The sequence below is a fragment of the Durio zibethinus genome, chromosome 18 (assembly GCF_047325235.1).
Source record: "Durio zibethinus cultivar Kanyao isolate XHJ-2024 chromosome 18, ASM4732523v1, whole genome shotgun sequence".
NCBI classification, from domain to species: domain Eukaryota; kingdom Viridiplantae; phylum Streptophyta; class Magnoliopsida; order Malvales; family Malvaceae; genus Durio; species Durio zibethinus.
Window position 1 is genome coordinate 3,427,856 of NC_143179.1, and position 72,089 is coordinate 3,499,944.

Here is a 72,089-nt window from a genome sequence, read left to right on the forward strand (position 1 = left end):
GTCAATGGATGTAAGAATTACAAAACAACCTACATATCACGGGTTTCAAAATTTTCCAATCCAATTTGTGCTGATTTTTAGCAGATATAAGTTTGGATCAAGAATTTTTTTAGATTATAGTTGGGTTATAAGTAGATTTAAGATGTTTTGTTTTGCTTCGAGTATAAATATATATAAATATATTTTATTATTTATTTAATTTTATAGTTATATATGTGTTATATTAATAAAATTATTATTTAATACATTAATTTAATAAAAATATTATATTTATTTATAATTAAGATATAATCCACCTATCCTTCCATTCATCCTTTATATAAATTTTACTCATTTATAGTTTTGTTTAACCCTTATTTAAGAGGTCCACATGTCACTTTATGTTTCTTTCTTTTCTATTTTTTTTTCAAATTTTCTTTTTTTTCAAAATTTTTTAAATAAATAAAAAAAATGAAGATATCCATATGATATCTTAATTTATTTTTTTATATTTTTTAATTAGATAAATTTTAAAACAAAATATACCTATAAATAAAAATGTAAAAATATTTTGAATTTGATAGATTTCGATTCAATAAAGGGGTGATTTGTTTTAAATAAGAGTTGAATTGGGACAAATCGAAATTTTTTATAAAAAATAAAGTCGGATTGACAATAAGATGCTGTTCTTTTACCCAGACCCACCTTGGGGATTATATAAAGTATATAATTCTAATATCCACAATATAAATTTTACACTTTTTGGCCTCCAAGTGTCACCCCTTTGACTCACTTTTTTTTCTCTCTCCATATTTAATAAATAATTTTTTTTTTTTATATTTATAGTGGGATTCAGTTGATACTATTTATTAAAATATTTTTTCTTTATCACAAAAAGGGATCAATGTAAGTGTTCACATTGGATTCTATTTTGATTATTTTCTTTTTTTTTTGCTTGGGATCTTACACATCCATTCATACATCCTTATATCAAAGGTTGCAAGATTTTAAGAATAATCGAATATTCACGTGATACCTTAATTAGTCTTTTTTTTTTTTTTTTGGGTACTTTATACATTGTAGTTTGTACTTTTTGCTTTTTTTATTTTTTTTAAATTAGATCATTTTTGTAAGAAAATAATATCAATTAAGGTGCTCACGTAATACCCTCATTTATTTTTTTCGTATTTTTTGTTTTGTTAAAATTTACTTTAATTAGATAATTTTACAACCAAATTAGTTAATTGATATAAATGATCAAACAATTAATGTCCGATAAATTTTAATTCGTCTTAATTCGAAACGAGTGTTTTTATAAAAAAATTGATCTCGAATCTAATTGAATTTTTTTAAAAAAATCGAGATGGGCTTGAATGTAATTTATAGTACTCTACCTAAATCACTCCATGTTTTATATAAAAAATATATATTTTATTATTTATTTAATTATATATATTAAATTAATAAATTATTATTTGATGTCTTAATATAAGATATTTATATTTTAAGCTCAATTTAGATGTTCACATGACATTCCAATTATATATATATATTTATTTATTATTATTTATTATAATTTTTATTAATAAAATTACTATTTAATACCTTAATTTAAGAGATTAAAATGTTAAGATAAATTGGGATGTCTAGTTGTACCCAAATGAGAACTCTTTTCTCCTTTTTTTTTTTTTTTTTTTTTCTCTTTTTCCTTTTTTCTTTTGTTTTTATACTTTTTTAAAATAATTTTGTTAAAAAAAAACCTAATGGAGTGTCTATGTGACACCACCTCCTTTGGACCTTTTTATCTTTTTTTTTAATTAAATAAATTTTATAATAAAAGTTATTTGTATTTGACGAATTTTTATCTATCTCGATTTGATAAGAGATGAATTTTTTTTATTTATATTATATAGATTTATATATGAACATTATGAATATTGGAATTTACAATTATTTTTAGTTAATTTCTATATGTTTTTTACTTCATTAAATTTAAAATAAATATACTAAAATTTTCTTTTCATTCATTAAATTTATATAATAAATATTAGAGTACGAATAAGAAATTAAACCTGTCGCAAAGTTCCACCAATTTCTAGTATATTATTATTACAGTATTCAATACATATAAACCACAAAGTGATTTCTGATAATACAAGAACGAGATACCAATAATACAGCAAACTCCCAATAATGGTGGAAAACCAAAACAAAAAAACGAACAAGAAAGAAGAAAGAAAAACTCTTACACCAGTAAAATGGAAATATGCGATGAGACAAATGGCTAAAAGCCTCTATATATTCCCTTGGTGATACAAGATTAATGTTTGAAGGAACTAGAGCACACCAAAGCAAAGGCACATAGTCCGAACTCTTTGTATCGGGAGCACAGACTGAACAGTTTTCAAGGGCTAGTTTTTGCAGGTGGTGGTGAGAAGAATGGGATGGATGGAATAGAAGTTGGTATGGTGGGGAATGAGGGCAGGTTTGGAAGAGGTGGGAGGGTGACTTTTGGGGCAGTAGGGATGGTAGGCAACGTTGGCATGCTAGGAAGCGGAGGCAGAGTTCCAGAATTGGGTAATGATGGTTGGGTGGTCGGCAATGTTGGCATTGTTGGTTGTGGGAGATTGGGAATAGATGGCAGTTGTGGCAGAGTTACTATAGGAAAAGTTGGGATTGGTGGTAAAGGTGGCAACTGGAGGAGATGACGAGCTGCAGCAAGGCCAACATTGATGCTTGAAAATGACAAAGCCATGAAGAATGCTAAAACAAAACAATTGAAAGAGGCCATTTCTAGAAATTTGAAACTAAGCAGAGTGTTCTCTTAGAAAAGGAAGGTTGTTCTGTCTTTAATGGTTTGAGTGAAGAAAACAAGGCATGCTATCCGATTTATATAGCCTGCAAGCAGGGGGCGTGGCCTCTCAGGTTGTTGATTACTGATCATAGATGGTTGGAAAAGAAAGCATAGAGTCATTTTGATTGTTTTGTTAGTTCATCTTCCAATTAATGTTGGATTAAAAAAATTGTCGAACGTAGTTGTGGTTGACCAGAAGCTTCTTGAGATCCTGAAGTCAGCCACTTGTATCGAGTCGTCAACATCTCAAATAATATCCAAAAGGTTCAAGGCGCCCAAGTTTTCCTTAATTGGTGGGTTATCTAACTTGAGTTCAGGGTTGTTGGCCTTAATATACACGTCCATGTTGGATCTGCCATTGGCATTGGGCAGCCAGCAAACAAGGCTAGTTCTTTTTCTTTTCTTCATCTGGGGATGGGGACTTATGGTTTATCAAAACCGATGAAGAACAAAGTCTCCACCATACCATTTAGCAAAATTTAATTCTCAAAAGATTGGAAAAAAGGTTCTGAATTTTATTTTTTATAAACTTATTAGTGCAAAAAATACTATAATCGTATTTAAGTATTATTACATATAAGAAATCAATTAATCAAATACACAAAATAATCAACGAACGAACGAGTGTATAATTGAAAAAAATTACACATTTTTAAATAAACCTTGAATAAAATAGCAAGACTTTGTTAAAGATATAGGACTAAAGATGTAAATGATGCATAAGTATTTATAAATTATTCGGATTCGACTCAAATAAAACTCGAATTCGATTCAATTATTATTGATTCGAGCTCGAACTAAAATAACTCGACTTATCGATTGAATCAAATTCGAACATTCTTAAATTCAATTTAAGTAACTCGTAGGCCTAATCAAACTTTTATACTTTAATATATTTTAATTATTTTAATTAATAAAATATCTCGAACTTAAATTCGAGTTTGAGTATAAATAATCAAGCTTTTGTTAAATATAAAAATCAAACTTATTTTTACATATTAATTGAGCCTAACCAAGCGAATTTGGATAGCTCGATTTTTATCTCAAATTAAACTCGACCTAAAAAAATAAAATTCAATCAAGTTCGAGCCGAGTTTCGAGCTTTAAATTAAAATCGAACTCGAACTCGAACTCAAATTTAATACTGTATCGATTCGAACTTGATTGATTACATCATCCCTACACAAGACCAATGCTTAGAAAATATTTACAGTTTTTTTTTCTTTTCAGTTTACATATTTAAAAAGAGTAGCTTTATGTACAAAGGAGATTAAACTAGGATGTACAAAAGGAAAATCTAGTTCAACTGCCACCATGGTGGCTTAGCTTCTTAATATTTTATAACATATGTACACTTTGGTTTCTTCCATTACGTCATATCTGCTTTTGGGGGCAGGGATCAGGAAGGAGGTGGCGAATGAATGGCGGGATCATGCAACATGGCTACTGTCACTATGAAGTATTCACATCCAATAGGGAGACCATAGGGGTTCAAACTTGATCCAGAATTCAAGGTTAACTGCTCTGTCCCTTTGTCAGAAGTCAGTTGATAAATAGGATCCGCCCTACCATGTTCAGGTCTAGTTGATGAATCTAGCAATGGCTTCACAGTTTTGTGCTCAATATGCACAATCTGCCCAACGATATAGCAAGGTTGGCTAGGGAGATGATCGGTAAACAAGGCAACAGATTCAGCAGACAAATAGTAGTTAAAGCAGTTTCGAGTGATTGCCTCATAATGCCCAGCTGAATTAAGGACAAATGCAGCAATCTCATGGACTTGCAGGCGGCTGAAAGAAATCTTTTCCTTGTTTGCCTGAAGCAAGAACATCAAAACACTCGGTTAAAATGTAAAAAGATGCTATATTTCCTCTCTGTATATGAACATGAAAAGAAAGAGAGAAGCCATGGATAATAATATTTTAAAATAATCAGAAAGAACGGAAAATGAATGACAAGCAAACTATTTATTCTATAATAAAGCTAGCTAAATGTGGTTAATGGCTCTACAAGAACAAAAGCTGGTAGAAGCTTCTTTTCATGGTTCAAGCATATATACATGCATGGTATAAACAAGTCTCATCCACCCAATCTTATGAAGTTGAGAACATTGAGAAAAGGCTACCTGCATCTCAAGTTGATGCTTAGTATACAGAGTTTTAACTAGATCGTTTTTCCCTTCCAATTCCTTTCTAAGCTGTTCATTTACTGCTTCAAAACTAGAGTTCTTCTCATGCAGCTCTTCAAGATGCCCGGACAAGAAACCAACTTTTTCGGCAAGGACCCGGATGCATTTGTGGAACTCAGCAATGCCATCATCTTCACCATCACTAACGGAGCTGAAAATTTCATAGCGCAGATATTTGGACCATTGTCATTAAATTGTCAATCAAGTGAAAATTCAACAGGAGAAAAAAAAAGAACATCAGAAAAGATATAATCATTTCTGCGTACCACCCTTTAAACTTCTAAGTAGATAGCTAGCAGAACTTTCTTTTATTAACCAAAAAATGAAAAAGAACAATAAGGGTTGAAAGGGAGAAAAGAAAACCCATTTCCAACCACATCCTTATAAACTCTACTTTCTAAAATGCTAAATAGAACCTAAAGTTTTTTTAGTAAATACATATTCTTTGTGCATAGACTCCAACTATAAAATTTGATTAAGCTTTCTCTTTAGTCTTTTCTTTAATTTATGAAGTTGAGAACAAAACTATGTTTCTAGTTTTCTTCCAGTCCTGAGCCCTTCTTTTTTTTGCCCCTAAAAATGGCCTACCAGTGGAAAAGAAATAATGGATTTGGTGAAGGAAACAGAATGGAATATTACTACTGTGCAAGCCTCACAAAGTAACTTACGTGGCTGAGGACTGAGCCAAAGCACGCAAAGAATCAGCAAAACTGGCCATCCCACCAGGAGCGTAGACACAATTTTGAAGTATTTCAAAAAGACCACGCATCTTCACAGCTGAGGCACGCTGTGCACTATATTCTGAGGCTCTTCGATCAGCAGCACAACAATGAATTTGGGCTTCCTCTCTTGCTTCATGCAAACAATTCTCCAAGTGAGCACAATTCATCTGTAACCCAGGGAGGGAAACTTAGAATATAGCACATGATGGCGATCAAATAGCTAAATTTACAATATAAAGGCAAATAACATATGTTAGACTTTCCTTCCACATTCCCTCAAATCAAATTTGACTGGCAGTGCAATTAGATGTAATCTGGACACTACATGGTACATACATACACTTAATTCTCTAGAAATACCTAGCTTTAAGTGGATTCTGCCCCAGAAAAACAAAATTTCCCTGTACCCTAGAATCTTTAAATCAAGTCAAAGGAATAGACAACACATTATATTCCATTATACCTGTGCTGTAATTTAGTACTAATACTGAAACAACTAACACTCTCAGCCATGTTTGCAGATAGAACAGCATAGTAATTACTAACAATTTTCAGATTGACTCTAGCATACCAGAAAAACTATTAGAAAACATGATTCCTAATAATAACATTAAATAATTTCAAAACCTCTCTATAATATATGGGGAGCCCTTGACTTCACCACTAACCTCCTCCTAAATTTATAAGTTGGTCTGTCTCCAAATTTTCACATTTTCTCTCACTTTGGAGAAGTTATTTACACCTTAAATGATGTTTTGTTTTAGTATGCTCCAATGTCTCTCTCTTTACCCATATTGTCAGTGCCACTAGGCTAGTATTAATAAAAGAAGGAACAATTTACCCATACATCTAGCCTGGAGAGCATGCATAATTAAAGGACACTGAGCTAAGAGCAAATGAAGCAAAAGGTACTGAAGTAAAGAATATGCAGCATAATGCATTACATTTCCACATCCATGTTATAGTCCAGCAACAGACAATTATAACCTTATAATGCATACAGGAAATACTGTAGTTCACAAGAATCCTAGTAATATTCATGTGTTACTTAACATGAATGCATACAAAAAGACATGCTAAATGAAGAACAGTTGAAGTGCAAATCACTTAAAATCTATCATAAATCTCTGGAAAACCAAAATGTGAATAGGGATTAATCTGCTACTACCTGAGATTCATCAAGAAGTTTACGACTCGTTTCCATCTCCCTCCTAAGCATGGAAACCTCATCCAAAGCATCTCTAAGCTTGGTTTTAGTTTCAATTAATTGGTTCAACTTCTCTGTAATTGCACTTTGTAATTCCAACATAAGATCCTCCCTAACTTTAGAATCTAAAACCAGCTCAGCTGCTGTCTCACAAGGTAAAGGTAAAGCATTAAGAGGCTCAGGCATGCTCTCAGCGGTAGAACTGTTAGTGAGTGACAAGCCAGACTGTCCCACCATCTTATCTTTCCCATCTTTCTCACCAACTTGCAGTTCTTCTCGATGCGGTTCTTGCATTGATGAATCAAACTGCAGGTTGAGCATTCCAGAGGAATCCATCATATTCTCATCAACCTCTTCTTGACCTTTGCTTAATTGCCGTGTAAAAAGGCCCAGATTTGTATCCAAAGAATTTGAAAGGCAAGAAACCTCATCCATGGGCTCGGATGTAGATATGCGAGGCACATTCACCTCATAACCTGAGAGTTCTGGCTTGCAGTCATCAGCCTTTGAAGCCAGTAGACCAAAGTCAGTGATATCATTAGTTTTAAGCTTCTGCCCCTGTGAATGCTGATCAGACAATCTCTGCTCCAGTTCCTGAATGCGCTTCTCATATGAAACACACTGAATTTGTTTTTCCTTGAGCATGGATTGGAGGTGTTTTCCAAACTCATCTGTTAGATGCAAGTCTTCAGCAGTCTTTTCTGCAGTATTTTTCAATAAAGTATTGACTTTACTATCATCAAGTGTTCCATATTCAAATTTAGGACCTAAAGAACAAATCAGGGCTACTGCAGAAGCAAGTTCAGCTTTCAGTTTTGCATTCTCAACTTCCATCTTGCTAGTTCCAGCAATCTCTACCAATTCACATCCCTCAAGGAAGTCATCAGAATCATCTTTTTCAAGAGTATCTACACCAATCTCTTTAGTATCGGCCAAATGACAACTCTCATTAGACATGGAAATTGAACCTCTTAAGGTAGCAGGCTTCTCAACCTTAGTAGGCAGTCCTACTAAACACTCAGGAGCATAATAGTCCAGGTCAGGAATATCAATATCAAGCAATGTAGTGTCAAAAGGAGCTATATTGACATCAAACTGGTTAGGGGTGTCATATAACCCCATGGAAGCCAATACATCCTTGGGTATGTACAAACCATGTTCTTTTAGAAACTTCTCTCGTCTCCTGACCTCAACTTCTCTCTTTGTTGCTAGCCTTTCAGTCAGCTGACCAGCCATGCCCATATAAAGAATCATAGATGCCTTTCTTCTTACTATTTCAGCAAGACAGGCTCTGTATGCAGGACCAATTCCACGGACCAATTTAAGGTCTATAAATAGATACTCCAGACGCATCATTGCCTCTTCGAAAACAGGAAACTGCAACTTAACATTCTTGATGTGGCTGGTAATATACGTTGTCTTTTGCATGTAACTGTGAAAAAAGATGTTCATTTCATTTTTCTTATCCTTGCAAGACTCAAGCAGCTTTGATATTGCACGTTCACAAGCCAGCATCTTGGGCAGATGACTCTTGTTATGCACATCATACATAGGACCCAGGGCTGAAACTGCATCATGAGGACGAAGGGAGGAAGATAATTGGCAGGACAGACAATCATCTACAAGCTTCTTTACTGTATTGACATCTTTGCTGCAGGAATAGACACGCAAAGTCATCAATTTCAGACATTGATGAAATTTTGCAAAGACAGTTATTGAAGAAGATCATCACAACATAAGCACAAAGGAAAAAGTGTAAACTATAAAGCAGATGACAAAAACTGTGAACTAAACAAAACTTAGCCTTATGATTAGAAGAACCTAAGATCCGTTTGGATCTCAGAAAGTAACGTAGAAAGGAAAGAAGGGTTATCAAATTGCCTAAGAAATAAATTTCAATTTCTAAACTAAAAAATATTCGTAAGAGGTGAAGTGTAAACAGCTAGGATTAGAAGAAATACTTTTCACATATACATGCTTCAAATACACTTTCAAATGTTATTAAAGGTCCAGAATCCTTTTATGACCAGATTAGACTAGAATGACATTTAAACTCCCAGTCCTGTGTTTAAAAAGTTCTTCAGTTGGTACTATTTTGAATGATATACATAAGTTATGATATACTAGAATCAATAGCTCTACAAGAAAAGCAGTCTCCAACAGGTCAAAGCCATATGACCGTGAGGAAACCCATCAATCAAATCGCCAACCCTCATAAGATTGGTGGAAAGGCTATTATTATCCTCATATACAAGTTCTGACAATCCTTATCAATCAGTCAGGTGATTAACTTTGAATTTGTCAGTGCCCTTGGATATTGATTAGTTCCTTAGTAAACAAGAAGTAAACATGTCTAGCTCCTCAAATTTCCATTTTTAATTCCCAATTAAAGGGCCTTAGAACCTAACATGAATTCAGACAAGAAACACACCAGCTGAGTTCTTTTCCAATCTGGAAAACTAATACCCTGCTTTCCGTTCCAGGTGCCATGTAAATCAGAAATTTGTTCTAGTTTGCGTGTCTAAATTCATTACATCATTTTTCATAAATCATGCAGACAAATGTCAAAAGAATGACAAAGACAATAATTTGTCCATACAGCAGGGGAACACTCGAATCTAAAATTGAACCACTGTGAGGACAAGATCTAATACAAAGAAGAAAACATCAAAAGTTCAAGATTGAAATGACAAAACTAGCATAAATAATCAACAATCTGGATCAGAATTTTATACCATAATGCAAGGGGGATGGGATGTAAATATCAAAATTCCCTTCAAATACTAGGAGGAAAAAAAAAGCATAAACCAAAAGAGCAAACCTTAAAGACTGCATAATGCTCTTCTGTTCATTGAGGTACCTCTGATGCTCCTTAATGGTTAGTTCTAAATTCTTAATAGGCAAGGAAGCTCTCGAAGTGAACAACTCCTCTACCTTGCGCTTCACTTCACCAAACATCTCATTGAAATGTGCAACTTTGTTGTCAAACTTCCTGCGGAAGCTGTTATAATTTTCCGCAGACTTCCTTAAATTATCTTCCTTCACAAAATCCAGTAAGTATTTTCTATTAACAGTCTGCAATGTAGGGTGAAGCTTGATGGATCTCAACTTCTGCATATCCTTATCAAAGTTTGCCAAAAAATCAGTATGATAACGATGTTTCTGTTTATACTGCTTCATAAATTCTGAACAATTTTGGTTAATCATCCCATAATATCGATTTAAACTACTACTTGCAACTCCCAATGCCCTCTCCTGAACTTTCTGCCCCCTCAACAGCCTTTCACAATAGTCAAACTTTGCTAGTGTTCGATTATATATAGCACGTCCACGGTGATAGTGGTACCTAAATTGCCTCTCATAAGAAGGTAAAGCCTTCAAAGCAGGGTCAGGAGAATCATCCAAAGGATGAGGGTCACTAGAAGAAGCCAGCGGCCGGGGTTCTGAAACTTCAACTATATCAATTTGCTCTCGTAGGGGTGGTCGGGAATTAGTTTGCAGCCTTGCCTTGTTAAAGATGAAGACTTCGCTGTCACTAGAGGGAAGCTTATATGTAGAAAGTGGCCTTTGAGGCTCAAGTTTCAAGTCTGCACATAGAACAAGCTGGTCATTAAAAGGGATGCCAGAAACTGGTTCAATCGATTGCATAACTGCCTTGACCAATGTAGTTTCATCACAATCGAGCTCATAAGAATATCCATTTTCAGCTACATGAACCAAAAGCTTCCCTTCAGCAATCAAATTCTCTGTGATACTTGAACTCATCTTATCTTCAGCTCCCTAGAAACCACAATATAAATCCAAAATAAACCACTCAAAATTCAATCCTTTCGCCAATTAACCCACACCCAAATGGGGAAACTTACAAAAATCTCAGCCGTTACTAATAAAACACCTAATATTCACAAAATCCAGCTATATATCTGCAAAGGCTCCCCAGAAACATAAATCAAACCAGTAAAATTCAAAATTTAACCTTAAATCCTTCTCAAAACCCCTAAATCAAAACAGACCGACCATAAAATTTATCCACAAAAGCTGAATTTTCAACAGACCCACAAATTATAATGCCACCAAAACCCAATTCTCATCGACCCACTACCAAATACAATAAATTACAGCGGACCCAGAAAAAAACTCCACCCTGGAATCCTCAGATAATCCCCAAGTTTCTTTCTTTTTTTTTTTGTTCACAAACTCAAAAAAGAATTTAACCTCCCAAAAATTAACAAGGTTTCGAATAGGACAAGAAAAAAAGAATGGAAGCTAAGAAGAAACGAAAATCAAAAGCGATTACATGAAGAGAAGGAATCTGCAAGTTCTTTTTTAGGGTCGGAACAAGGTTTCTATGCACCTAAACCCTTTCCATATAAAATTTTTTATTATTTTTTTTTAATATCTACGTCTTCTTCTTCGAGTTCTTTTTAATGGAAAGTCACAAAGAACCTTCTGCGGGAAGTAACCACGACGGTGTCAGCAGAAGAGCTCTCTGTTTCTCTCTGACTCTCTCTCTCTCTCTCTGCCATGTCTCTGCTCAGAAGAAATTATAAAGCAACTCAACTTTTATTTTACTTTAATTTATAGCTTTATTAATATGACTAATTCTTTCATTAATGGACTCAAACACTTTCATTTTACTTTTTTCAGTTTTGAAAATATCAAAATACCGACTTTCTGCTCCTTAATTTTTTGAAATTACATGTTCGTCCCTTGACGGCCTCAGGAGATGGAAAAGAGGTTAAAAAACTTGTTTTTAATTGCTAAAATTACAAAATTTGTCTTTCCTAACATTGATTTTTTAATTAAATAATTTTTTATATTTTTATTGTATTCAAATAAAATTTTAATTTTTAGTTCATATCTAAATAAATTTTTAATTTAATATGTATTTAAATAAATTATTAACATGGATCAATTTTTTATTTAAAATAAAAACTTATATAAATACAAATTAGAAGATAAAAATTTATTTAGATATAAAAAAATATAATAATTTAAGTGTTTTTAAAAATATTTTAATCTTTTTTAATTGAGTTCTTTGGTTAAATTTTGGACAAAAGTTTATTTTAACCTTTAATTTTTAAAAACTTTCATTTTGATCTTGATTATCAAAATATTTTTTTCTTAATTTAATGTGAAATATTAATTGATGCCACATGAATTACACCTGAATCACACATGAAACCATCAAACAGTTAATATGTTGAAAAAAACGTTTTTAAAAATTTTTTTTTTATTTTCTCTCATCTCTTTTTTTTCCTCTCTTCCTCTCTCGTCTCTTCTTTTTCCACCGTCGTCAAAGGCCGTCGACGAAGGTCGATTAGAATCAACGAGGGTTAATCTAGCCCACTTAACTACCACTCTGTAACCTTAAATCAGACGAGGTAACATGATTCTATTGGTTTACTTGTTACGTCAATTGAACCCTTAAGATATAACAGTTAATAAGATTTTGATTTATCGGTAGAGAAAAAATTTGAAGGCTAAAGTTTTAAATTCAAGTTTGTGTAAGTTTGATTTAATTTTATATTAATTTTATTTAATTATATTATAATTTATTGATTATTTAATAATTTTTTACGTATAAATGTAATATTATTTAATTATGATTATAACTTATAATTATAATTATAAAAAAACTATTAAGATATAATAATATTTATTTTAAAATTTAAACTCAAAATTTTAAAAATAAAAGTTGATATGTAATAGTTGAACTTATATAACATGATAATAATGGTGTTTGGCAGCAAGTAGCAATCTAGTTATTTTCCATCCCCATCAATGATATTACATTAATATCACTGTAGCTTTATAATCATTTTTCCTCATCATATTATTTGCATTTATTACTTTTTTTTTTAAATAATCTGAAGATAAATAAATTTTTAATTCTTTAAATAAAAAAATATATATCGTATCTGATAATTTAATATAAATAATTATAAATCATATATTCAAAATAATCCAAATAAATAATCACTAATAAAATTAATCTAAAAAGATAAATTTAATCTATTAAATTAATCACTTATTAATACATATTATTTTGGTAGAGTCACTGCTTCCTTATTACACGGTTCAAATAGTGGACATTTTGTAGTGTTTCATTATAGCCACAAAAGCAGCATGATATAGGTATCTTGTCTGTTTTCTACAGCTTTAATTATTACCATCTTCAACTACCGTTTCCTCTTCAGCTGCCCAATTGCAATTCTAACATATCATGGTTGCATGAGATAAGGCAATCATTTTCATAAATCATAGTATAACCTTTTGTCCTACAAAGATTGATTTAAATGGTAAAGTAATAAGTATTTTTTTTTCTTGACCAGGATACCATCCAAGCATTTCAAAAGTAAAATTTTAAATATACTAAATTAATATGAAAAGGTGTGTCTTTAAGAATTATTAGTGTAGTATTATCTCATAATTAATAAATATTAAATTTTTTATAATTTTATATTCAAGTTAAATTTATTTACTTGCATTAAATTAATTTTAAGTTAAATATTTAATATAGTATCAGAGTTAAAAAAATTTTTTGTTAATATTTTTAAATTTATCACATAATAAGTTTTTTCTATCTCTGTTTAAAGTGATAAAACTTGTTAGTGTGATATTATTTCACATCTAATAAATATGTAATTTCATGTAAATTTATATTTTTGTAGTCTTATATTAAAATTGGACTCTTCCACTTATAACTAATTAATTTTAAATTAGATACTTAATAAAAATATAAAAAAAAATTCGGACAAAGTTTGAGATACTATTAATCATATTATAAAAAAAATAGTATATAATCTTTTGTAAAAATTTTACTAATAGCTTTTAAAAAATAGAGATGGAAAGAATTTGTTTCATATATATATATATATATATATAAATCATTTCATCTATCGGCTTTAGACTCTATAAATAAGATTAATAAGACGTCATACATTCGATTTTCAAGTTTCAAATCATATACTTAAGTAGAAAAAAAATGAATTTTAAGTTAATCTAATTTTACCATGGAATGGAACAAAAGTTTACAATGGCAAACTTGAAAAAAAAAAAGAAAGAAATAGAAGGGACTAATTTGATGAAAATTGAAAAAAAAAAGAATGGAAACAAATAAACAAGTAATTAATAAATATTGCAATATTCTAATAGTTAAAATGCATTGAAGAAAAATAATTTAAATTCCAACTTAAAAGTAAATAGGACAAAATGATGCAAAAGGTCAGAGAATGAGATGATGACCAAAATATTCAAGTTGTCTTCTGCCTCCTTTTGGGGCAGCCAACGAAGATGCCTAGGAAATTACTTTGTAACATCTTGTCGAGAGAACAAAGTAGACCCAGTCACCAATTTTGTGGCTGAAATGCAAAAAAAAAATGGTGAGTACATTAGCTAGCCTGTTAATTGGTTAACATTTGCTTCTTTATTTTTTTTACATTAAAGGAGAAAGAGAGCCAGAAAATTTGAAGGCCAGCGTTGAATTTAGCTGTTCCTTGGCAATTTCCTTAGCTAGCCGCTAGTGTCACGCTCTTAAAAAAAAAGTCATAAATTTTATATTATTTGTATATTAAAATTAATTTTGAGATATATAAATTTATATATTTTTTTTTATAAAATATTTTTTATGAGATAAAATCATGAAATTAAAAAGATAAAAGTAAATAATGTCTTATAAAAGTATGAATTATGACAGTACAATTAATCTAATATGTCAAATAAATCTATATTCAAGTTTTGAAATAATACGAATCTGAAAGTTGAGTTTCAATTTGTAATAAATAATATCGGAACCAGCTCTAATGATACAAGTGAAGTGTCATGAGGACGATAGATTTTCATTAAAGTGAAAGAAGATATCTCAATCTTAAAAAAAAAGTCATAAATTTACATCAACTGTGTATTAAAATTAATTTTTGAATATATGAGTTCACATCATATTTTTCTTATGAAATACTTTTTATAAGATAAAACTATAAAATTAAAGAAATCAAATTGAATAATATCTTATAAAAATATAAAATCGTAATAATTAAATTGATTTAAAAGATCAAATAAATTTATGCCTAAATTTTGAAATTTCACTAATTTAAAAATTAAATTTTGACCCGTAACACAAAAAGTTTTTTTTTTGTAAGAAAAAATTTGATAATAGATAAGTTGTTCAGTTTTTTAAATTAAAATAAAATATATCGTATCTGACAGTTTAAGATAAATAATTATAAGTTATATATTTGAGATAATTTCAACAAATAATCATTAACAAAATTCGAATTTAAAATTTTTTCGTAAAAAAAAATAATTTTAATTGATTAAATTAATTATTTGTTGGTAACATAAAAAGCTAGCTAGGTTGATTTGCAAAATGCTCTGCATGTGGATGAAAATGTTGAAAGCGACTTTTATTTAAAGTTTAAAATTAGTTCTCAAGCGAAAAACAAACTTTTAAATTAAATGCCTGTTAATGTTCCATTTACAGCCGTCGAAATTGAAAACGGATTTGATCTATAAACAGTAAAAACTAATTCAACTCATCTAAATTTAAATTGATTTAATAAAAAAAAAATCATCAATTCGAAGTTAAAACTATTCAAAATCTAAAATTATTTAAATTTAAACAATTCAAAATAATCTAAAATAATGTTGTTTTGATATTAAAACTTAATAAATTAAATTTAAAATAATTCGAAATTGATGTATGAACTTGAATAATTTGAATACTAAAATCAAAAAATTTAAATTTAAAATAATTTAAATTTAAATTTATCCAAAATTTTTATATAAAATAATTGAATCCAAAATAATCAAATCTATATCCAGTCTAGATCTAAAAAAACAGTGAACTTCTATCATGTTTGAGGATTACAATGAGTCAACGACAAAAACTTAAAAAGTGCGCATTTCCACCGGCTGTGAGACACGTTGATGCTGATTCCACGGAGAAAGACATTTTTTAAAAAAAAAAAAATTTATTTTCACGGATAAAAATTAAGGTTTCGTTTGTTTTGAAAAAAATAAATTCTTATTTTTATTTTTTATAAAAATATATTTGATAAACAAAAATAAAAAACTTTTTTTAAAATGTGAAAATAAGAAAATAAATAAAATGTTCAATAATATTACTATTAAAATCATTTAATTATAAATATAATATATACTTATTAATTAATGACATTAAAAATGTTTAAATATAGTAACTTGCAAAACTTAAAAAAAAAAATATATCCTTTATTTTTACAATTGAAAATATCTTTTTTTTTGTTTTTATATTTCAATTTTTTTTTGTTTTTTAAAATTTTATTTTTATTTTCAATTATCAAACATGTTTCCACTTATTTTTTTTATACTTAAAAATGAAAACAAAAATGATTCTATTAATCAAATACTATCTAAATTTTTGAAAAATTTAAAATCCTATTTGTGTCACAGCATTTGGTATTTTGCTTTGTATCTCATATTCAAAAATTTGAGTTCCCATCTCTCTTTCTTTCAAATCACATGAAAAGAAAAAAAAAAACACTAACATCTTATTTAAAGATTGAAAAAAATAAATTAAGGTTGCTACTTGTTGGTTATGTACAAAAATTCAAGTAATTATAATAACTTTTACTATAAATAAATGATTTTTAATTACAAATTATAACAAGGTTTTCGCTTTCAATAATTAGATCATATTTTATATTTTTATGAATAGTTATTGATTATAGTTAAACATTTGATGAAATATTTGAATTTTAAAATTTTTTAAAAATAATATATATCTGAATTATAAATTTATTAATAAATATGATACTTATATTTAATATATTTAATTTTAAATAATGACACAAAACAGATAAATAATTATTCAAATATTATATTAATTAATAAATTTATAATTTAAATATATCACATTAAAAAATTTTAAAATTCAAATATTTTATTTAACATTTTATTATAATTTAGAAACTGTTCATAATATTATTCCTATTTTATACTTAGATAATGTGTTTAACCAATTGTTTCTACGTATTATCGAGTCATTTAGTTGTACGGTAATTTTAATAACTACTAATTATTGTTAATTTTTATTAAATTAACTTTAATCGGGTACTTTATGAACTTTTCCTTAAAATTTTATCAAAATTTGGCTATTTACACGTAGAGGTATAATCAAGTCGAATCGAGTTGATACAGTGAAAAGTTCGAGTTCGAGTTCAGCTCTTAACTCAAGGTTTGATACTCGACTTGAACTCGATCGAGTTTTATTTTTTTAGCTCGAGTTCGATTCGTGATCGAAATCAAACTACTCGAACTCGCTCGATTAAGCTCGATTAATATGTTAAAATAAGCTCGATTCTTATATTCGACAAGAGTTGATTATTTATACTTGAATTCGAATTCGAATTCGAGATATTTTATTAATTAAAATAATAAAAAAATTTTAATATAAAAACTCGATTAGGCTCGCAAGCTATTCGAGTCGGATATAAGAATACTCGAGCTTGACTCGATAATAATAAAATAAAATTCAAATTTTATTCGAATTGTATCCGAATAAATTGTTAAAATTAATGTATCATTTATATCCCTATTCACACGGAGCTCAATATTGGAAGAATAATTAGTAATGTTAAAATAAGCTCGATTCTTATATTCGACAAGAGTTTATTATTTGTACTTGAATTCGAACTCGAATTCGAGATATTTTATTAATTAAAATAATAAAAAAAATTTAAATATAAAAACTCGATTAGGCTCGCAAGCTATTTGAGTCGGATATAAGAATACTCGAGCTTGACTCGATAATAATAAAATAAAATTCAAATTTTATTCGAATTGAATCCGAATAAATTGTTAAAATTAATGTATCATTTATATCCCTTTTCACACGGAGCTCAATATTGGAAAAATAATTAGTAATGTTAAAATAAGCTCGATTCTTATATTCGACAAAAGTTGATTATTTGTACTTGAATTCGAACTCGAATTCGAGATATTTTATTAATTAAAATAATAAAAAAATTTTAAATATAAAAACTCGATTAGGCTCGCAAGTTATTCGAGTCGGATATAAGAATACTCGAGCTTGACTCGATAATAATAAAATAAAATTTAAATTTTATTCGAATTGAATCCGAAAAAATTATTAAAATTAATGTATCATTTATATCCCTATTCACACGGAGCTCAATATTGGAAGAATAATTAGTAATGTATACATATATATATATATATATATATATATATGTTTATGTACCAAAAAGACTAAAGCTTCATGAATTTAACACTTCTCTTATATTTTATTTTGGTTTGTATAACGTGCAAGACATTGTTTGAGAGGAAAGAAAAAAAATATGAAAAGTTAAAATTTAATAATGGTTGATTTTATTTTATTTTATATAATGTAAGTCATATTTTGAAAAAAAAAAAAACAAATATTGAGATCTAATCACTGTATTAAACAATTAAGTTAAGTCTCGAAATAAAAATACTGAATTAACTCAAGCTTGCTTAGAAAGTTAGAAGAGAAATTGGATTCAAAGTTCAAATTTTAAGATTTTTTCGTACTTCCTCATATAAATTCCAAAAAGAATTTCATGAATAGTAAAACGTATATCTCATTAGTATTATTATGAAATTATCCTTAGTTGAATTTTTCAAAATGGGGATTTCTCTTTTTTTTTTTTCTCTAATTAATTACTCGTTTTTAGAAGAAAATTATTTTTGAGAAGAAAAAATGTACCTACATAGTCCTCATCTAAATACAGTCATGTATGATAATATATTAGAAATGTGATTGGAATTCAATTTTTATATATTTATTATCAAATTAAATGTTATTTTTGTATTTAAAATTATTAAAAATTAAATTTTGATTATTAAAATTAATAATCAAACACTCTATTATTATATTATATAATTATTAAGAATGAACCCTAATTATTAAATAAAATGTTCAATTGCACAATTTGATTATTTTTCTATAAACTTCTTGATTGGTATGACAGTTATTTATATTAAATCTGTAAATTATAGTAGCACGTTTTTTTATCTGCCCTTATAAACTACAAAATATTGGTCATGTTATCATTATCATGTGAAACTAATGATGTCATTTGATAAAATATAAAATAATACTAAGAGGTAATAAAAAAGAATAATCGAGAAGCTCTTCATTAAAAATATAGAGTTACATGACTTATAAGGAAGTTGACTAATTAAAAATTTAAAGCTGATATGACTGAATATTTAATTATATTTTTATTTGGAGAATATTAATCATAATTAAATTATTTATGTAACTTATAAAAATAACCTATTTAAATTCAAAACTTAATTTAGTAGACTATATAATATTTGAAATTTAAGAAATTTAAAATTTAAATTTAAATTTTAATATTTATAATTTTTTATATTAAAAAAATTATATTTTTGCATGTATAGAAGAAAACAAAATGGTTCCATCGTTACCTCAAATGAAGAAGATGGAAAACTTTTATGAGGCAAGGGAAAGTGCAGCTGCTGGGTTTAGACGTAATGAATGGACAAAGGTAGGTCGAATTCCACGGTGAACAATTATAATAGCATTAAGCTTTGGAGTGAGGGTGAGGCAACCGATGGTGTAACTTCAAAGGGGGCCCTGCAATTTTTGATGTTGATGTCTCGCGTCTGAACCCGTCTATCAGGGAGTTTAAAGGACCACCGAGAAGAGAACATAACATCTCTCTCTCTCTCTCTCTCTCGTGTTCCATTTACTTGGCGTTTGGCCTCTGTTGATAAAAATTATTGTTGCAGCCTCACGTGTTCCCCAGATATAGAATCTCATTGGATCAGAACAACTCCTTTGCCTTGCTGGTTTCGGCTACAGATACAGATTCAATCAGGCCCCCACCCATTGAAGTTATCTGCAATAGAAATAGTTTTACTGGAGCATAATTAAAAAAAAAAAAACAGTAATAATAACTGGAAAAATAAAATTTATTTCGATTTTCAAAATGTAACTGACAAGTATATGTGTCTTACTTTTTCAAAGAAGCAAAGAATCGAATTTGAATTTTGTTCTGATATTGGATGGTCTATAAAATAACAAAACAAGTATCCATAGGGGAGGTGACAAATGGACGGTTCAATTTTTGCCACTTTAGTCCAAAAGGCATTGGTAAACAGTTAAACCAGCAGCATCGGAGTTCCATTATTCCTTTCAACCCATGACGACGGTACGAAATTTAAGGATAAAGACGATATTTGAATATTAAATTCAATTAATACTAGTCTTTTATCCATTTTGAATTAAAATAATTTTTTATAAAGAATATAAATTTAGACATTGAAATATTTTAATATTACAGATCCGAATTTGTTCTTGTGTGTGGACTAACATATTAACGGCCCGGTAACCACTATTTTTAGAGCCCATTTTACTATTCCTCTGAAAGCTCATTGTAAGGCCCATGAAGAAGCTCAAAAACCTTAAAATGGAGTCTAAATCTATCCAAACCGAGCCTTTTTTTACGGCCTGTTTCAGGAGATCCGTTAGATAGACCATTAATGGCCTAAATAAGAAATATCCACACCAAAACAAACCTTAAGCTTGAACCGAACATTAAAAGAAGGCCCAAAGCAAAAAATGGAAAAGAAGGGACCCCTATGTTTGGAAGCCTAAACCATTAAAAAAAAAAAATGAGGAAGGAGGAAGTCACGTTAAGGCTATAGATGGGTTCAATGGCAAAACACAAATGGAAAAAAGAAAGTAGAGGAGTGAGATTGCTATTTTTGAACAAAGAGACAGCCTCAGCGTGGGACAAGTTAGAGCTCTTGGCATGACCACCTGCAACAAAAGAAGCTAAAAGTTAGTGGTTTGATAATAGGGTAATGGAGCATGAAGAAGAAAACAAAAACCTTTAAAGCTTGAGGAAGAAGGCTGGAGGCTTGATGTGTATAACTGGAAGGTTACCGAAAGAAAAGAGTAGGAAAAAAGAGAGTTTTCGGGTAACCAAAAAAAAAATTTCAAACAGCAAAATGAGAGTAAAAAATGGAAGGTTTCTAGAAAGCTAATGTAAAGAAAAATAAAAGAAAGAAAGCTTGAGGAGCACCTGGGAATTTTCTGTAGAGAAACAAGGTTTGGAAAAGGTAAAGGAGGGAATCAAGAAGGAAGAAGGTGGAAGCTTTGTAAAAAAAAAAAAGAAAGAAAGAGAATAGCTTGCTGAAACAGGTGGGACTTTCACTTTTCTTGGTTAGTTCATTTAACTTCAAAGCTGTCATGCTTCTATAAAAAAAAAAATCTAAAGAACAAAATATAGTTTTACTTTTCCATATCTACTTCACTTGAAGAATGAAAAGTATTAAAAGACATGAGCTGTTGAGTTGAAAGAAAAACTGGTAAAGCCCAGTAAAGAAAAAGAAAAACTAAAAAAATAATAATAAAACTACATAGCAAATAAAGCAAAGTGGATTCCTCGGCCCTTTGCCTCGTTCTGTTTTATTCGTTTCTCTTGTTCGAAGGTTAAAATTTCTTTCTTTCATAGTTTATGGTTCTCTCCTCCTGCATTTGTGTTGTTTTGTTTTGCATATGGGCTGCTTGTGGGGAGTCTTACTGCTTTGTTTTTTCGTGATTCACTGGATATTGCATGAAGGCAGGTTCCAAAGTTATCTTGTTGGCTGTTCACAAATTTGAGATTTCATGGCATGTCATTCTTGTTTCTGGTGCTCTTGTGTTTGCAATGTGGTCCATGTTTAAATAAAACATAAACTGTAAAATGGCTTCCGAAGTAGGGGAAGGAAGCAGCGTAAAAGAAGCAGGGTCTTGAATCTTGTTTCATCATTTCATTCTAATCTTTTCTGTATGGATAAGGTACACAGGAGCATAAAGCTCCATCACTTCTGTGTTTGTTGCCTTGTTTGTTTGCTTTCCTTTCTCCACGGCATCTGATTGCTTTATTGGTCCTTTGCTTATGGAGAGGAAAGCTCAAAACTTTCATGCCTAGTCATTCATTTACATGGTGAGAAAAAATTTTTTTTAAATTAAGTCATCACTTCGAGACCCTATCTCTTATGTCTTGTCTTAAGTTTTATATAGGCTAATAAATGATCTATTACATTTGTCTTTCATTTATGTTCATCTCTTTTATGGTTTTTTTAAGTTCAATTTAAGCTTTAAAAAAAAAAATCCCCATCGTGAACATCATAAGAAAGCTTAAAGCTTTCATTTTTTTATCCTGCATGGTAATAGCATAAAGGGGGAAAGAAAGCCAAAAAAACTAAACCATTATTTCAAGATCCCACCGCTCATGTTTTTTATTCTAGATTTTATAGGTTACTAGATCATTTAGTATAGTTATTTTTTATATTATATATGTTCATTTTTTTATGTTATTGAGTTTAATTTAGGCTTAAATCTCATATATTATGATATTTGTGTTGTTTGAACCTTTGTGTTAAATTTAGTTCTATGCAATTTATTTTTTTTACGTTGTACGTTATTTTTGATTCGATATATTTTTTATATACGCTAGCTTCATATAACAATAACAACAACAACAACAACAACAACAACAACAACAATAATAATAATAATAATAATAATAATAATAATAACGAAAATCTCCGAAAATGAGATTTTAAGAAAATTCGAGTAGTGATTCCTTAAACTCCCTATGTGAAAATATTTTTTTTAAAAAAATAATACCAAAGTATTTTAGAAAAAATATTCAATACAAAAGATTTTTATTAAATGTTGATGAAATAATATATAATTATGCTTTTAGTGATGAAATTAATATAATGATACATGAATATTATGATTAACTATTGTATTTTTTAAAAAAATTAAAAAAATCAATAAATAATAATTAAAATTAGAGTTAGAATAAAAATTAAATAAGAGGAAAGAAAAGTAAACGAAATTTATAAAGATGAGATTTTAAGGAAGTCTGAGTAGAGATTTCTAAAAAATCCTTAGGTGAGAAATTTTTTTTTTTTTAAATACAACAAAAATATTGGAGTATTTAGAAAAAAATTCAATAAAAGAATTTTATTTGCTTTGTTCCCTTGAAAATTTTTAATAATAATAATTGTTGCATAATTAGGTGATTAAGATAAAATTAAAATGAGTAATGAAGAAATATAATATAAAGAAGATAAGTAGCAAGTTTATTAAAATATATATAAAATATGCAATAAAATATGTGTTGGCAGATTGAAAGTTGGGTGCGTTCATTAACTCCACGTGCTCAAACGCTGCAAGCTTTTGTGTGTGCTAAATGCACTAGGCTAGGGTATGCACCTTTCAATAGTAATTACTTTTGGGAGAGTTGGTAGCACCTAAGGTCCTAAAAGTGATATTAGAGCCAAGGTTATGGGTTCGAGTCTTAGTGGTGTTGCTAGATGGAAGATTGGAGGTTGGTTACGTCCAACAACTTTATGTGTTGCTTGAACGCCATAAGCGCTTTTGTGTGCTGGGTCAACTATAAAGCTAGGATATGCGCATTCCTAACAATAATTGCTTTTGGGAGAGTTGGTAGCGCTTGAGGTCCTAAGAGTGTTAGCTTTGAATTGATTTTTATTTTGAATGATAAAATATTAAGCTAAATAAGTTTGATTAAGATTTTGAAAAATATTTATTTAGTACACGTTTTTAACTTTTATTATTTTGGTATTAAATAAATAATATGATTTTTAAAGTTTAAACAAACCTTTCTTTATATTTTCATTTTTCTTAAATCAAAAGTATTTTTAAATATTATTTATTTGAGTTTAAATGAAAGTCCAACTGTTGTTTTTAAAATGAATCTATATATTATGGACTCAATATAATTTTGATAATATTGGTTTTGAGAAATAGATTAACTTAAGAAAGTTGTTTTACAAGAACAAAGTTTTTCAACATTGAGCTTGTTTTATTTTTCTGTATTAATTCACAAAGTTTTAACATTTAAATTTTATATGGTTGGAAAACTCTTTGAGTCTACTTTCTAATGGATCAAACAACATAAAAATCTAAATTTTTTAAGAAGAGATTTTAAATTTTTACTCAACATTTTGCAATTGTCTAAAGACTGCATCAAGAGTAGTTTTGAAAATTCACATCTAATTTGTATATAATGAATTAGGTGATAAATTTTATATGAATAAAAAGCCTTTTAAGTCTAGTTTCTAAATCTTTAAGCAGTTTTTGATTTGGAATTGTATAACTCAAGATATGATCAAATTAGTGAGTAGAGTGTAAAACAAAAAACAACTACCTAGCTTGACTGGATTGATCCCCGGGGTTACAGGATCGATCCCTTGGCTAAATCAATCAATCCCCTATTGTAATAGATCGATTGATTTTTCTTACAAAAATAAAATAAATTTAAAAAACACCAAAAAGGATCGATCCCTTATAAGAAGGGATTGATCGGATAAGGCACGAGATCGATCTCCAATACCCAGAAAAGCTCTCATGGCTAGGTTTTCCAGCTTCAACATTTTTTTTTCAACTCCAAACCATCCCTAATGGCTAGTTCTTCAATTCTTCTATAAATTTGACATTCAAACATACTAAGAAAGTTGATGGATTAAGAAAGCAAGATCAGACAAGTTTTATTTTTATTTTTTCAAAAAAATCAAGAGTTTTAAAGCTTAAATTCAATATCCTCTGTATTTCTTGTATCCAAAATATTGTTGTGTTTCATTTATCAAATTTCTTTATACTTCATTAGGTAAACACTCAACCTTGAGAGGTATTTTAGTTTGAAAAAAATTATTTGGGTTATCATTTAAGCAAGAAGTGAGGTATCCTATTGATGTTGTAAGGGTAGAGATTACTATCTAAGCTTTAAGATGTATCTTGTAAGAGTTTTTCTTCAATTAATGGATTAAAGCCTCGGTATGGATAACCAAGAAGAGAAGACGTATGTGCCTTGTAGAGAAAAATCAAATATCTATAAATCATTGTGCTTGATTTCTCTATCCCTATCTCCTTACATTTATTGTTGTTTTATATTTAATTCTAGGTTCATTAGTTGTTATTGATTATATCATATTTTCATCAAAAGTATTTATTGATTTAATATTTCATTCAATTATCTTGAAATTATTGTTTGAGAAGAATTTAGAGAAATCTAATTTACTCCCTTATTTATATTTAATTCTAGGTTCATTAGTTGTTATTGATTATATCATATTTTCATCAAAAGTGTTTATTGATTTAATTTTTCATTCAATTATTCTGAAATTATTGTTTGAGAAGAATTTAAAGAAATCCAATTCACTCCCTTGGTTCACCATCTCTTCTAAAAAACTAATAATTAGTATCAAGCTTTAGTATCTTTTTGTAGGTTTAACCACTTTGAGTAAAGATCTTATGGCTCAATTTAGGTTCTAAGATGGTAAGGAAGTCCTTAAAGCTCCTATGTTTAATAAATTTGAATTTTGTGAATGAAGAATGAGGATAACGGTGTTCTTGATGGCTCAAGATTTTAAAGTTTGAAATTTGATAAAAAAAGGGCTTGAAATTCTTTTAAATGATGCAAACTACATAAGGTAAGTGATTGATGTTACCAAAGCCAAGTGCTTACTATATGAAGCTCTTGACTCCCACAACTTCAACTTAGTATCAAAGTTTTCAACCTCAAATGAGATATAGAAGTTGGATGAAATATATGAAAGACAACAATCCAACCGAAATGTATTATGTCTTATGGCTATTAAAGATCCGAAGCTAATCTTTAATTCTATTGATTCAAATTCATATACTTTTGATGAATTGCAAGATGCTTATAATGAGCTATATGTTGAATGTGAATCAATGAAGAGGAAATATAAGAAAATGATTTTAAAATTGAATGTTAAAAATGATTTTTTGATGAAGAAAGTGATTGTTTTATCAATAGTTGAAACCAAGTTGGGAGACATTTAGGCATATATTCCTACTAATGTGATTTTCATTACAGATGGACAAATATTATTATCTATTGATCTATTCAATGCTAGAGTCAGACCTGCTATTAATGTCAGGATTTTTGTCTCCAGAGTAAGATCTGTGGCTTAAATTAAAGTTATGAAACAAGTCATTGGTAAATTAAAATTGGAATTGGCCCAATTCGTCAAATTAAAAACTTTTGTGTAATTTGCTTCTAATTTCAATAAAGCTACTCATAATCAATTGGCAAGAAGTATTATGTGAGTTGTTTAAACAATCCTAATTAGCCCCTCTTACCGTGGCAAAAGAGATAAATACTATTGATACCAGAATGAATGGTTATCTTGATTTATTAGAAATTGGACAAGTAAAGAAATTTGTCGTTGAGTTACATACTTAAAAACAAATAAACCTTAGTTTTAGAAAATCATGTCTTCCACCAAGACATTCACTAAGGAAATGAAAATGCTTTTGAAAGACGCTATTCAAGAACAAATGGAATTTTTTTTACTTCAAAAACAATTATAAATATAAAATTCTAACTTACTTAAATTTAATTTCGAGGTCTTTAAAGGTAGGGGTGAGCAAAAGTCGGTTTGAACCGACTAGACCGACTAAAACTGAGTGAATTCTGTTGAATCGATTCGGTTTATTCGATTTTAGTTATAATCGATTTTTTAAATTGATTAAATTGGTTAATTCGGTCGGTTTTCGGTTTTTAAAATTGATAACCGCACTGACTGAATTAACCGACTTTTTAATAATTAAAAATTAAAAAAATTGAGATAAATATTTTTATTTATTTATTTTTTTGTAAAATATTGTTGAAATTATTAAATTTTTTAGTAATTTAGTTTGAATGATACTAGAGTTTGAATTTTATTGAATTGAATTTGTGGTTAAATAATTATTCATAATAGGAAGAAAAATGATAAAAATAATCAGTTATTTAATCGAACCGATCGAACCGAATCGATTTTAGTCGATTCGATTATGATCGATTATTTAATAATATTCGATCGGTTCGATTATTTGTTAAATAAAAATCGATTAATTCGATTATTGATTTTTTCAAACCGAACTGACCGAACTGACCATTTACTCACCCCTATTTAAAGGGTCAAGGAAACATGTAAGAATTCTTGAATGAAACTAGAAAAGAGATGTAACTCCAATTTCTTCAAAAATGGTAAGATCTTTGGTGCAAGAATAAGGGGCTGATCCATATCATCTTGACTTGGTTCTAATTTTTCTATTAATACTGCATCGAACAGAACATAATAAGGCAAACTTTCTTCGTGTAAAACTTGCTTAATTTAGATCGAGAAAATTGTATGATTTTATGAACCCATGTGTACATGACTCGAATTTGTAATCAATCCTATTTCTGATAAGAGTAGTTGACAATTAAATCCAATTTTTTTCATTATTTTTGTATCCATAATAATGTAAAAGGAAAGCATGGCTTCAAGTTGTTCAAGAATAGTGGCGTTGTTGAGTTTCTCCTTTGCATAAGGATTAGTTAGTTCTATTTCTTGATGGAGGTAGGGAAGGGACTTTCCCATTTGAGTGGTGATAATTATAAAATCTGAAAAGAAAAATTCTTTTTTGTTTGGGGTGCATAGACTTTGATTGTGCTTTTCATAAAAATGAGTCATCAACATTCACGGATGCTAATACCCAGTTGAGATTTGTAAAAAAAAATGTTGGAAGCGATCTAATCGCTTGAATATGATGTTCAAAAAATCTCATGTTATGACTAATATTTGTAGGTCTATACTTGAGTGCAAAAATGTTAAGGAATTGATGAAGATTATTGATGAGCAATTTGAGTCTTTAGATAAGATATTGGCCGGCGCCCTGATGGCAAAATTGTCATCAATGAAGTTAACTGACACCAAAGGAGTGCTAGCGTATATCATACAAATGATAGATATGACTGCTCAATAAAAGTCAGTGAAAGGTGGCAAAAATAGTGTTCTTCTCTCTTTATTGTTTAAATTCAAATCCGATTAAAGGTTATAAAAAGATTATTTTATCATAAATTTACTAGTTCTAATATAAATAAGTTAGATAAGTTTGCTTCGACTGGCTAAAAAAAATGTATTAGGGCTTTGGTCTTTTTTTGTAGGTTTAATCACCTTGAGTAAAGATCTTATAGCTCAATTTAGGTTTCAACATGTTGAGAAAATCCTCAAAGCTCTTATATTTGATAAATTTAAATTTTGTGAATGAAGAATGATGATGAAAGTGTTCCTAATGGCCTATGATTTTAGAGCTTGGAATGTGATAAAGAAAAGGTTAGAAATTCTTTTAAATGATGCAAACTATATGAGACAGGTGATGAATGATGCCAAGGCTAAGTGCTTACTATATGGAGCTTTTGACTCCCATAATTTTAGTTTGGAATCAAAGTGTTCAACCTTAAATGAGATATGTGAGAAATTGGATGAAATACATGAAAGGTAATAATCCAACCGAAATACATCATGTTTCATAGTTCTTGAAGATCCGGAGGTAATCTCTAATTTTATTTATTCAAATTTATATACTTTTGATGAATTACAAGATACTTATAATGAGTTATATGTTGAATGTAAATTAATGAAGAGAAAATATAAGAAAATAATTTCAAAATTAAATGTTGAAAATAAATTTTTAATGAAGGAAGTGTGATTGCTTTACCAATAGTTGAGACGCAGTTGGGAGACATTTAGCCATATATTCCTACTGATGTGATTGTCATTACAGATGGACAAATATTATTATCCATTGATCTATTCAATGTTGGAGTCAGACCTGTTATTAATGTAGGGATTTTCGTCTCCAAAGTAGGATCCGTGGCTCAAATTAAAGTTATGAAACAAGTTGTTGGCAAATTAAAATTGGAATTGGCCCAAATCGCCAAATTAGAAACTTTTGTGTAATTTGCTTCTAATCTCAATAAAACTACTCATAATCAATTGGCAAGAAGTATTACATGAGTTACTTAAACAATCCCAATCAACCTTTCTTATCATGGCAAAACGGATAAGTACTTTTTATACCGAAACAAATGGTTATCTTAATTCTTTAGAAATTGGACAAGTAAGGATATTTGTCTTTGAGTTACATATTTAAAAAAGAATAAACCTTAGTTTTAGGAAATCATGTCTTCTACCAAGACATTCACTGAAGAAGCGAAAATGCTTTTGAAAGATGCTAGTTAGGAATAAATGGAACATTTTCGACTTCAAAAACAATTATAAATATAAAATTCTAACTTAAATTTAATTTCGAGGTCTTTAAAGGGTCGAGGAAATATGTAAGAAGTCTTAAATGAAATTAGAAAATAGATGTAACTCCAATTTCTTTGAAAATGGTAAGATCTTTGGCGCAAGAATAAGGGGTTGATCCATATCATGACTTGGTTCTAATTTTTCTATTAATACTATATCGAATAGAACATACTAAGGCAAACTTTCTTCATGAAAAAGTTGCTTAATTTATATCAAGAGAATTGTCTGGTTTTGTGAAACCATGTGTACATGACTCGAATCTATCATCAATCCTATTTTTGATAAGAGTAGTTGACAACTAAATCCAATTTTTTTTTTCATTGTTTTCAAATCCGTAATAGTGCAAAAGGAAAGCCTGCTCCAAGTTGTTCAAGAATAATGGCGTTGTTGAGTTTCTCAATCTTTTACCTAAGGATTAGTTAGTTCTACTTCTTGATGGGGGTCGGGAAGGGATTTTCCTATTTGAGTGGTGACAATTAAAAAATCTAAAAGGAGAAATTCTTCTTTGCTTTTCATAAAGATAAGTCATCAACATTTATGGATGCTAGTATCTCAGTTGAGATTTGTACAAAAGGTTGGAAGCAATCTAATCACTTGAATATGATGTTCAACAAATCTCACATCACGATTAATATTTGTAGGTCTATACTAGAGTGCAAAAATGTTAAAGGAATTGATGAAGGTTATTGATGAGCAATTTGAGTCTTTAGATAAGATATTGGCCGGCGCCCTGATGGCAAAATTGTCATCAATGAAGTTGACTGACACCAAAGGAGTGCTAGCGTATATCATACAAATGATAGATATGACTGCTCAATTAAAGTCAGTGAAAGGTGGCAAAAATAGTGTTCTTCTCTCTTTATTGTTTAAATTCAAATCCGATTAAGGGTTATAAAAAGATAATTTATCATAAATTTACTAGATCTAATATAAATAAGTTAGATAAGTTTGCTTCAACCGGCTAAAAAAAATGTATTGAATAAAGTAAAAAAACCGGTCGCTGCTTGACAAAAAAAAGTCCTTTAAAGTACTGGAAGAGAAATGTGCATATATGAATAAACTACTCAGTTTAACAAAACCAACTCGATTTCAGGAGGAAAATACATACACGAAAGAGCTCAAACAAACCGGACATGCTCATTTTTCTTTTCATGGTGGGTGCATGTTCTGCAATTTTTTTGCATCATGTTCACTTTATATGAGCAAAACAATCTCAATCAAAAAGAGAACATTCTACACTACATGTGCAGAGAGCAGTTAATTTTTTTGCCCATCATGTCTTGATGTCACTGGTGCTTTTTTGAGTAGATTCCACATTAATTGTTTAATTACATCCAGAAGTACAGCATTGCCTGTGCACATATATCAGTCACGTTATCAAGCTTTGAAGAAAATGAATACAAATATAATGAAATCCAGAATGCTGAAAAGACTAAGCAGGCCTTTGCCATACCTGTGACCATTAATATTTGAAAGCAGATCAAAGCAATATAATGCATGTGGATGCAAGAGAGTTATAAAAAGAAAATGGTAATCTGATTCATTTAATACGATGATATAATATAAAAATAATATAATAAAAAATATAAAAATAATATTATTTAAAATTTTAATAAAAATATTTAACAAAAACTAAAAAAGATTTTGTATTTTATGTGTAAATACAATTGTGATATATAATTTTAACATAAAAATATTATATAAATATATAAATTATCATTATTTTATCCTATATGAATATACAAATTCCTAAGTAGTCTAGAGAAAGGGCAATCACAAGAAATAGATAACAAGTGGAAAGTCATACCTCTGTGAGAGGAAGTAGAGTCACCTCATCCGAAGGCGAGGATTTCTTGGGTCTCCAACTTCTCATCTCAGATTGTATTGAATTAAGCTGTTCTCGTAGATCCTTTAACAAATTCAATGCCTCTTCCCTTCCTTCACTAATTTCATGCCTTCTATTGTTTCTCCCACTCTCAAGCTGCTCAACTCTCTGATTAAGCTGTTGCAACTCAGATTTACAGTCAGTAACACTAGTGTGTCGGTGAAGAAAGGCCGATTTGCAGTCAGCATTTGTCTGATCTCTCAGTTTGCATAATCTTTTCTCATGGTTTGCATTCAGCAAGTTATTCATTTTTACCCTTTCAGTTTCATATTCAGCAGGCAATTTGCAGTCAGCATTCGACTCATCTCTCACTTTACATGATTTTTTCTCAGGCTTTGCACTCGGAAAGTTATTCATCTTTATCCTGTCAACTTCTGCAGGTGGTTCAAAAGTTTCTCCCACGATCAAGTCTGGCTTTTTAAGCCTATCATCTCTTTCCAAAATTGACTTGCCCTTACTTTTTTCCCCATTAAAACAAGTTTTGTTCTTTTCACTGGTTTCTGGGACTTCAAATATGTCTGAGACTTCAAATATATCATGAACAGGACTAGAGGAAAAAGCAGAACTTGGAATTGGTCTTTCTAATGAATCTTCATGAGATTTTATTTTGTGACATTTAGGGGGAAGATTTGCTCTTGATGGATCAGTGAGTGAGCTGGTATTTCGGGACACTGATTCAACCTTTACATTTGAAATTTTCTTTGGACCAACTTCTTTAAAATCTGAAATCTCTTTCACCTTTTCATCTAGCATTCTGATCTGCTCCGAGTAAGAATTGAAGTCCCCAGCTGATGAGTGAACTGAACTTCTCCTTGAACCCAAGCTTTGATCACGAACTACCGGGTCAAAATTTCCAGCATCTACGCTTGAAAACAAATCTTGCATTGGAGTTGGACAGTTTTCTGCATCATTAGTATTCTTCTTTTGATAGAAATCTGTTGGTAAAGTTGCAGGCAGAGAGCTGAGTCTTCTCACAGTGGCTTTAATGGCCTTTTCTCCAAGGCATGTATCATTTCTTTCTGCAAATGGATTCTCTGGAAACTGTTTCTCAAAATCATCCAAATCATCACAGCCCAAGCTTAGAAGTTTGTACTTATAAGCCTGAATTTGGAACTCAAGAGAAGAAATTTCCATTTCTTTCTGATACATAAGATCTTCAAAAATTGCAAGGGACTCCTCTGCATGGCCAATCTTTTCTTCTGCCAATCTCTTGTATTGACTTGCTTCCATCTTCACTGCAGCCTTTTCACCTTGCAAACGCAGTATCATGGACAAAGCTTCATTAGTGGCAGTAGCAGAGGCTTCTCTTTCCACATCTAGCTCGGCATAAAGCTTCTGCAGAAGTTGCTGTTGAGAGAGAAGTGTTTCTTTTAGAACTGTAATATCCGTTTCCTGGATAGCCAAACTTGCACCACTACCAGCCATGGCACATTAATTCAACTTGATACAATGTCAAGCAGACTTGGTTTTGACTTCTGAAAGACAAACAGATCAAATTTCTCTTAATATCAAACACCCAGATAATTATCAAACATTGATCCATTACATATTGATGTGAAAAGCATCCAAAACAAAAAATTGAAAAAGAGAATCAAGTTATGGTAATAGAATTATATAAGAACACAGAAATTAGGGAACTGGTGCATTGCACAAACACATTAATTTCAATAACCATAAAACCCAACATAGGCTTTCGCTATTATATTATCCGTAGAAAATGTTACCATAAAAGCATCATATTTCAGGAAAATAAACGTAGATATATTACATTTTACTGACAAGATTCAAAAACCAGAAGAGAAACTAAATTCCAATAACTATCTAAACTCTAGAAGAAACAAAGGTACCTGGTAGTTTGCATAAAGAAACAAGTTTGATCCTCGGAGCAGGTCCCCGGGCCCTGATTGACGATAAAACGATCAGTTCCTAATCTTCAAGAAACCCAAAATAGCAATCACTGCTAGGCCCTCCAAAACGAAGAGGAATGGAAACTCAAAACAAAACCCAGGTTTCAATTCTGAAAAATCAAAGATAATTTGGAAACAAGAAATAAGAGAATATGGTTAATGGCAAGATAATTCTGTTTTTCTCTCACAATGAAACCTAGGAAACCTGAAATCTGTTGGATTTGGTAAGAATTATTACAGATACGGCTTGGCTTTTGCTTTCCTTTGCATTTTAACAAAGGAAAGCCAAGACCAGCCGCGTCTGGTCTGAAAATGAAAAAAAAAAAAATGACAAATGGTTTTGGCCAGTCAATCCTGATAAAGAAGAGAGAGAAAGGCATTAATTGTTGTTTGGAAACTGCTTTGGATTTAAAACGTACGATTAAACCTTGGACATGTCAAGGGTGAGTTAACGTTAAAATCTGCTATTTGTTGGCATTTGAGTTTTATCAGGCGGAACATCATTAATCATGGATGATGAATCATTACCATTGTGGGACATGTTTCCTTCTTTTCTTCTTTTCCCGCAAACTTCGATCAAAACCTTCCATTTTAAAAAAGCCGTTAAGGTTGAAACCCATCTTAACGGCTATTAGATGGTCCGCATGTCTTGCCGACCATTTCAATACATATATTGCCTGCCCCACGCCTTACCTTTGTTATATAAATTTAATATTGACTTTATCTTTGTCAAATTTAATTTTTGATCTCTAAAATTAAAATTTTAATATTTTATTAACAAATTACATGATTATTTATCTTTATCATTCAATATGGTACACGACAAGTTAGATTAATTTGCCTTTGACTGTCAAAGTTAAGGGTCACTTAAGATTAACGTCCAAAAAAGGCTTACACCACAGCAAAATGGCGTATTAACGAAAGTTTTGTTGCGATATTTCACTTATAAACGTCATTAATTTTCGTGTTTTGTTAAAACTTCAAGCGTTTATTATCCAAACGCCACTAAATATTCAAATAGCGACGTTATTACTTATAAATACCACTCAAGATTTGATATTAGAGGTATTTTTCGACTAAAACGTCTTGAATAATTTTTATTAAAAGTTTCGGTGAATAGTTAAGGTATTTTTTGACAGACAACGTCTTCACTAATCACGTTATAAAAAATTATATGAGATTAATGAAGGTGTTGTCTGTAAGAAACGCTTTTAATATTTAGACTAACAATTTCTCCAGGCTTATTAAATTACTTTCTGCAAAAATTCTTTCAATATTAAGCTTATCGAATTGTTTGGATTGTACAGATGTTTACCATAAGATTGTTGGTTTGATTTGTCTTTCAACATTTTTTTTGGGTTTAGGCACAAATTATTTCCTATTGATTATTCTAGGCATTTTCTTGGCAAAAATGCCTTCATCAATTGCTTTAAAAAATTTTTCATAGAATATTGAAGGCGTTTTTTGTAGAGAGATGCCTTTAATAATTGATAGGAAAAATATTGAGTCGATTCTTTAAGGTGTTTTTGGTCGAACTCGCATTTTATAATCCAATCAGTAAATTTTTTTTTTTGGATTTTTAAAGGCGATTTTGTAAAAAACACCTTTAATATTTCATAGACAAAACTTGGATGGGATGGTTGAAGGCGTTTTTGGCTCAAAACACCTTTAATATTCCCAAGGATAAATTTTAATGGTCGAATTATTGAAGGCGTTTATATCCAAAAACGCCTTCATAAACATTTTGTTGGGATTATTGAAGGTGTTACCCGTAGGAAAACGCCTTTTATAATCCATTCGATTGATTTTTAATTGATATTATTGAAGACATTTTTTGCCCAAAATGCCTTTAATATTCCAAACAATAATTTCTTGGAGAGATTATTAAAGGCGATTTTGATAAAAAAATGCCTTCAATGTTTTCTATTAGGGGTAATTGAAGGTGTTTTCTTGCTAAAAATGCCTTCATTAATTGCATAAAAAAACATAATTGATACTTTATATGTGAAGTCAGTTGTAGGTTTATGCCCAGAAAAATGTTTGCTGTCAGTTGCATATTTATGCCCATAAAACATTTGGTTTATATATCTGATACAATGAATTACATTTTGGAATTTGCATAATGAACATTATTGTATTTCAAAAAATTGACCATACATTTGAAATTAAAACTGATAACATTGCCATATTAATATACTTTTTTGAAATAATCGTACTCAGTAATTTAATAAGTATACATAGTATATTTATATTAAGTATAACAATAATATTAAACCAATACCCTCAATGTACAAACTTAAAGTTTCCATTCAACATGGCATGTTAAAAACATTATAACAATTTGTTCCATATATATTTACATTTAACCAACAATGACTAACTTGAAGGTTTATCAACATTGATAAATCACAATACAAAATCACACCATTCTTTACGGACTTCATCCAGCTCTTCTTCTGTGAAGCTTTCTTTACCCTCCCACTAAAAAAAAATATCATAAGTAAATGTTAAGAAATGAGAACATAATGTACCGTTTTATTTTTTTTGAATATATGACGAGTTTATGAAATTTATACTAACCTTGAATGGTGTGGTTATAAAATCATGTAACACTAATCTCTTACATAAAACGAAGGATATAATATCCACATTCAGTATTATCGGGTTGACGATGTATCTAAAAATTAAATTAAGTCGGTTTAGAAAATATTTATCTACATAAACTCAGCATTAAAAGAATAAATTTGACATTTATCGGTAATGACACCCATTTTGGTTTCTTTATCTTCTTATTGAATGCAAATATTACCCTAAATTGAAAAAAAAAATTAGTGGGAACATAAATAAAATTTTTTATGAAGAAACATAACATATATAATATAATAAAGTACTGTAATACCTCTTTATAAAATTTTAAATATCGGGGTTAGGCATTGTCATTGGATTAACTGAATTAAGAAAGTATGACGTTAAGGATTTGGTGTCAATCATAATAAGCACCTAATGACGATTGTAAAATAATAACAATAATATACTCAGAATACATATTAGATTATATAATGGAGAAGGTTAGAGTAATTAAGGTTGGAATATAGCTTACTGCATTATACGAGAGCAAATAATAATCAACCGGTCTTTTCATGCATAGGATCACATGATTAGCACGATATATGATTGTGCCCCTCTGCTCACTAATGAAGTTGGGGTCAATGAATCTAAATCTGTTCATCAATTATCTCCCCTTCAACTCTCTATACAGGAAGTTACATGATAACAATCAACACTGCTAGTTAGTATTGCACCCTAATACTAACTTACTACATATTGAATGTGCATATTTGTATTTATAAGCTAACCTCATATAAGTAACGATTTCAGTAGTTGATAATTCATCTATTTCATAAAATTCTTTCACCTCATCCATACCAATGAAAGAAAATGATTATTTATCAAATAAGTCTTCTTCAAACTCAATGGATATGAAATTTTCATCGGTACTATTCTTCAACAAATATTTTATTAACTCATCCATAAAGGCCTGGACAAGGGTCAGACTTTGAGTCAGAACATCCTCCTACAATATTTAATGAAATATAAATATTAAAACCAAATCATTCAATATAATAAACAAACTAATATTCAAATTATAAAAAATATCAGACTTCTTGGGTGGTAGTGGATGATGGGATGGCTTCCTTACTTGTAATGGAAGCTTATCGTACGGGGACGATGCTATCAGGCTGGGGTACTAGCATAACTTGCTGCATTACTGCCAACATAGACTCCAAAGCAGCGAGCCTTTGCTGTTGGTCATTGAGGCGTTGCTCCTGGTTATTAATTTGTTGCTGTTGTTGCTCAATTATTGCTTCATATTGTGCATTTCTCGTTCGAGAGGTTTTTGGTTGTTTACCAAAATATGTTGATGGCAAGACAAATTTACCAACCCCACAAATTCGACCAGACCTTTCTTTAGCACCTAATCCTAAAGACAAAGGATCTTCGCCATATTGGGTTACCAGTTCATCAGATTTTACTTTGGTAATATAATCATCCTGAAAGACAATAATAAGTTGAGTTATTAGAACAAATCTACACAAGCTAGTATACACTCATGCATACAACCACAATGCCAATCATACATTATATAAAAAAAATAGTTATACATACAATCTTTTTTGCTATTTTCTCGGTTGCTTCATTTATGAAGGATCCATCTTTTCATAGATGTCCTTGTTTCCAGACATCTCATTCGAAAACTTTTGTGTTTGAGCTCATCGATTTCTATTAAATCACCTAATAAAAGAATCAAAATGTATGAAATAAATGTTCATAAATATTCATTAATGAGTATAAAATAAGTGTGCGAATACATACAAACTCATACTTCACAGTTGCATATCTTTTTCTTGCTGTCCGATGGCAATGTTATTGTTTGGCCCAAATGTCCCAATGTTGTTATTTGATTTTCTACAAAATCAAGAAATTACGTCAATCACATATAAAGATCAAAGGCTATATTGCATAAAGACTTATAAACTTGGACTAATTTGGTAATGGGTTTACACACCGAGAAATCTTCTGAAAGTCGATGTTGCATAAAATTTATCCAATCTTCAACACTTATGACATCTGCATATGTCGTAGGTGAAATAACCAAAACATCACCTTCACCAGCTAGCAGTAAAATATATTGAGTTGTCAATTTACTTTTAAAGTCTTTAAAAGCTTTCCCAGCAGATTGTAACACAATCTTTTTACACTCAATTGGGACATCAAACTGTTCTTAAATAAGTTAACACAAATAGTATCAACACATTGAATTTCAATTAAATGATCATATAACAAATTTTACGAAATAGTTGAATAAATATACCACAACGGACTGCCATATCTCATCCTTTAGATCATCAGAAACTCATCATCAATCGATGTATGTAATTGAAATCCTTCGACGGATGATGGCTCTAATATGAGTAGCCATCTTGGTAGCTTTTTTCGACACAAGCTACCCACTTCGATTGAAGTCAACATGAATTTTTGTGTCAGTCACTTTGATTTGTTTATTTGGGCCCCTTCATTTTCTTTTTTGGCCTACACTTCTTTTTTTTACATGTTTATTAGAAGGAGAACAATGTTGTTCGGAGTCCATATTACCTGTAATATTGATCATAATTATACGAATTACATAATATGACTCTCTAAATTGACCATTGTACTTAATTTAATACAACCAATATCATACTATGTACAGAAACAACATTTAGCACACCATTCAACAATGTGCTCATACACACCTTTCAACAAACCACTCAAAAACATCATTCAGCCCCCATTCAAACTCATTCAGCAAAATAATATTAGACAATAAAGTTCAGGAAACCATTCAGCATGAAATATTATTCAGACCCTTAATATTATACAATACCATTTGGCAATACAATATCAGTCAATAAGGTTTAGTAAACTACTATACTTAATGCATACTACATAGAAATAACATACTTGTAATATGAATAGAATCTTAGACGACTATGCTAATAGTGATGTTAATGAAAATATATAAACGCGTATGTCAATATTAAGGAATTGAAAAAAATAAAAATTCTCTATTGAAGGCGTAAATAATACAGTAAACTAAAAAAAAAAGACTTAACGGTTAAACCAAACATTCGCAGTTGTGATTTGTTGAAGGTTGATAGCGAGGAATGGGAGAAAGAAAGCAATTGTCTGCTAGAAATGTGTGTAAGGGTTTGGTTTGTTTGATTGAATAACGCAGCTTTTAATCGTTTTGTCTACCAACGCTCTATAAATTTCTATGTTTAAGGTAGGGAAATGAATATAAAATTAATTATTAAAGGCATTTATATGGAACAACGCCTTCAATAATCACCTAAAAATTTTATTGGAGATTATTGAAGGTATTTTTTTACAAAAAAGACACCTTTAATTATAAGCATTTAAAATTATCCAACCAACTTATTAAAGGCGTTTCTTATAAAAAAAAAAGGCCTTTTCTAATTCTTAAAAATTATAAAAGGCATTTCCAATAACAAACTGCCTTCAACAATTATGAATTTTCAAAGTTTATAACAAATTATTGAAGGCTGTTTATAATAAAAGATGCCTTTAACAATCTGAAAATTTTTTTTGAGGGAAATTATTGAAGGCATTGTTTTTTGCAATTGCTTTCGGTAATTATCTACAAACTATGATAAAAATTATTAAAAGCGTTTTTCTTAGATATACATCTTTAATAACAGTGTTAAAATTTGTGTGGCGGTATATAGAAGGTATTTTACAATAGAATACGCCTTTAGTGATTTTCAAAATATTAAGTGAAAAATTTTTGAAGGCGTCTGTTATTAACAAACGTCTTTAGTAATGGATTACTAAGTTTAAAGAAATATTGAAGATGCCTTTTTCTAATAAACACCTTCTATTACCACCGTGGTATATTGAAGGCGTGTCATAATAAAATACGTATTTAATAATTCAAAAAAATATTTTTAGAAAAATTATTGAAGGCATTGTTTTTTGCAATCGCTTTCAGTAATTATCTATAAACTGTGATAGGAATTATTAAATACATCTTTCTTAGATATATGCCTTCAATAATAGTATTAAAATTTGAGTGACGGTATATAAAAGATATTTTACAGTAGAAGATGCCTTTAATAATTTCTAAAATTTTTAGTGAAAAAATTTTATTGGAAATTATTGAAGGTGTTTTTTACAAAAAAAGACGCCTTTAATTAGAAGCCTTTAAAATTGTCCAACCAACTTATTAAAGGCATATTTTATAAAAAAATACCTTTTTTAATTCTAAAAAATTATAAAAGGTGTTTTCACAAAAAAATCGCTTTCACTAATTATGGATTTTCAAAGTTTATAACAAACTATTGAATGTATTTTATAATTAAAGACACCTTTAATAATCAAAAAAATTTTTAAAAAAAAATTATTGAAGGCGTTGTTATCTACAATCACCTTTAGTAATTATATAGAAACTGTGATAGAAATTGTTAAAGGTATCTATCTTAAATATACGTTTTCAACAATAGTGTTACAATTTATGTGGCGGTATATAGAAGGTATTTTACAGTAGAATATGCCTTTAATAATTCTTAAAATATTTAGTGAAAAAATTTTGAAGGCGTCTGTTATTAACAAATGGCTTCAGTGATGGATTATTAAGTTTAAAGGTATATTGAAGATGCATTTTCTAATAAACGCTTTTCATTACCATTGTGGTATATTGTAGGTGTCTCATAATAAAAGACACCTTTAATAATCTGAAAATTTTTTTTTAAGAAAATTATTGAAGGCGTTATTTTCTGCAATCGCCTTCAGTAATTAACTATAAACTGTGATAAAAATTATTAAAGGTGTCTTTCTTAGATATATGCCTTCAATAACAGTGTTAGAATTTGTGTGACGATATATTCAAGATGCCTATAATATATTCAAAAAATATTTATGAAAAAATTATTGTTGGCATTTTTTGTTAGTAAATGCATTCCATAATCCTATCCAATAAAAATCTTCTCAAACTTAGCACATCCAATCACCAACTTCAAGCTTTATCTTCATTATTATACTATTTCTCTTTCCAGACCAAGTACAATTTACTTTCCCTTTCCTTTCGCTTTTAGTATTCGAGCATTATCTTTTAGAAATCTATTTTGACTATTCATAACTTATTGACTTTAGCTTTTACTTCATTCAACTATTTCTTCAGCTTTTTTAATTCACGATTTCTTTTTGATGAAAAAAAATTTCTACAAAACTCATCTTATTTCACCTTATGTCAACCCCAAGTACAAATACTTTTAGGTACTGTTTACGTTAGTAGTAGAGTTTTAACAATCATAATATCTGATAGCTAATAAATTACTTCATAATAAGGAGTTCTCGTTTTGTGTAAGTACTGGTCTTGTTATTATCTTTTGTTTAAAACAAAGTAAACTATGCAATTGTACATGTTCGTTTTCATATTAATTTTTTATATACATTGGTCTGATAATGTAGCAACTAATAAATGGATAAGAATTGGATGCAAAAGTCAAGATTAAGTCAAAAGTACAAAGATAGAGTAAAAATTTTTTTTAATTTTGCATTTGAGAATACAAGTGAAGATAATATGATATTATGCCCATGTGTGAAATGTACTAACATCGAGTGGCAAATGCGTAAAGTTATTTATGAGCATTTAATTAGTATTGGATTTCTATCGAGATATGTTAATTGGTATTTTCATGGAGAGTCTATACCGTCAAGATATTTCACTATAGTTTTTTCAACATCAAAGGCTCCCCATCACTAATATGATCCCTTTATAACAGATGACATTGAAAGCATATTGCGAGATACTTTTAACATTCATAACTAAAATTTTCATAATTTTTCTCTCCAAAATAAAGGATTTAATTAGTCTAATGTTGAAATGCATGAATTTGGTGAACCTGGGACAGGTGTACGTGATCAATAACCTAGAGGAGAAGCATCAAAGTTTTATAGGTTGCTTGAGGAGATGAATGAAGAACTTTTTAAGGGATCGAAGCATTCAAGATTATCTTTTTGTGTTCATCTTTTTCACTTGAAATACTTATGTGGATGGATGAAAAACTCTCTGACTTTATTATTACAGTTTATGAAAAAAATATTTTTTTTTGTAAAATTTTTTGAATCTTGTAAGGAATAAAAGAAGATGATCAAGGATTTAGGTCTTGGATATGAAAAAAATTCATAATTATCCCAATGATTGCATGTTGTATTAAAGGGATAGAAAAAATTAAGAATCTTGTCATTTATGTGGTATTTCTCGTTGGATCGATAAAAATCTCAATGAAAGGTTGAATGATAATGGTGATAAGGTATATGTAAAAAAGAAGCCTGTTAAGGTTTTACCCTATTTTCCATTAATACCAAGACTTCAATGACTTTACATGTTTTTCAAAATTATAGATTCAATGAGGTGACATCATGAGAAACGGACGAATGATGGATCATTAAGGCATCTTACAGATTTTTTGGCATGTAAGTCATTTCGTTCTAGGTTTTCAAACTTTGCATCTAATCTTCAAAATGTTATGCTTGGACTGATATCTGATAGATTCAATCCATTTGAAATGATGAGTACTTTTTTGTATTGATTCCTTACAATTTTCCACCATAGATTACTATGAAGCAACAATCATTTATATTGTCTATGATAATTTTTGAGAAAAAAAGTCTGGATAATAATATAGACATCTACTTATAACTTTTTATTAAAGAGTTAAAGCAATTATAGGAAGGAGTTGAGACCTATAATGCATCAAAAGTAGAGAACTTCAATATATGTGTTGCTTTATTATGGACTATCAATGATTTTTTTACTTATACGAATTTATCTAGTTAGAGTATAAAAGATCATTATGCTTGTCCATGTTGTGCTGCATAAATATGTTCGACGTGATTATGTAATGGTAGGAAGTTCTGTTATATGAGACATCGTCGATGGTTAGATGATAATCATCAATTTAGATTTCAAAAACATCTCTTTGATAGAACTGAAAAGTTAAAGAGATTGCCTTTACTCATTAGTGGTTCTAATATCTTGTCAAAGTTAAAAGATATCAATTTCACATATGAAAAAATGACTCCATCAAGAAAAAAAGTGAGGGACATCTTTGAAGGTATCTGGACTCGTATTACGTAAGTTGGTGATAATCATACAGAAGTTGGTGATCTTAATGTTTAAAGTGATGAAAAAAATGATAAAGTAAATGATCTCAATAAGTATGAGTTGTGAAAAAAAAATATATTTTTTGAGTTACCTTATTGAAAATATAATTTATTACGTCATAACCTTGATTTGATGTACATAGAGAAGAATGTTTATGAAAATTTTATCGAGATAATTTTCAATGTGAATAGAAGATTCAAAGATGATTTAAAAAGTTAGTTTGACCTAGTTAATATGGGGATTCACCTCAGACCTTCATCTGATGTTGCTTTCTAATGACAAATATCGATTGCCTGCTGCTTGTTTTGAGATTTTTAAAATTGAAAAAGATGTGTTTTGCAAGGTTTTGAAAAATGTCAAAGTTTCGGGTGGCTATGCGTTAAAAATATCAAGATGTGTAAAAATGAAAGAGCAAAAACTTTCTTTATTGAAGTCACAGGATTATCACATTTTGATGTAAGACTTACTTTCAATTGCTTTACACTCATCAGTGTCAAAGCAAGTGACTTCTGTGGTAATTGAATTGAGTAACATATTTAAATCTCTATGTCAGAAATGTATGAATGTGGAAGAGCTTGACGAAGTTTAAGATCGAGCCGCGATTACTTTATGCCATTTAGAGAAGATCTTTCTTCTAAACTTTTTTACTATTATGATGCATTTGGCTATCCACATTTCATTTAAGTAAAGGTTGGTGGGTCAGTTTATTATCGATGGATGTATCATATTGAAAAGTATTATTTGTTAATAGATTGATTACGTTTTTATTGATCATCAAGCCAATATACTTAAAATAACATATGACTAATGTTTTATGCTATAGGTTTTTAGTGAGGTTAAAGTCTTATTGTCGTAACAAACGCTATCCGAAAGGTTATATTGCTGAAGGATATTTAGCAAATGAGTGTATGACATTTTGTTCTCATTATTTGAAAGATGTTGAAACGAGATTTAATAGACCTTCGAGAAATATTGGTATGTAGCATACAGACTCTACTTATAATTATCTTTTTTTGAAGTTTTGGACAACCCATAGGCAAAGCTGAATTGGTGGAGTTAGATGATAAATCTTAGGCACAAGCACATCGATATGTTCTTTTTTATCATGACTCAATTGAATCATTTTGCACGTAAGTTGTTTAGCAAGAAAATTATTCATTACATTAGGCATAATTTATTGTGTTTTTTTTTTTAGTGTTAATACTTTATCATGATGCTTTATAGTGAGTATAGAAATAATTTGAGAGATCATGCACATTATCGACGATCAAACCCTTGAGAAGTTGATAAATTATTTGCTGAAAACTTTCATGAATGGTTAGGAGCAACTATAAGTAATGCCATACTTCCCATTATTTTTTATCTACATAGAATGCTTACGGTAAAAATAACATTAATAATATATATGTATATTTATTTCACTTTTATAGGTTTGGAGTGGAAGGCTTGTTAGTGAAGAGGTGAAGTGTCTTTCACATGGTCTACACCAGATTGTGAAATGATACAAAGGTTTTATCATCAATGGATTTAGATTTCACATAAAATCCTGTGAGAGATTTAGAAGTACATAAAATTCAGGAGTTGTTGTGATTTCATCAACTACTAGCTATGCTAGTGCTAGGGATACAAACCCTTTAGAGAAAAATGTTGATTATTATGGCATGATTAATGACATCATTGAGTTGAATTATTATGACAAGTGAAAAGTTATCTTATTTCGATATGATTGGACATATGTAAATAGTGCAAGAGATCTTAAGAAAGATCAGTACGAATTTACACTCGTAAATTTTTCTTGATTAATTCACACTGGACAACAACTTATCAATGAACCTTATGTATTTTCATCTCAAGTCAAACAAGTGTTTTACTTTGAAAATCCGAAAAAATTGGGTTGGTTTGTTGTTCTTCGAAACATATCTAAGACTTATTTGATATGGAGTTAGATACCAAAGATGATGTTGAACATGAAACTGAATGCTATCCTTTTGGTAAACAAAAGTTGGATGAGAATATCTCTAGTACCTACGCTCAGTGGGTTTGCAAAGATGTTACTGAAGACATTTATGAACCATGATTCTGTGCACCTATAATTTGTAATTCGAGTGTTTAAGACATAATGTAGTAAATAATAGTATGTGAATAATGTCACATTTGCTATTGTATAATTATTGTCTTCTAAATCATACATTATATTTTGATTTAATGAAATCAATATGTTCTTTATATATCGTAGGTTTTGATTTCTTAAATTGAAAACATCTTTATATATCTTTTAAACTAACATTTTTTCTATATTCGCTTTTATGATGTAGGTAAGCTACAATGCAGAGAAGTAAGTTGAAAGGAAAATATATAAGAGATATTAGTTCAGAATCGTTTGCAACACTTGTAGATATTAGCTATGGACTGATCTTTTGAAAGCAAATAAACGTACTGTCAGATTTAACTCTATCACTTTTAACCCTTCAACTGATATTGGATCTGGCAATATGAGAGGTCCGAGTTTAGATAGTACCCTATCAATTGATTATGCTTTAAATTTTAATGCAAGTACGATATAATCTAATTTTAGAATTCGAGTATAATGATAAAGTATTATGATGTTACAAATATATTTTATATTTGTTGTAGTTGATAACAATGGTCAATAGAGGACCAGAGGTCGGACAACTTTGAAGGAATTGTTTGCACTACCTCCTAATGAGCGTATTGTAATGTCTGTAAACTCTGATAGGCAACCAATTGGTGAAGAGGCTTAACTATTGGCTGAATTTCTAGGCATGCTAGCCTGTAATGGAATGAAATTGCCTATTCATTATGAAACATGGTATAATATTCTAGAAGAAGTTAAAGCCGATATGTTAAACTTTATTGAGGTATTAGTATAATTAATTAGATATATTCAAAATTTTTATTTTACATTTTGTTTACTTATTCAAACTTTTCTTATTATATTATTACAATCAAGATTTATACTCGAAATACCAACTTCATTGTGCTTAAGTCATTGGAAAAGAAATGGAAAGATTATAAGCATGGTTTGAAGAATAAGTATTTCGATCGAAATACTACTGTAGAGGTGATGATGCAAAATCTACCTTGTAATGTGATTAGGTGGCAATATGAGCAATTGGTTAGATTTTGGTTCTCAAGAAAATGAGAGGTACTAGTTTATAACTTTGTATAGTAAAATTAAATGATGAAAGTGTTTGATGGTTTCAGTTGGTAATATTTGTATTTCTATCATATACATAATTATTTTTTATGACAAGAAAGAGAACAGATTGGGATTAGTAGCAAAAAGTAACATAAATATAGCCACATAAGTTGATCAAAAAGTTTTGCAAGAAAGCAAAAAAAAAAAAATTGTAAGTTTATAATAATTAACTTATTCTAATGAATGAACTTTTTCTGTCGTTCAAAGGTAAATATGAAAATTAACATTTATTGTTCTGTTTTAATAGATTTGATTGTTTCAATACATGATATTAAACTTATCGAAAGTTTTAAACTTAGTTACACAAATGATATGTATGAAAAGTTACTATTTACTACATTTACGCCTTTATTATCTGGTTGTTGTTATTGTTATATTTTAACACTTTTGATTGCTTCAATACTTGATATTAAGCTTGTCTGATTGATTGAACTTGGTTTCTATGGTTGATATAGGAGAAAAAGTTGTCAGTTATGTCTGTTTGAGAATATTTTTGCATATAAAAGGCAAATATACAAATAAATTTTGGATGCATTTCAACATATTGAATGGCTTCAATCCTTCATATTAAACCGGAAGAAAATAATTGAATTTGGTTTCCATGATCGATATGTGTGAAAGCCCAAAATGCTTTTATTCTTTGTGTATATTTAAGACTATTATGTTGTCACAGGGCCAAAATATAAAAAAAAGAGATTAAAATTATTCAAAATTTTAATACTTGATTGATAAGATTGATATACATAAATAAGTTACAGTTGATATGTATTATATCAAATAACATATATTTTTGTATAGGAAAATGAGATGAGTGGTACAATTGGATGTGTGAAACTTTTTTGTGTAACACAAAAAAAAATTGATCTTACAAGAATGTCGAAACACAAAAATTATGGTAATTTGTATCTATTTTAACATAAAATAAATATTAACTCTTTTTAACATATAATTAATTAATCATTAAACTTGATAGTTGTATATGACAAATTCACAGGAGAAAGCGAAAGAGAAAATAGCTGTTGAGATTGAAGTAGCATCTGAAGGTTCTTTCAACATGCAAGAAATGAAAAATCGAATATTCATAGAAGTTGTTGGAAAAAAAAGGCATGGACGGGTCCGAGGCCTTGGATTGGGTCTAACACCATCTGTCTACTATGGACATAACTCTTCGTAATTTACACTCTCAGCAAGTCATTCTTCGTGAGACATTTTAATATTGAGAGGAAAGTTACAAACTATACAACAACGTTTTCAACAAATGAAAGCATAAAGAGAACATGAGCGTGCCAAAATTGAAGAAGAACATGCTAGAATGGAGCTAGAGTGTGCAAAATTTCAGTAGTTGCATGATCGATTCGATCATCTTATGAATTTTATGCAACAATAATTTTCAGAAAATGATCTTGGTGCTCCATCAACTTAGGTATTATATTTAGTAAATATTAAAATTTTTAAATAAAAAATAAGTATACTATGAAGTGTTAAAAATTGTATGGTATTATTCAGTAAGTTGTTGAGCACGTTGTGACCAAGGTAAAAATTTTTCTTCATCAATTGGCAGCCAACAAAATGTATGTAGTCATCCATTTCATACATTTTAATTTTTTATTTGGTTAATGTATCTACAATATTTGAATGTTATTATACTAATTATTAAACTTTGTATTAATTAGATGTATATTTAAGCGTGAATGAAGTTAATATTAATTTCAATTTCTGAATTTAAACTTTTTACTAAAAATAAAATTTATTATAAGAAATTTTTTTAAAAAATACATTTTTACATAATGACGGCATTTGCGTTAGGTAATACTACTAAATGAATAATTTAGTGACGTTTGTAGCATAAAACGTCACTATAAGTAATGGCGCTATTTCCAACAAACATCGCCAGTTAGGTGGCATTTTTTTATAGAAACGCCACTAAAGCAATGGCATTTTTGTCATAACAACGCCACTGAATTAGAAGCGCCTAAAAAATACAAATGCTACAAATATTGATGCATTTTCAAATTCAAACGCCTTTAAAGTAGTGGCATTTTCTATTACAAACACCGTCAATGCAATGACGTTTTTCTCATAAAAATGCCACTGAAATAACGACGACCAAAATATACAAACGCCGCTAATATTAAGCCGTTTTCATATTCAAACGCCTCTAAAGTAGCGACGTCTCAAAGATATAAACGTCGCTAAAATAACGGCGTTTTAGATTAAACGTCGTTGATATTGAGGCATTTTTTCGAAAATGCCGTTATTTACTGTGATGTGTGTATAGGCGGCACTCTGCGTGATATTTTTTTGCAAACGTCTTAACCTTATAGTGGCGTTAATAAATGCTGCTAAATGGTAAAAAGAAACATCGCTAAAAACCAAAACCCTTATAGTGTTATCTAATATGTATTTCAATCGACTATTCTTAAAACATGCCTTTTAGTTCGAGAAGCATCACCTTTGATCAAATAGGGTATGTGAATTGCTCCAATAAAATATTATAATTGTTAAAACTTAAATTTCATTTTAAAAATTTTACGTTCAAACATTAAAGTGAATAAGTTGAAATTTATTAAGTAAAAGTATAAGTAAATTATTTTTCATTTTATAACAAAAATTTTTAATACATGTCGAAAAGCATTGCTTGTAATGAAACAAGTTATGGATTCAAAATATTAAGGCTTCATTTGATATGAAAGAAAAAAAAAGAAAAAATTCAGAAATAAATTTTAATCTAATTACAACAGAGCATGTGTTTTTTATGTAATTCAACAGTTAAATTAAAATTTTTTTCTTTTTTTCTTCACTTTCTCTCTTCCTAAATGAAGTGTAAAGGTGAAATATTTGGATTATCCTATCTTTACGACCTTGCACCAGTGGGGCACTCTTATTCTCCATAAAGGGTAGCCAAAAGAATAATATTATTTTATTGTATATTATTTTAGAGAAAAAAGTTTTAAATTTGATTTGTTTATGGAAGAAGATAGGTGCATTTATCAATGGGTTAAATGCTCAAGTGAGTTAGCAACTCAACATTGTAATAAAAAAAAAACCATAAAAACTTTAAATCATAAACATTTACATAAATGAATTTTTTAATATTATACATAAGAGACTTTTAAAAGAGTGAAATTCTCTTAATTAGTAAATAAATAACATGAAGGGCAAGGTTGACTTGTACTTGTTTAATGTTTTGCTTAGTAGCTTGCAATTTTGGACATCTTAGTATGGAATGCTTATATCCATGTGCCATTTGTTGTAATTTATCAAGTTCATACAATTAGATCTTTGTTTCACATGGTTTGGGCACTTGATTCTTGGGGAACATCTTATTCTTTATATGCATCATGCCCATTCTTCGCGGCGGGTTCAAAATTTTTTATTTATAGTTAATAATATTTATGCTTAATTTAATAAATTAGTAAATATACTTTTGTTTTTATTTTTTTTTATAAAAGTAATAATTAATAAAAAATTATCAATTAATTTATAGATAATGTATGCATTTCATTCTTATAACTTGTATAATAAATCAAATGCAAATCCATCATTTCAAATTTATTTTTTCAAATATAATAAAAAATTATTAAAATAGATAATTAAAAACAAAAAAACTAAAACTAAAAAAAAATGAAAAAGCCCAAAAAAAAAAGAAGAAAAGGAATGAGATCCAAAAGAGTATGTCATATGGACACTCTATTTAGAGATGACAACAGGTCGGATAGGGACGGATTTATGTTTATCTAAACTCTAATCCAAAATCAAATTATTATTTTATCAGTTTAATACCCAGATATACCTTTAACCTTTTGTATAAAATGGATATAAATCTTCAACCTTTTATTGCATTTAAATAAGTCTACAATCTCTTATTTTACCATAAAAAAAAAAAACCTCAAACTTTCAAATTTACATAATTAAGTCTAATTTCATAAAATAAGATTAATTGCTATTTGTAATGCCCAGTTGACATCATATGTGGAAGATGACATTAACTAATGACATGCCACTTTGATTAAAAAACTTTAACATGCAAATTTGCCCTCAATCTTTTGTAGAAAATAAATAAAAGCCATCTACCTTTTATTGCATTTTTAAATTTTTTGAATTTTTTTGTACTTTATAAAATTCAAAAATAAAAAAATAAAAATGGAAAAAAAAAGAAAGGAAAATTGGGAAAGATATTAAAATTTTTTCATAAACTTAAAAAATCTAAATTTAAAGTTTATGGTTTACATCTAAATTGCAAAATTTTATATTTTTTTAATTTCATAAATAAAAATTTTAAGAAAAATATTTGTTGATTTCTTTTTCTAAAATAAAATTTGACTATAAAATAATTTTTAATATATTAAAATTTTTATTTTTGAAAAAAGATCAACAAATATTTTGATGTTTTTCATTTTTTACTTTCCAATTTTTAATTTTTATTTCAAAAATAAAAATTGTAAGAAAAATTATTTGTTTGTTTCTTTTCTTTTCTTTTTCTTTATTGATTTTAAAATTGTTTCTTTTTTATTTTTTAAAAATAAAAAATTTAAAAAAATTTAAAATATAATAAAAGTTAAAGACTTTTATTTATTATGCACAGTAGACATTCTATTTTGTCTAAAAAAATTTGACGAGATTGAAATAGGCCTTAATCGCAAAATAGGTCTTAATAAAAATTTTTGGACCTAAGGGTTAAAAGCCTGAAAATCTTATCTTAATTTTAATTTTGATTTTGATTTTAGTTTTAATTTTAGTTTTGATTTTGATTTTAATTTAATTTTAGTTTTTTGTCAAAGTCAAAAGCAAGAAAAAAAGTAAAAAAAGGTTAGAAAATAAAAAAGAAAAAACCTAAAAAATCTTTTAGGTCATGATTCAATTGAATGCTGAGATTTATTGATTAATCAATTATGGGAAAGTTGGAGCTTAATTCATGTAGAAAATCACACATAATTTGTGAAGTCCTAGATTCAATAAAATTAAAAGTTTTCTAACTTTAAAGGAATTTAATCCCTATAAAAAGAGACTCAATCTGTGAATTAGGGGACATGAACAGCAAGCAATACAACAAGCAATAAGAAAAATTCATAAGCAAATTGAAGCAATTCAAGCATTCAATATTTTCTAGCCTTTTAGTTTTTGAATTCTTTGATTATGGTTTTTGAAAGTTTTTTAAGGTCTTCTAGTTTGGTTTTTGAAGTTACAATTCTATTTTGGAACGGTTTCTAGGTTTGGATGTTGTTCTTGGCTTTTGAAAATTTGGGTTTGATTTTTGGGAGTTTGATTTCTGGGATTGTTAAAATTTTTTTTGGAGTTTGTGTTTTGATTCTTGGTTTGTCGTTTGAATTTTGGATTCTGGAAGTTTCTGGGGATGTTTTGAAAATTTAGGTTAAATTTTTGGTTTTTCAAAATTTTTTTTGGGTTTTTTTTTTTTTTGTGAAAGTTTGAATTTTCAGTTGAGTTTCATGGTAGCCAGTAGGATTTTGTGATGGTTAGATTCTGGGTTCTTGAAAGTTTTTGGGTTTGTTTAAATTTTTTGATGATCAGATGAATTTTTCGACACTAGATTTTGAAATTAGTGGCCGATATTTGGGTTGGCTTAAGTTTTTTGGTAAATTTTTATAAAGAAGGCAGATGATTGACAACTTAGAGAAAGAGGAGAAAATGGAGATCTGTAGACAGAAGCTGATTTTTTTACTTTTATAGGGAAGCAAAACATGTTGTATTGGGAGCCCTTGAATCATGCTAAAACTTGAATCGACTTGCATGTTGACCTGGTAAAGACTTGACCTAATCGCAACATTTTCCTTTTCTTTTTTTTGTTTTAATTTTTATTTCTATTTTGATTTTGATTTTGATTTTGATTTTGTTTTGATTTTGATTTTTTAATTTTTTTTATTTTTGATTTTGATTTTATTTTTTGTTCTGTTTTCTTTATTTTTTGTTTTAATTAATTATTTTATTATTTTAATTTTGTTACTGAATCAAAGAAAGAAACAAGAAAAAAAGAAAAAACTTTGATTATTTATTTGCATGACTTAAAAATTTACATGATTATATATTTAATTACTTATTTATTTGCATGATTTATATTATAATTTGCATGATTATATATTTAATTGCATGTCTATTTGCATGATTATTAATTTATTTTTTTATGTGATTATATGATTATTAATATATTTATCTGCATGGTTATTCATTATTCATTATTTATTATTGCATTATTTTGTATTTATTGCATGATATGATATTATATATTATTGCATGATTAATATTATATTTGTATCATATCTAATTGCATATTTTTATATTTCTTGTGTGTATAATTGCATGATTATATTTAATTGCATAATTACTAATATATTTGTGATTATATTTGATTGCATGATTATATATTTGCATGAATGGTTATAAATATATTTACATGGTATTTTATATCATTGCATGATAATTAATATATTTGCATAATATTATGTATTATTTCATGATTAGCATTATTGGATGCTTTATAATATATTTGCATGATAATTTTTGCATGGTATGATTTAATATTTATTGCATGATTGCTTGATATTTTGATAGAATTTTTTATCACCATGGTGTGCAAATAAATAAAAGGATTTGAATTGATTTTGATTCCCATGATAAAGACCATTTTGTATAAGGCTTAAATTAGATAACATATAATTAAGTTGGTACCAATTTTGGGTATAAATGGGTGCTAATACCTTCCTTACATGTAACTGACTCTTGAACCTTAGTTCTGTTGATGTAGACCACAACTTATTTTTTTAGGGACCCTTAGTTTACACTTGGGATAATCATAGAAAGGATAAATTCACATAGATAGTCAATCACACCTAAATAAATAAGATTGGTGGTGATTGTATGACTTTTGTGTCTAATGGGCAGATTCTCCCAACGTAGACATTATGACATGCACAAACAATTAAGGGCATATTTGCATATTAAGTTTTTCTTTTCAGCTAAAATGACACTTAATCGGTCCAAGTTTTCACATAAGATACCAATTGTGCAATACAAACTATAGTTAGTCTTATTTTACATAATTTTTAAAGTTTGAGATTTTTTTTGTAGTAAAATAAAATATTATTGACTTATTTGCATGTAAAAAAATATTGAGAGCTTATATCCATTTTGTACAAAAGGTTGAGGGTATGTTTGTGTGTTAAGCCTTATTTATACTCAATATGACATATATATATGTATATATGTTTAATCGACATCTTACCTAATGTGACCCAAAATTAATTTAATAGTATAACATTAATGAAAATATTATTTTTAATAAATTACATCTTAGATTATATAAGACGTCTTAATTATATATAAATAAAATATTTTATTAAATTAATATATTAAATAATAATTTTATTAATATAATATATGATTAAATAAGGAATAAAATATATATTCTTATATATACCTTGGGACAGGACAAGTGAAGCATCCTAAACCTGTTTTCTAAAAGGAAAATGGTCCTACCTGACTTGATTTTGATTAAAAGCATGTCCCTATTGGATTGGTAAGTTGAAACCTTTGAATATGCCATCCTTATCTTCACTAACTTATTTCTTACAAAATTTATTTTATTTCAAAAAGAAAAAAGGGAAAAAAACTAAAAAAGAAAAAAGAGTGGTTGAAAAATTAAAAGGAAGCCAAATAGGAGTGCCACATAGATGATTCTAATTGTCCATTTATCTTTTCAAACATAAATTAAAAAACTAAAATTAAAAATTAAAAAACAAAAAAATGTAAAACTTAAAAATATGCCCAACCAAAAATATAGAACCAAATAAGAATGCCATATGGATACCTCTATTTAAAGTGGCAATGGCTTGAGGTGAATTTATGTTCACCCCGACTATGATCCAACTTTTTAATAATTTAATTCGGCTCTAATTTTGACCTCACATCAAGTTATTATTTATTGAACCCAATTTTAACCCGTCATATATTTATAACTTGGATCTGACCTAAATTGATTCAAAATTAATTAAATAATTTTAATTTACTATAATATTTATTAAAATATTATTTTTAATATGAATTACATCTTAATTATGTATAAATATAAATTTTTTATTGAACCAATATATTAAATAATAATTATTAGTATAATACATATATATAATTAAATAAATAATAAAATATATACTTTTATATATATTCGGGAAAGGTCAGATCACTCTAAAATCTCATTTGACCCAATCTTAGATTTTTAAAAAACCAAACCTATTAGATCGAAATAAATCGAAATCCAAATATGAATTGTTTTCTCATCCTTATTTTCATTGACTTTTTTCTTACAAAATGTATCTAATTAAAAAAATTAAAAACTAAAAACAAAGAAAATAAAAAATAGGGATGGAGGCAAAATAAATAAGATATTAAATAATAAATTTATTGATATAAATATATAAATATAAAATTAAATAAATAATAAAAAATATTTTTATATATACTAGGAGTGGGGGTGAAACATCCTAATCCACCTCCAACCAAACTCAAGTTTGTAGAAAAAACTTCAGTTCAATCCTGAATTAAAATAAAAAAGTACTAATTGGATTAAGACATATTGAAATTTATTCAATATAGTTTATTTTGTCATCTTGACCTTCATTGATTTATTTTTATAAAATTTATCTAATAAAAATATCAAAAAAAAAAAAAAACTAAAAAAAAGAATTTGCCACGTCGATATCTTATTTTCTCAAAAGTCTACAACGTTTATTATATGGATGTCTTCGAACTATGTTTTATTCTATGAGTAATGACATAAGCATTTTTGTTCTGGCCAATGAACTATCAAGCTAGTTGTAGTAACCAATAATCATCATTCAGTCCGCAATAGGAAACCTAGGCCAAGAAATTTGGAGAATTTGGGTTTGAATTTTAGGTGAACATAAAGATTTTTATGGGATGAGAGAGAGAGAGAGAGAGAGAGAGAGAGAGAGAGTCACCTTCCATTTTGCAATCCAATATGAAATTTATCAGAAAAAGAAAATGGTGGGAGAGCAAATGATGATTTAGACCTACCAACATTGACAACTTAATAAGAACTACAGGTATGGATGATTTAGTGAGAGCTATTATCGACATTGAATAGAACAACCTACCAGAAGACGGTGTGGCAAAGTCAAGCAACTTTCAACTACCATTAGTTTTTTTTTAACTTTAGACGCTAATATAAGAAAAGGAGATAGCTCACTTGACCAAATTCTATTAAGTAGCAACATTTATCGAATTTGAAAAAGAGTCAGAAAAAATGGTTCGATCCTCTTATTTTGATTTCTCGGACCGAGAGGTCCACGAATCGAGATCCTAATGCATATAGATACAAATGGTCCAATGGGAGCAAGAATTTCCAGGAGTATTTGGAACATTTCGTTTCTGAGCAGAAGAGCCGTTTTCAAGTAGTGTTCGATCGATTACGTATTAATCAATATTTGATGTTACTTCTCTTTTTGTCTAAGTCACTTTCTTTTTTCTTTGTGAGTTTCGGGAATGTCCCCATTCATAGGTCTGAGATCCACATTTGGTATTATTTTCAAAAATATTATGGTGATCATATTGATCTAATTATCATGGTGATAAGATCATCAAAGTAATTTGATGACTAATGGTTTTAGATTTCTATGTTTGATATAATATTATAAATAACTGATATTTTTAAATCAATGTATTTGATGTTATATATAAAAAAAAATATTATATAGCACAAAATACCCAAAATAACTTTACCAAAAAATATATATTTAATATTTATTTAATCAACAATCTATAAAATAGTTAAACGTTATTTTATAAAAAACTATAAAGGATAAGTCAATTTTGATCAAAATAATTTTTTAAAAAATTATTAAATAATTCACTTTCTTTTTTCTAATCAATATAAATTTATAATATAAAACTTTTTTAGAGTAAATAATTAAAAAAACAAATTTTTAAAATTTTTAGTGGCTAGCTTTTTGGAGTAATGTTAACTATATTTTTTGTGAGTGTAAGTTAGAAAATACTATTGAAAATTATTTTCCTATGGTAATAAAACCTTTTCATCCTTTAGATTGGGAAAATAAAGACTTCCATTCGTAAAATTTGTGAAAAATGTTGACTAATCCTTAAGAAGGGATGAATTGTTGTAATTTGTTCCAACTCGAGATATAAACAAAGACAAGGATAATCTTTCTATTCTAAAAAGAACTCCTTAAAGTTAAAGAAAAAAAAAATTAATCTCAAAGAAATAGATGAACAAATAAAAATAGCATATATGTTTTAACACGAAATGGATATATTGTATCTCTAACTTATCTTTATGAAATGATAAAATATGGTAAAACCTATACCAAAAGTTGGTTCACGTAGGAATAGATGCAGTAGTGCATAAAAAAGTGCATGTAGAATACCAAAATGAGCTATTCATATTCAAGCAAGTTTCAACAATACCATTGTTACTATACAGATGTACGAGGTTGGGTAATTTCTTGTTCCTTCACCAATACTTATGGATTCAAGGGTCCAAGAAGAAGGACTCCTTTTGCTGCTCAAATCGCAATGGGAAATGCTATTCGAGCGGTAGTAGACTAAGGTATGCGACAAGCATAAGTTCTGATAAAAAGTCCTAGTCTCGAAAGAGATGAAGCATTGCAAGCTATTCACAAAAGTGGTTTTTAAATAGATCACCTCATACTAAATATACTTTAAGAGATGTCAATGAGTAGGGTGTGAGTTAGGTAGAGTATTTTTTATCTTCATTCTTGAATTTTTATATTATATTTATTTTTGTATTTATACCCAATAGGTATTTTAAATTTATTCTCATATTTATTTTTGCGAATATTTAATGAATATGAATAATTCTCATACTTATAGTTTTTTTTAAAAAATAAAATTAAAAATTTTTTTTTAGCTTTTTTATTTTTATCTTATATAGTTAAGTAATTTTTTTTATAAATATATTAATATTTTATTAATAAAAATTTATTAATTCTAATTAATCTAGAATAATAATTTATATTATTTAATAAAAATCTATTTATTAAATATATAAATATTTTTATATATATGTAAGGTATGAAACGAGTGTTATATTATCTGTCTCTATCTGTATATCTAATAAAAATTTAAAATCATGCTCATTTCCATCTTCATACCTATAATATAATACTTATCTCCACCCTTATTCTCATAAAAAATCAGATTTTCCATTAACTATAGGTAAAATTAACATCCCTAAATTCTATTGCTTCATGTGGCTTACATGTTAGACAATGGAATCATCATTCGACAGCCAAACACCCAATCTCTGCCTGCATTAAAAGAAGGTTTTTATCAGGGTCTCCATTGATCCATTGACGAGTATGGGCAATTACTCTAACAGTAGGTACCGAAATAAGAAGAGGAAGGAAAGAAGAGAAAATGAAGGCAGAGGAGAGGGCAAACCCTAAACAAAGTTCTAAGGAAGGTATAGCATAAACCAATTTATAGCTTTTAATTGTTTCAAGTTTGGTAACATCCAAAAATGCTAAGTTTCTAAATTTGAGGAGTTAACTAGACACATTACAACAGAAGAATTACTGCATCAATTTTTTGAAAGAGACACCTATGATACCAATGCTAGGAATTCACTATAGCATAGGATGGTTACCCTTAGTTTAGTCCACTGGAACCTCAACTTCCATTTTCGAACCAGAGATCCCAAGAATCTGCAAGAAGTGCAGTTAACTTGTATGCAATATAAGAGCTTTTCAGATACATTAATACCAAATGGAAAAACCTTATGATCACCATAACAACATTAGTTAATAGAACAAGCAAAATTAGCGTAAGATTTAGCATTATTTTCTTGCAGAGTATTACCATTAGTAACATGTTTCAACATTACAGAAAAATTAAAGGAGGAGTAAAGTGAACCAGGCTAATCCTAAAAGCATTGAACGTCTATGTAGAAGCTCATATTATGCATATATTCTTTATGTTCTTCCAAAATAGTGAGAGAATATAATGCTAAGAGCTAAAAATAAAAGAAATTTGCTAGAAGTGTAAGAAAAAATGGATCTATGGAAGTTCCAAAGTTCAAGCAAATAAAGAACTTGAGCTCTGAGGGCATTGCTCAATTGGACCAAAATCATTTACTCAAAGGCAAAGCAACCATGGAGTAGAAATCCGTTTTAACACCGGCACCATCGCTGCTTTATTCTGTATCAGGTTATGTTGTCCTCTGCCTCCAGTTAAATTGTACTAATGCAAGGTACTCTAATTTTAACTCATGTACCATTCCGAATAGACTGGAATTCAAATGCACGTTAATTCACCAAAGAACAAAGAGACAGTTGTCAAGATCAAGTGATATGACACCATAAAACCCAACTTGGATAGCTAGAAAATCTGTAGTGGTTGTTAGAGTCGCCTCTACCATTGTTAAAAGAAAAGAAAAAAAAGATCATACGAGAACTTAGTTACATCAAACTAAGAAATGGCTACATTATACCTTGAGGCTTTGATAGATAGAACAGCCAAATACAATTGTTCTCGTTGCCCCTATTATGTGCTTTAGTTAAAGGAGCATGATGGTTTTTTTCTCTTTTTCACCCTTCATCCCCTCTTTGTTTAAAAGGTTTTTCCTTGCGAATGGTTAAATTATACTAGAGGTCTTTGTATTATGTTAAAATTTAGAATTAATCTCTATAGTATAATTTATATAAATTTAGTTATAATATTATTTTGATTTGATTTTAATTCAATCGTTAATTTTGTTAGTTTTTCTTATTAAAAATATAGATGTGATCATTGATTTGAAGATATAGGCATTAATTTTATAAATGTGATATTAACTTTATTGATGTGATAATTTAAATAAATAAAATCAACTTTTACATTATGTAAATGATTTTGTGTTCACATGAAATTTAAAATTTCATTTCAAATTCGAACAAAATTTCAAATTTAGTAGAAAACTCAATATTTCAATATTTTTATAAATTTTTATATTTTTTAAATATTAAATTTATTTTTTTAATATTTTGATATTATTTTTCAAAATTTTTTCTATTTTTCAAAACTTAACATTTTTATTCAAACAAAATATTTAATTTTATTATTTTTAATTTTATAATTTTTATAAAAATTTCCATATTTTTTTAATTTTTTAATTTTTTAGAATATTTTATGTTTTTAAAAAGAGCTTATAAATTTTAATTTTTTTTTATTTTTTATGTTATTCAAATAAAAAATAAATCATAATAAGAAATTCTTCATGTTTCATTATTTATCTGTTTTATCTCAAATTTTTATGCTATTCCTCCTCAAATATATCAAAACAAAACAAATTCTAAAAACATCATGTCTTTTTTATAATTTATTTATTTATTTATTTTTCATTTAAATATTAAAAATAGAAAAAAAAAATTTTAAAAAAAAGAAATTAAAAATTATATAGAAAATTTTATAAAATTCCTAAAAGTTAAAGAATCAAATATTTTGATTAAATAAAATGTCAAAATTTGAAAACTAAATATTCAAAAATATATATATTTATTTAAAAAAATTAAAATATTAAAAAAGTACATTTAATATTTTTTAAAAACTAAGAAATTTCTAAAAATTCAAAATTTTAAAATTTTAAAAATTAAAATATGATATTAAAAATTTCAAAAATATGATTTTTAAAAAGAATAATATGAAAATTTTCTAAAAATTTGAGATTTATTTTTGAAAAAATAAAATCTAATTTTAAAAATATAAATATATATATGATTTGCATTAGTAATTTATTAATATTATTAATTTTAATTTGTACAAGGATGAGACTTTCATAAAATTATATTAGAAGAATCATTTATATAATTTAACAATTAATTTTTTTATACAAATTATCATGTCAGCAAAGTCTATGCACAAACCACATGGCAAATTATAATCAAACAATCTTTAAACTACAAAAAATTAAACCTTAAAGAGATCTTAGATAAAAAAAAAGAGAAAATAGAAAAAAAAAACTTTATTTAATTTTATTTTCACATTTATATTAATTGCCTTATGGGATAAGTTTTCATCTATTTTATTGATCATAAAATTTTACCATAAAAGTTTAATTAGATATAAATAAATATTGAAAAAATAATTGATTACAATAAACAATAAAAATAATTTTTAAAAATTTATAATTTAGATGCTTTTTATATCCTTCACCCAGCCCAAGTATATATAATCCAAAAATATCCGTCTAAAAATTACTCCATTTAGAAAAAGAAGCAGCCAAACAGCACCTAGGGACAAACTGAAAACAAGAAACGGTAAAGTCTAGTGTAGAAAAACTGAGAAAATAAAATAGATAACTAAAGAGAGCATCAAACATCTTCAACAGAGAAGCTTGCTATTTTTGCAGGTTGGTTTCGTTTCTTAGCATTCTTATATTTTCCCTGATTCTTCCAGAAACATTCATTTGATTTTTGTTCCCCTTAAATTTGTTCTTGAAATTTACTTAAAACGCTTGTCTATCACTCGGTTTTGATTTCGATCGTTTGGACCTCCAACTTTTCTCCAGATTATTCTGATGATCTTCTTCTAGAAAAGGCAATAAATGAAGTTACTGGATTTTGTTACTATTTCTTTTTGTTAATTTACCTTTGAATATAACCATTTTTGCAGCCTACTGTTAAATCATCGGAAGCAGGGTCTTGGCTTCAAAATAAAAAAATGGTATGCCGATGATCTGTTTTTGTTTAATTAATTCATGTGTTAATGAATTTTTAATTTAAATTTAGTTTTTGAAGCGCATTTATACAGATTTAATTTGTTATGAGTCCCCTGTGAAAAAAAGAGAAAATTTTGTGCAATTTCTTTATGTCTTAGTAATTTAATCAGATTGAACATAAAGAAGATGAGATATGTGTTGCACTTCGAGGGATTTGATGAATTGTGATGGACATGATAGCTTATAGGCACGGCAAACGATTAGTAAAAGGATGAAAATGCTTTGAAAAGAAAGGAATTTGTAGATCTAATGTAGTCTTAGGTGTAGTATTGATGATTGATGACTTGAAGGTCTAGTGGGAGGGTAATGAAATGGGAGAAAGGCTTGAGAAGTTAAAAACTGGTTTCATTACTTCTTGTTGGGACAAGGACTAATATTATTGCTGGACTATATAGCACAGTCCCAATGTCTCACTTGTTCAGGCTTTCAGCCATTCACTATATAGAAAGATCTAGTTCCAAGCTGGCTGGTTTTTTATCTGAAAGTTCTCTGTCTATTTGGAGGAGTCTTTGATTTACTAAATTGAGCATTGGTTTGCTTGAATCCACCTGGTTGTTTATTTTGTCCTGTTCAAAGAGCAATTGGCTTTATCATCTTGTCAAACTGTGAATATCGAACAGCAGCTTTCTTGTGGTTGGTAGTGACTACAGATAAGCGTCATGAGCTTGATTGGCTTGTGAATATAATGATCAGGATTCTTAGATCATGAGTTTTATGTATGTTGCCAAAAATATAACTTTATCTACAACTTAGCTTTGAAGTAAGGAGCTCTGTTAAAACTTTTGCACCTGCATTTTTATATATCAAACAATCAATTCCATCATTCCATTGTTTGTAATTAGAAGAATCTGCAGTGAGGAACTCTAACAGTTCTTCTATGTAAGCATTCGAGGAGTTAATGTAATAAAATCAAATGAGACGTAAAAGCAAAATAGTTAAATATAGTTTGTTTTTCAGCCTAAGTTATATGTATGGAATACAAGAAATATGTTGTTTATAGTCACTTCAGTTTAGGTTGCTTATCTATTTAATAAGCAACTTGAAGCATTTTACTGTTATATTGAAGTATAGCCTTTGAACTTTGGATTGATTGCCACAACTTTTATAGGCTATGTACATTCGTGTGAAGCGTAGCAAGACAACATACTTTATCCAATGTGATCCTACTGAGACTACCCTAGGCATTAAGCAAAAGTTACATACCCTCATTGATCAACCCGTTAATGATCAGCGTTTGACCCTATTGAATACTGGGGAAATATTAGAGGATTCTGAAACTTTGGCGGACCAGAAGGTACAAGTTACATTCTCTCTTTCCTCCTCGCCTTATGTTGGAAAATCTTTCTGGCAGCAGTTTGATATCTTACCACTGATTTATTTGTATGAGCCCTTTGAATTTTTTAACATTTAATGTGCTTTGTGCTTTCAGGTCGAAAATGATGCTGTTGTGGCACTGACCTTGAGAAAAGGTTGTTTCTTATTAGTAGTTCTCTTTTTTTCTTTATTTTTTTTCCAGCTTTCATCTCCTTTAAATGTTTCTTATTACACATCATCCATGTATTATAATTCTGGTTTCTTAGCTCAAGCGATTTGGATCAAAAGTAGAGGAACTTTTTGTTGCCACAAGACACAAGCTATAATAAATATATATGTTTTAATCTGAGTCTTAGAAGATAGGTTGCCATGTGTTCATAAGGAAATACTATTTTCTGTATTTCATTTGTTAGGTTAGAAATGACTTTGTTTCATATTCTCATGTAATAAGTAATGAATCTTTTACTATCAGTGGACGACTTGCAAACAAACAATGAATTGCTTAGGTTAGTCCTCTTATTGGCAATAGTCAGGTTTTCTGCCTTAGGTGAATGCGTACTTTGTACTGGACCGTTAAACTGCTGTTTCTTCTTAATACGGGACAATACAGGTCCTCAAGTTGTGATGTCTTTTCCTCCCATTTATATTGTCAAAATCATGAATAAAGTGGAATTTAGTTTATCTGGAATCTTCAGGAAGTGGTATCAAGCCTCCCTTAAAGTTGTGTTAACTTTTAAAAAACTTGGTTGTGTACCTTCTTTTGTTCTTGTAAACTCACGTTTGAGCATGCATTGTCTGGGCGTGCACCATTTATGCATGCATGAAAATGCTTGGGCCAGTATCTTGATAAAAGAATTGTAACTCTCTTCCCTAAGCGATGGGTGATCATTCACTCCAGTAACTTTTTGCACTCTATTTTATCCTCCCTCTCTCTCTCTCTCTCTCTCTCTCTCTCTCTCTCTCTCTCTCTCTCATCTTAATGTATTTTATATCTTTTAGGCTGCATCCTCTTTCCTTTTGTGTCTGTGTGTGTTTGTTTTACTGAAACTGAGAATTAGGTTGTGCATTATGATATTGAGCTCTCCTTATACCAATGCTATATTTGAAGTGGTAAATGCCAGATGCAAACTGCTGATGACCATTGCTGCATTAGTTGAATGTGTTCTTTTCTTCATCAGTATTGAGACCTCGTCCCCTAACTAGCTGTATTGCAATGTATTTCAAATTATCAAGTGTCAAGTATTGACAAACTTAATTTCTCACTTGGGAGATGGATTTTATGGTTGTTGTAGTTATGAATTGACAAACAGCTTAATTCCTGTAAGACTTCATTCCGAATTAGTCCAGCTTTCTAAGAAGTGAGTGTATGACTGGAATTGGCTGTTGTTTACTTGTGCCTTTTTTTTTTTTTAATAGTTTAGCTGAAAATAGAAAGTTGCATCTTTCTGCCATTGTTCATCATGCTAATGGAATCAGGAATAGGAAGCATATTCTATACTGCATCAATCAATCTTGCCATATACTTTGTCATCATACTGCAAACATGCATGTCTGAGTGCATGTTTCAATTAACATTTTGATAAGCTTTCCTTTCCTGCTTCCAGATGACAATGAGTTTGAGGATGTCAACATAGTACAACCCAACGATTTCTACCAATCTCGTGATGCAGACAATGGAAATTGGTGAAACCAATTTTGGATTTGAAAATGGTTAAAGCTGAAACAGAGGAAGGAGATTCAGCAGCTCAGACATATTGAAGTCATGATATTTTCATTGTCGGCTATCTTTGTGCCATAAAACAATTTTAACAGACAGTAATTTCATGTATTAAGCTTCGCCAAGAAAAATAATGTATTTTAATCTTAAAATTAACTATGAAGATTGAAAGTTTTATGGTTAATATTGTTATATTCCGTTCATGTTTTCATCTGAACAAGACAGTACAATGTGTTCATACAGAACAACCACAGCTATACCATGATCTCACTCACTTTTCTGAGTTCTGTTTCAAAAGAGCTACTGATTACCAAAATTTTCCTTTTAACTAATGAATGCAGAAGCATCTTGCCTATCATATTCATCTCCCCCTATTTTGGTTTATGGTACATCTCAACAATAGAATAAACAGACAATACATTCATATACGATCTTGAGACTGATAAAAGCTCAAATGTCAATCGACCAGTAGATAAAACAAAGTAATATATATATATATATATATGTATGTATGTATGTATGTATGTATCCTCAAAAACATAACAATTACTATAAGAAAAAAGGCCTAGTTAAGCTAGTTGAGATCGGCACATGGGGCAGGATCTTTTCCTCCACAGCCACTGGGCAATGCAACCCCCATGAAAAACATGGGAGCAGGGCGTCTTCCTACAGGAATCCATGGATAACCCTTCCAAGCAGATAGCACATGTGCCCTGATCAGCCGCCAAAGCACCAACATCACATAGTTCGAACAGATCCAGTCCTGGTACTTGTGTCAACCCCAAGGGTTCAGAGATATCGCTTGGCTCCAACACAGAAAACACTGGTACCCGTAGCAAATTTCTCATTCTCAGCAGGATATTTTCTTCATCAGTAGTTTCATAATCATCAGTTTCACCATTGAACTGATCCCTTTCAATTTCACCAATGCCATAATCTTGAAAACCCTTCAAAACCCAGGTTTTGTTCACTTCAACAACAATCAGAACTTTGGGTGCGTTAGGTTTAGAGAATGTGTCAACCCCGAAATTGTAGTTCTTGACAAGGTATTCCGATATGGTGTTGGCCAATGCTGCAATATTCCTCTGTTCATGAAACTGTTGGGTACTCAACACGGCTTCATAAGCCAGTTTTTGCACATTGTTTGTAGAAGACAAGCATTCAGGGTTGAATTGGAAACTGTAGGAAATTGGGTGGGAGAATCTGACATTTGAAGTTGCAGGAGCGGAAACGAAGCGACTCTTGATCAAGAACAGGACTTGTCCTTGAAGAACATGGCGCTCATGGCTTGGAGATTTAACATTCCATTTGAATAGGCGAACTCGTTTCTGAAACACGAACTCTTCCATCTTCAACTTTTTCTGAGAAATCTTTGCTTCTAACTTGAATTACAAGGCAACTTAAGCCACTTATCAGGTAGCTTGAAGATAACGGCAGCTCTACTAAGTCGGTGTGCTTCAACGGTAACTTTTTAATTCTTGTTGCCAAACAATCCGCATTTTATGTACAGGCTTATCTCATAAGAATAATCCTCTTTCGATTTTCAATAGATTTTTAGTGATTAAACTTTTCAATTTAAAGTTAGTTTTGTTTTAAATTTATTATTGATTAAAATATTAGTGACAAATATTTTTTTTTAAATTTGAATGAAAAGATTTTTAGAAACTACATTATTATAAAAAATTAGTTTAATAAAATTATTTAACTAATAAAGATCAAAATTAAAAAATTTAATTACAAAAAAAAAATCAAATTAAGATAATTTTATGAGTAAAAATATAATTAATAATAAAAATAGAGTTAAAGGGAGTCCAAAAATGGTTAAATTTTTTTTAAAAAAAAATTTACACACATAACAATTACACAAATTTTACATTTATATATCCCTAAATTAAAAAGGATACCTAGCATTTGAGATAAAAAAAATCCCATAATGATTTTGGGCATAACATATGGCATCCTTTATATTAAAGAATTAAGGTGAACAATCCAATCCGTTTTCGATAAGTTTTGATCTGATCCGATCTTATAGGATCGATTTTTTTTTTTGAAAATCGAGTTTTGTGTTAGGTAGGGTAATGTTAAGGAAATGTTAGGTCTAAAACCTGACATGACCTGACCCAATATTATATAAAAATAATTTTTAAATTAATTTTTTATTTATATATTTATATAATTATATATTTAAAAAATAATATTTTATATTTTAAAAATAATATTTTATTAATTTTCAATCGAATCCGGTCGAATGGTTTATATAATATCAGGTTGGGTTCGGGTTCGAATATTAAAAAAAATAAAAAAAATTCAAATCGGATCAGGTTCGGGTTTGACAAGTGTAAAATTGGGTCGAGTTTGAGGCGAGTAAATACCCGTTCCGACTCAACCCGTTGCCATCCCTATAAAAAATTCTAAATCTTTCACGATTGTCTTTTTTTTTTTTTGGGTCAAATTTGTCTTTTGGTTAAATTTTGAGAGCTTTATGGATTTGAATTTATTTGATTGAGATACAACTGTCACATTACATGTACGAATAAAGGGTATGTGTCATTGTATGAAGGATATGACAATACATGAAGATACAAATGGCATGTTATCACCAAAAAATGGAAAAAAAAATTAGGGATAGAAGGTTTGAGACCTTTACTAATAGGCAGCAAGTTTGAAAAAGAAATTAAAAAAAAAAAAGAAAAAACGTTGATAGTGGAAGAAAATGAACAAAAAAAGATAAAGCAAAGAAATTCAAGGAAAAAAAATTTAATTTTTTTATTCCATTTCTTTATCTCTCTCCTCTTTAGATTTTTCTTTTCCTTTTCATTTTTTTATGCTATGCTTTTTTTTTTCTCCATTTTGCTAGGTTTTTGTTGAGAAAGAAGAGAAATGGTGAAAATGGACTGCACTGGTATCCTTACGTATAAATCTGTAGATCTATCGTTAGATATAAACTTTTAGAGTCGCTATTAATTTTTTTTTATTTATGTGTGATTGGTCACTTAATTGAATTTATTTTATTTTAAATAGAAATCCCAAACTTAATTCGAGTATCTTTAAAAGATAGATTCTAGTCTATGAAATCAGATTTTAGGTTCAGGAATATGATTATATGTGAAAAAAGTTATAACACTCTCATAACGTTTGTCTAAATGATAGTATCAGTTTAATTTCAAATTATCCAAGCCTTAAAATATTCATATAATGTTATCAAATAATTTAATTATTGAAAATTAATCTTAAATTTACTCTAATAGTTTAGTAGCAATTTAAGATAATTTTCTTACTTAAAAAATATTCATGGAAACAAGTGTTTTACTCTGAAAATGTTCCATCATCAAATTTATTTAATTTTTTTGTAAAAAAAATTTATTTGTGAAAACAATTTAGTTTCAGAAATATCTTCCAATATGTGTATAAGATTTTTCATCAAAAATTATCCTTTAATCTATTAGTAGAATTTTTAAAAAAAATTCATTAAGTCTTTCAATAATTTGGTAAAATTTAATTTAAGATTTAAATCCTTCCATAGTTTGATAGGATTAAAAAAATATTTCTTTTGAAAACCTTTTTTCTAAATTTGAAAGGAAAGAAAATCAATTAAGATAAACAAAAATCATCATGCAAATAATATCATGCAATAACAATATAATATATCGTACAATAATAATAATAATAATAATCATGTAAACTATCATGCAATTAATATATTAAACTCATGCCAAAATAAGAACTAAAAATAAATTAACAAAGACATCATGCAAAAATAAACTTTTTTCATCAATCAACCATTTAAAATAATAAATATGAAAATATAATTACGAAAATAATATATAAAAAACCCCCAAAAAATCAAAGCAAAAATTAAACGAAAAAAGAAAAAGGAAAACCTACGTTACGTGTCGAGTAACTTGATGGGTTACGCATAAATCATTAGCAGGTCAACCGAGTTCTTATGGGTTAAAGTTTTCTTAAAACACTGTCATTTTGATGGTGTATAAAAGCAAAAAAAATTAATTTTTTCTTCGAGAAACCTTGGCTTTTTCTTTCTTTAGTTGAACTCTTCTCTAGCTTTTCTTTAGAAATTTAATCAAAAAATTTATCAACACCAAATTCTAGCCACCAAATCTAAATCCTGGTGCCATACACTTCAAACTGCCATCGGAATATTCAAACCAAACCTAGAAAATGGTCGCCGTTTTCTCCTTTAGCTACTATGAACTTAGTTGAAAAATTTTAATGTTCAATTGAAAAAATCAATAAAAATCCAAAAAAAAAAATTTAGAAAAAACCTTAAACACAAAAAATCTTGAAAATTCACCCAAAAAATCCAAAAATCACATAAACCCAAAATTTCCTAGGAAGGAACCCAAATCCAAAATAAATCAAATGCCATAACAAAAATTAGATTTCAAACTTAAAAAAAAAATTTCTAAAGACTACCAGAAAATCAACCTAAATCCAAAACCTAGAATAAAAAACCCAGAATATTTTTTACGCTCCAATTAATTCCTTTTTTTCTATGATTCTTCTGTGTTCTTATAGGCATTGAATCCCTATCAAATTTGGAAGTCAAATCAAACTGATTATTGATTTGATTTTATGTGACTTAATTTTCTATAAGTTTTCCTTTTGCATGAAGATCCATCTTTGATTTTCCTTTTGTGAAATCCAGTGATTAATTTGTGGATTTTATTTCTATGATTTTCCAAATTTTTTATTTTTTTTACTTTTGACCTAATTAGATAAAAACAAAAATAAAATCAAATTAAATTAAAATTAAAACCCTAGGCTTTTATCTTGTTAGGCCTGAAGTTTCCTAATCAGGCCCAATTTATGGTTGAATGCTTGTTTTTAATCCCTAAAACATTCTCGGATAAAATGAGATGCCTATAGTTGTCCCCCTTTATACAATTTTCGTAGAACAAAAATTATATAATGCCATAGATACCCATTACGTCAAGCCCAAATCATTCCACTTTTTTTTTTTAAAAAAAAATCCTCTAAATATAGGTATGCGATTTTTTGAAAACTTTTAAAGAACTTCTCTAAACAGAACCTCAACAACTTTTAACTTAAAAAATGAGCTCCTTTATACAGAGGCTAAACGATTTTAAAAACTTTAATTAGGAAATGTCAAAAAACATACATTTTGCTTGATACAAAAAATTTTCAAAATTTTTAGTTTGAAATCCAAAGATTCACAATTTGAAAATTCAAAGGTTTGTGTAAAAATTTTACAAGGTTTCATAGTAAAAATTGAAATCCAAAGATTCACAATTTAAAAATTCAAGAGTTTGTGTCAAAGATTTGTAAGGTTTCATAACAAAAATTGAAAGATTCCAAGACTCCAAGTTTTGCAAAAAATTTGTAAAGATTTCAAAATTCACAAAAGTCAAGATTCATAAAGGTTTCTAAAAATTTCAAGTTTCACAAGGATTCTAAAAGTTTGTAAATGATTCAAGAATTCTAGAAGTTCTAGGTTCATAAAAATTTCAAGTTTCGCAAAGGTTTCGGATTTGCAAAAGGTTTCAAGTTTTGTAAAGATTCCAAATTTACAAGGTTCTAGATTTGCAAAGATTCTCAGATTTATAATAATTTTTAGATTTGCAAGAATTACAAGTTTTCAAGAATTTCAAATTCGCAAGAATTTTAGGTTTGCAAAAACTTCAAAGATTCATAAGAGATTTTCATATTTGAAAGAATTTGAACTTCGTTGTTGCCAAAATTCCTAGATTAAAATATTCGCATTCAAAAAAGTTTTATTAGTAGTTCACATCCAGAATTCGAAGTTTCATATTTTGAAAATTTTATGGAGTCACATCAAAGGTTTCAAGGCTCACATATAGAATTCAAAGATTTTCATTCAAAAAAATTAGAGGTTCACACCCAAAAGTTAAAGATTTTTATTTGAAAAACTTAGAGATTTATATCCAAAATTTCAAATATTCACATTCGAATATTTTTAGAGATTCACATCCAAAGGTTTTCTTTCAAAAACTTTATAGCTTCACATCTAAAATTTTAAATTTCAAATATTCTCATTAGAAAAACTTTTAGGGTTTTGCATTCAAAATTTCAAAGATTTTTATTCGAAAAACTCCTTTAAACAATGGCTCTATAACTTTAAAAGTTTGGAAAGTTTTCCTTGTAAAAAAAAAATCTCATCATGAAAAGTCTTCCTCAATTGAGGATTCAAAAGTAAGAAATTTTCTCCAATCAAAGTCAAATTTTGTATGCATTAAATGTCAATGCAAATGTCTTCCACATTTTGTAAATGTAACAATATAGATTCTCACTAAATGATGAAAATGCATGTCCTAATCAATAATACAAATGCCATAGCATAATTCAAATGTTCATTACATGACACAAATGCATACCCCAATCATGATGCAAATGCAATTATCAAAGCAAAGATTCAAATGTACTTGTTCAAACCACAATGTGAACACAATGTATGCAAGGCAGAAGTTACTAAATAATGCTATGAGATTTCAATCGTGGTAATAAGGTTCTCAAGACTCCACCATTTTATATATTCCTTTTTAGCTTCTAAGCACTAATGATCTTAGAATAAATTCCATCATTCGATCCATGTTATTTTTCTTATCTGGTCATAATTCATATGTTATGTTGACCAATCAATCATTGCATTCATCATCGAGTCACCCTATTTGCCCCTTTCAAATTATCTTCTCAAGCTTTTTTCACTTGTGTCATCTTGGATTTTTTCAAAGGAATAGAAAAATCTTTTACGAATATTGTTGCTCACTTATTTATTACCATTCTAATTCATAACAAATATAATACATTTTTTCAATTCATTCAGGAGATGTAAACAAAAAAAATGGGTATTCATTATAAAAAAAAGTTTGGTTAAGAACAAATCAAAAGTGAACAAAAGTAAAATGCCATGACTGTTTAAATAGGATATCAACATCAAAATAATGATTATTCATATAATTTTGAACTCTAACTCAAAATTTTTTTTTTCAAAAACCCATTCCATTGACATTTTTTATCTTTGAACAAAATATTTTTCGTGTCCTTAAGATCCTCAAACGAAGGTGTTTTCCTAAGTTTCCATTTTTACTTAAACTGGCTTTCGAATTTTTAGTTTAAGTCTTTTTTTCCTTGTTTTCTTTTTTTTTTTTAATTTTTTTCATATTTTTTTCTAATTTCTTTTTTCCCTTTGATCCATCAATGATATTTTGATCAAAATCTCAAATAATCTAATGAGAAATCTATCTTAATTTAGTTTATGATTCTCCAATTCGAGTATTCACATTCAATTAAGGGATTATGAAAGAAATAGATAAATAGACCCAAAATGTATTTAAAGGGTAATCAAACTAATGCTTATTTCTTTTCTTATAGAGCACTTTGACACTTTGCCTCATCAATTTCTTTTTCTTTTTTGCTTTTTTTTTTCTTTTTTTTGGCACTTTTCAATGATTTTTCAAAAAAGATTTGAGCACAAAAAAACTTTGTCCCTAAAATCACTAAGGATTTTTATTTTTCTTTCCGTAAACAATGCTTTTCAAACTTTGCCCCTATTGTAGGGGTAATCTTTGGTTAAGTTTTTTTAAAAAAAAATTTCACATGTTTAAGTAGGTTAGTAAAGGATAATTTTATTCTTTTTGTGAAAGGTAAAAGAAAGATGGCATTTCTTATCTCAGACATGAATACTTTAATGAAAAATATTGATTGACTAAGAATAGACTTATGAATGAACCATTACAAAGATCATGTATTGCATCATTTTCACTTATCAATATATGAAATTCTTCACCATATTTATTTTTTTTTTATTTAGCAGTCCTAATGAATCAATAATCATATGATGTTTTTAAAATCAAATCTTGAATTATTGTCATGACTATCTAAACATTCATTATTTGAAATCAATGAATGGATAAGGAAAAAGATATGAAAAGGTAAACGTATATAATGGTGATTCATACAAAAGAGAAAATATTATGAAAATGCATTATATCCATCAGTTTTATTAAAATGATAAAAAAATAAGATAAAATTCAAGTAAATAAAAGAGATTCGTATTCTAAAAAAATCCTAAGATGATAAGTAGTTCCAATCAACCTTTCCAAAATTATGTCATTTGGTGATTAGGCAAAAGGTCTTTATTGACATTCAACTCTCCTGATTTGTTAAAGCTTAACGAACCTGCTCGAATCAAACTTTGACCTTGTGCTTAAAGTATTACAGATTTTTATAGAGTGACCCACATTTTCATTATAGTAATCACATGTGGCATTAACATTATACCATTTAGGATATAGTGGCTTCAATAGTTTTAAAAGAACTGGAGACACTAGGTCATTCTTAACCAGTTTTGAGAATAGCTCAATATAAGTTATGGGGATAGGATCAATGCGAGCTCTCTCTTGATTACCCTTGGATCTTTTCAAATCACTTGCTTGATTGTTAGG

The 72,089-nt window shown here is 28.7% G+C and overlaps 6 protein-coding genes across 7 annotated transcripts; 2 read left to right on the plus strand and 4 right to left on the minus strand.

Annotated features, from left to right (window-relative positions):
• Nucleotides 1–2,037: 2,037 nt before the first annotated feature.
• On the minus strand, nucleotides 2,038–2,854 carry LOC111300194 (uncharacterized). The gene has a single exon (XM_022895837.2). It carries the CDS (start codon nucleotides 2,768–2,770, stop codon nucleotides 2,384–2,386), a length of 387 nt encoding a protein of 128 aa, XP_022751572.2. The 5' UTR covers nucleotides 2,771–2,854; the 3' UTR covers nucleotides 2,038–2,383.
• Nucleotides 2,855–3,956: 1,102 nt separating this feature from the next.
• On the minus strand, nucleotides 3,957–11,508 carry LOC111298969 (autophagy-related protein 11-like). The gene is made up of 5 exons (XM_022893756.2): nucleotides 9,772–11,508; nucleotides 6,912–8,601; nucleotides 5,690–5,910; nucleotides 4,959–5,172; nucleotides 3,957–4,649 (listed from the first exon to the last, which is right to left on the minus strand). Exons 1-5 carry the CDS (start codon nucleotides 10,713–10,715, stop codon nucleotides 4,233–4,235), a joined length of 3,486 nt encoding a protein of 1,161 aa, XP_022749491.2. The 5' UTR covers nucleotides 10,716–11,508; the 3' UTR covers nucleotides 3,957–4,232.
• Nucleotides 11,509–20,785: 9,277 nt separating this feature from the next.
• LOC111300195 (ATP synthase subunit alpha, chloroplastic) lies at nucleotides 20,786–26,253 on the plus strand. The gene is given in 4 exon segments (XM_089746798.1): nucleotides 20,786–21,719; nucleotides 25,790–26,084; nucleotides 26,086–26,222; nucleotides 26,225–26,253. Coding segments are annotated over 4 exon segments (489 nt in total). The 5' UTR covers nucleotides 20,786–21,691.
• A 3,929-nt stretch (nucleotides 26,254–30,182) lies between these two features.
• On the minus strand, nucleotides 30,183–33,345 carry LOC111300273 (uncharacterized). The gene is made up of 3 exons (XM_022895907.2): nucleotides 32,847–33,345; nucleotides 30,922–32,474; nucleotides 30,183–30,466 (listed from the first exon to the last, which is right to left on the minus strand). The coding sequence occupies exons 2-3, from the start codon at nucleotides 32,422–32,424 to the stop codon at nucleotides 30,443–30,445; spliced, it is 1,527 nt and encodes a 508-aa protein (XP_022751642.1). The 5' UTR covers nucleotides 32,425–32,474; nucleotides 32,847–33,345; the 3' UTR covers nucleotides 30,183–30,442.
• A 26,753-nt stretch (nucleotides 33,346–60,098) lies between these two features.
• Nucleotides 60,099–63,829, plus strand: LOC111300274 (uncharacterized). 2 transcript variants are annotated; one of them, XM_022895908.2, is made up of 5 exons: nucleotides 60,099–60,245; nucleotides 60,509–60,559; nucleotides 61,723–61,908; nucleotides 62,044–62,083; nucleotides 63,533–63,829. In XM_022895908.2, exons 2-5 carry the CDS (start codon nucleotides 60,557–60,559, stop codon nucleotides 63,613–63,615), a joined length of 312 nt encoding a protein of 103 aa, XP_022751643.1. In that variant the 5' UTR covers nucleotides 60,099–60,245; nucleotides 60,509–60,556; the 3' UTR covers nucleotides 63,616–63,829. The 2 variants fall into 2 exon arrangements, with proteins under 2 accessions (XP_022751643.1, XP_022751644.1); XM_022895909.2 differs by lacking the exon at nucleotides 60,099–60,245 and adding an exon at nucleotides 60,300–60,433.
• A 106-nt stretch (nucleotides 63,830–63,935) lies between these two features.
• LOC111300196 (uncharacterized) lies at nucleotides 63,936–65,150 on the minus strand. Its single transcript, XM_022895839.2, has one exon. It carries the CDS (start codon nucleotides 64,992–64,994, stop codon nucleotides 64,215–64,217), a length of 780 nt encoding a protein of 259 aa, XP_022751574.2. The 5' UTR covers nucleotides 64,995–65,150; the 3' UTR covers nucleotides 63,936–64,214.
• Nucleotides 65,151–72,089: the final 6,939 nt, after the last annotated feature.

Coding starts and splice junctions, on each gene's coding strand:
- LOC111300194 (XM_022895837.2), bottom strand. CDS start 2,770: ATGGCCTCTTTCAATTGTTTTGTTTTAGCATTCTTCATGGCTTTGTCA.
- LOC111298969 (XM_022893756.2), bottom strand. CDS start 10,715: ATGAGTTCAAGTATCACAGAGAATTTGATTGCTGAAGGGAAGCTTTTG. Junction 8,602..9,771: donor AGCATTATGCAGTCTTTAAG/GTTTGCTCTTTT, acceptor CTATTCCTGCAG/CAAAGATGTCAATACAGTAA. Junction 5,911..6,911: donor AACTTCTTGATGAATCTCAG/GTAGTAGCAGAT, acceptor CCTGGGTTACAG/ATGAATTGTGCTCACTTGGA.
- LOC111300273 (XM_022895907.2), bottom strand. CDS start 32,424: ATGGCTGGTAGTGGTGCAAGTTTGGCTATCCAGGAAACGGATATTACA. Junction 30,467..30,921: donor CTCTACTTCCTCTCACAGAG/GTATGACTTTCC, acceptor ATATGTGCACAG/GCAATGCTGTACTTCTGGAT.
- LOC111300274 (XM_022895908.2), top strand. Junction 61,909..62,043: donor AAACTTTGGCGGACCAGAAG/GTACAAGTTACA, acceptor TTGTGCTTTCAG/GTCGAAAATGATGCTGTTGT. Junction 62,084..63,532: donor GGCACTGACCTTGAGAAAAG/GTTGTTTCTTAT, acceptor TCCTGCTTCCAG/ATGACAATGAGTTTGAGGAT.
- LOC111300196 (XM_022895839.2), bottom strand. CDS start 64,994: ATGGAAGAGTTCGTGTTTCAGAAACGAGTTCGCCTATTCAAATGGAAT.